We start from the raw sequence: 71,301 nt of genomic DNA, 5'->3' as shown, positions 1-71,301 counted from the left end.
GAAAACATTACGACTACAACGTGAATATGTGTTTTTATAGTGTTTTTCAGGATCGATAATTATGCGCTTTTAGCTTCTTTATAATAACCTATAAGCCCGGCAATGCCTGTCTTCCGACTATCTTCAGCATTACAGAAGAACATAAAATTTTAGAAAAGTGATAGGAAAATGAAGCCTCAATGAAGCCAAATTAAAAATGTAGCGGAACTGAACCTGGCCCTATGCGTTCCAGCAAACCCAGGTCCATATTTATAAGTAATATTGAGGCCTCCCCTCCACTCTTCCATTACTTCATTCCCAGTCAACTTTTCCAGATATTTTACTGCGTCAACGTAGCCAATAGGGGTTACAGGTATTCCAGGGGTATACAGCAACTGGTCCGGGAGATGCCAAGCAGACTCTATTAAAACGTCGATAATTTTCAAAAATCTCACGACAAAGTAGATGGAAAAATCAAAAGCGTATATTGTACTATTAATAACTGCATTTAATTTATGTTTTTCAAATTACTTTTCGTTAAAGTTGTGTATACATATACAACGAAGTAGTTCGTGTCAATGCGTGAATGCATATTGAAAAGGTATGTCCAGTAGTATGGCTGATATCATAACATGTTATTATAATAAGAGGAAACTGTTCAGTATGTACAGCGAAAAATCCGTAATACTTACTTATTGCGGGATAGTTAGGTGTTCGTGGGTCTCCGCTTCCCAGCAGAAGCGATCCTCTTTGAGCCCCAGTTGATGGGAGGAACCAATCATCAGGGTAAACTCTTGACCAAGGTACTGTGTAATCCGCAGGATCGGAGTACAAAATCAAACCCGCACAACCGTAAAGTTCGGCATGAATAGCTGACATTAAGTTAAAAGTTAAGATTTACAAAAATGTCGTTTAGGAGTAAGTTACTTCTAAATTCAAAAACGCATGTAGGGCTACAAATGGTATGAATAATGACAGAACATTTTAAGGAAATAACCGTAGAATGATATTACTGTGATGAAATTACCATGAGCGCCATTTTTCAGGCATACCTTTATCCCCACGAAATATTTTTCCATATCTTGCAATGCATATCTTTCCAACTACACGAATATGCTTTGTTCTGTTCAGATGCTTAAAATCTTCCACTCTTCCATAATTGACATAAACCAGCTCGCCCTATCCGTAAAAAGTGCGTTTAAAACTTTAAATAGTCAAAATGATCAAAAACGTAGTACGTTGTAATCGCGGTTTCAGCAAAACAAATCTTAAGCCCATTAAAAATCGCTAGTTTTGGTTTTATTCTCATTTATTGAGTTTTTTTTCTTTACAGTGCAGAAATGGTGCTTTAAAACATAACTTGCAGGAAATACTTTCCTCTGCAACAACCGAAAATATGACGATAAAAAATAGGTTTAAAATAAAAAAGCCTGGCTCGAGAATTAGACAAACACAGTTTCACAACTATAAAAATTGTAATTATAGGAATTACAACAATTATAGAATTATAAGGATTTGGGTTTGCAAAAGTTTAGCCAATGTTTGCAAAAAGATTTACTCATTACTAGCCGCAAAACTAAAGAAATACCCCAGAACTAAATTCCAAACAAAAACTTGGCGAAACATACAAGGAACCTGAACTGTGCATAGAGATTTTGAATGAAGTTTTATACGAATTATGTACACTGTAGTTTTGTATAGCTGCATGCTGCGTTAAGGTTACAACTTATACAAGTAACTTTCTTTGATAGAAATATACCTAATAACCTTTGAGCGCTTTTTAAAAGTTATATTATTTCGGAGTTATTCTCAAATGTATAGCTTCGCAATAAGGCATGATAATTGAAAGTTTAATATCTAATAAAATTGCAGAAATTCGAACAACTGTTTATGAATGAATGAAGAAATACATATCAAGTGCAAAAAGACTTTTTTATCATTTGTTTTCCACATCATTTGTCGTATGACTGGGGAATAAAACCAATCTTACAAAGGGTGCAAACGTTTTCTTGTTTTGTTAAATGCAGACAAACCAATCTTTGTAACCTTCCTTTTTTATCATTAAAGATTAGCCAAAAGGTTTGTTATGCTATAGGACTAGGCTAACCTGTGGTTCCCCAGAAGGTGAGTAAGCATTAAAAGGGTCAACGACGTTTGGATCGTTTTGTTCTGCATCAATCACGAATTCTTTTCGCTGAGAAATGAATTCTTCTTCTCCTTTTGAGTTAAGAATAGCAACATAGTTGGATTTGTTTCGCAGTGGGTATGATAGCAAGACATCGTATGGATGAACAACTACTGAATCCAAACCACTTTTTTCCCACTCAGATTTAACATAATTTACCAAATCGACTTCATTAATACTCCTTCCTGCAATGTGTGGTCTTTCGGTCAATACTCTGTCAAAATAGAGCAAAATTAAAATAAAATATCTTGTTTGGATGTTTTCGCCCTGACAGGCTGACAATCATTTGTCTAAGCAGAATATTCCCCACATGCAAAAGTATTTAAAAAATAGTGAAGTCTATTAAACTTTTATCTCTGCACAACAGTTCCTTCACTTCTGATTACTAACAAAAAAGCATATTCACGATATGGTTTAGGCCTATATAGTATATTGTAAAATAATGCCAAATCAATTCAATGTTTCAACATAGCAATGCCATTTACACAGACAGTGCGCTTTTTGTCATAAAACAGTTGCTGTCTTGCTGATAATACTTTTAACAAAAGGCAGTCACATTGAAAATATCGATTAAACTTACTTTAGGTAGTCTTCGATATTTTTAGATGAAATTTCATCTAATATTGAACTTTGAATCCTTAGATCTTCGTTGCGCTGAGAAGCATCGGCTTCTTTAGTGTGCTGCTGAGCAGTTGCAGGACGTTGAGCAATATATCCAAAAAAGGCACCAAGCCCAGCACAGATGCAACCAAATATCAGGCCTGTTACAATAGCACGTACTTTTGTAACCATTTCTTTGTAAGTTTGTGTTATGTTTTTTGTTTCTGCAAAAACAACGCGACATTATTATCATGACAAACTAACGCTATCTGCATATTACTGCGTCATAATCACAAATACCTGTTTACATTTAACTCTGAAACTACTGTACTATAATCGGAAATTCGTTGGCCACTGTTTTCAAAAGTTAACTTTTTTATTATGTTGTGTATACAGTACTTATAAAGTTATACAGCATCACTTTCTTCTTTGGTTGTTAAGACCCGTTACGCTATATGCGGTGGTGACGCCGTTTTACTCGTATGCGGAACTAACAGGCAGCTGCCTATGGTACACCTTACAATAAGGCTCGCATATAGTGGATGTCTATATAATAGATAATAATTAATCGTATACGTGTAACTGATAAAAATATATTCCGGTTGCTTCCTTTTAATGCATTCAAAACTTGGACTGAACTTGGACTTGGATTCATTACCATATACCACGGATAAATTCTTCGGTCTCTTTGAGATCTAACAATGCGAAATACGCCGTGTACTCGTATAACCCATTTATGATAAAAGAACACGTTATATGTTATTCATAGGCTATAGTCTATACTCTATACTCTATACCCTTGCTATTGGAGACGGTGTTAACTAAAATGCTGGTTCATTAAATGCTGGTGACGGTGTTCTGGTCATGAGATGAAGGGTATGGGCTTGGCGCATAGTCAGCAATTGCTGTAAATCTTATTGCATGAAACAGCATTATTTGTTGTTTGTGTTTCTTGCTGGTTCTTTTGCTTCGTTCTTGAAAAGAAAATTAAACTACGGTGGTTTATACGTTATAATATAAGATTTTTGCGTTTGCCTACTGTCGTCCAAAATGTGCACTTTTACCCCTCGGAATGGAATGTATTCCCATAGGTGTACGTACAGTATATTAGCTGAAAATTTATGAAGTGCAATTTGAAACGTTGTAAACAACTACTTTCTAACGCAGCATAACTTGCCTATTTTGTGTTGAAGAGTAACGATTTCACCGTTAGGCTACGTTATAGATGGTAGGGGAAGGTTAGGAGAATGCGAAAGCAGAATATCGATTTTAACTATAGGTTCATTTAAGGTTTAATTGAAGTTAATAGATATTATTTAAGTTGGGATAACTAGAAACCTGTAAATTTTTTGACAAGCAGAGCTTGTATAGCACAGTGGTCATATACCTACTGACGTCATAAACTCATAAGGACTTGTGCAATGCCTTTTCTCGCAATATCCAGCTTTGAAACTACAGATAACCCAAGCCTATTTCTACAACTCCTAAACTCGATTGAAAAGTGAACAACTCCGTACCAACAACTGCATTGCGCATTTTGGTTTGTTGAAAGTGAGTCGTCGAAAATGTTCTCTCAATGCTTGACAAACAGAACAAGCAACCTGTTGTGTTTGACGATCAGATCATTATGTTGCTGATTATGGTGGTTGCTTTATAACAAGAGCAATGTTTACAGCGAATAAGAAGTAGCATAAAAGAAAACGCGATGAACGAAAACGAATGAAGACGTACAAAACCAATTGACCCATAACATTGAGTTAATCTAAATAAGCTAGTCTGAAAACGATTTTGCAACCTTACATAATCTCCCCTATAAGACTATCTTTTAATACTGTGGTGTAAACATAAGTATAAAATAAGTTTCTAAAAGGGACAATATAAAAACTTAAATTTTCTTTTGTCTAAATGGAGTATGGCTTCAGATTAATTCTACTGTGCAATAATTCAGCAATACAAAAGGTCTAATGAACCTGCGTTTCTGGTTTCTTTCTGAGCTCAGAATGACGTCATCCATATCGGAATTGTACCTACAATTAACAACTTCCTGGATGAAAGGTTGATTTTTTGATTTTTGTTCAGCGAAAATATTATTTCTTGTGTTTATCTTTTTGCGGTCTGGTTTCCTATTTAAAATTGCTTTTTTTCTAACGCTTTCTAAATTACTTTATTGCATGCTTACACATGTTATCAGAATCTTGCCGAGTTTTAAAGTGCTGAGTTTTAGATAAACACTGAACTAAACTGAAAAACATTATCTCATTAACAAATCCAATAACCCAGCTTAAATACATGGCAGCAAACCAGTCTGTTCTTATATCACCTCGTGTTTAACGAAAACATTTTCATTCCAGCTTAGAGAAACAATTGCTGAATAGCTTACGTTTCTCATATTACTATACTTACTCTGTATTTTGCACACTCCACGTCAATTAAATTGACAAAACATCCTGTAACGTTGTTAAGCAATCGCGCAACTGCAGCCAGCTGTAATAGCGCACCAGCACATCCTACTTGTTGTTCGCTTTGTTTTCGTCATCGACCGCAGTATGTGACGATGATTAGGCTGATTCCAATGTTCAATACGCCTACCGAAGAACATTGGTTGGTAACCATTAATAAAATGATAACATTCCGTGCTTTCACCCAACAAAATTATCAAAATAGCGACGTACTCATACCGTCTCATTTAGCACCTCTCGACACAGCGAGGTGCAGGCTCACAGTCTGTGTTTCGCCGCACTTGCTCTTACAGTGTGGGTGTGTAATTAAGACTTCGTTCTACCTTTCATTACTGGATGAATTTTAAATCAAGTACTTTTGGGCTTCTTCTACGGTTCCAGTTTTTCAATATTTCACGCATGTGCAGTGAGCAGTAAGTACAATTATTTTGAAGCAGATTACTGTGCCCCTGTAACTAGGATGACCCCGTATCTATATTACTATAACCTTCATGCACGTTTCTTCCTGTCACGTGATGCCTTACATAGTAAAATGATATTGATAACACTCATAAGCCATAGTTGTTGGTTTTTTTAAACTCCATGACACTCGAAAAAAGGTAAGCCAAAAAAAATGTCCTGTCAACGGCGCTTAACATTTCAAGACGAATCTTATCACATTCAGTCACCATTCAGCTTTGAAAGGTTGGGTAAATTCAGCCTCAGTGTGATTGTTGTAAGATCGACTTTACCGTCATTCCAACAAAGGGGGACTGAAAGCTGTGTTGATTTGGTTGTTGTTATGTAGAAGTTTTGACGAAGTCTTTGAGTCCGGGTAACACCTTTGCAGATAGACAATTCTACAACGCAATGACTATTGAATGATTTAACAAATTTCCAAGTTGAAAGATGATGAATACAGAAAGAGTACAAAGTACAATACAGTACAGTACAAAGCGAACGGAGTTGCCTTTATCTCACTGAGATACCATGTTTACCACTTTATAAAAGATACTTCCTTTTCGTCATGGAGATGACAACAAAGTAGCACATAATTTTGTGAAATATTTCTATCGTATGAAGAGCTTAGTGTTTGTTTCTGATTTCATTCTGCGCCTAGAATGGGAACCGTACGACCTCATATATGTAACATCGCTTGTCCTACAATTAATAACTTCCTGGATAAAAGATCGAAATTTTACCCCTTGCGCTGCGGAAATGTGGTTGCCTTTAAGCACCTCGTTGTTTTTTTTATTGTCATCGGCCAGTTGAAGCAATTTCCGCATAACTGATTCTGGACGATCTTATCAACGCAATTGACCAAATGCAAGTCAATAGTTGTGCATCATGCAGGTTGAAACATTAAACCTAACTTTCATTTTCAAACAGTAAAATATATAAGTAAATCAATGTCTTGTAATGTTATATAAACTTACGTTTGTAAAAATCAGGAACTTGCGATTACTTGAGTTTAACATTTATAACACGCTGACCGCTTTATAACACACCCTTTTTATTTTGATTGATTGATTATTGTCTTACAGTCTGTGTTTTTTATTTTTGTTCGAGTGTGACAGGACCAAGCGTTGATGCTGCTGATAAAATATGAAACACGAGGATGGAGTATTGCCTCCGAACTTCATCCCAGCGTCCTTCTTGATCTGGGTCCGCATCAATATCAAACATGGCATCAACCAAACCAGGAAATGCAGTGTTTCCGTAATTGTTGTGCAAACTTGGAGCAGAAATGACATGTCTATGGCCAAATAAAATAACGAAACGGGAATCAGTCAAATCATTCAGCAATTCACGGTGTTACAATCATTTTCATACAAATGAAATAAAGTAATATTGTTGTGGAAAGCTTCTTGACACATAGCTTAGCCAATATACCTGTGATTTTAAAAGATTGAATTATATACCTGTATGAGATTCTTCCCGGCAAAGGGTTTACGTCAATGAAAGCTCGTTCAAGCTGCATCAGCTGATCATTTAAGGCTCGATTGGCGTAAAAACTGAAATAGAATGCGATAATTAAGCAATAGACTTATACCAGCTTATACAACATAAGTGCATATCTTGTATGTAATCATTTGTACTCGTTCGGTTTCAACGCATCAGCTATGTTGTGAATTTTTTCTGCAGCAGTCGCAAACATTTGGATGGCGTCTTGAAGTAGCTCTAGTAAGAAATTAAGTAAGACGTCCGACAATTGGAGTTAAACTGGTACACTACATTTTATTTTTATGCAAATATAACAATACAATACCCGCATATACTTGCATAATCTGAGGACGCACTTGCTTAAAGTAAGGTGCAATTTCATAAACAAGTCTTCGTTAACTGAAATAGTATTCGTCAGTTAATATACTAGAGAAAGGTTTTGTACTAATATTTATTGGTTAAGCAGTTACTGCCATATCTAAGTGGCAAAAAAAGCAAATTTATCGCTTAGTTATGACGAAGATGGTGGTTCGTATTAAATCACTATAACATAAGCAATAGACATGACTCCGGTATTTCGATCAAGTATGACTACTGTAAAATGTTTTCTGTGGCCAACAAGTAAATGGTAATAGATATAGTAAAGGCGTACTTAAGTATATAACAAGAACATTTTGCATGAACAATAAACTAGCATACCATTAGGTTAATATAGATTTATTTGTACTGGTTAATATAGATGCTAACCAATTTTATGGGTGTGTGCAATGCTCCGTATACAAGCGAATGGAGTGTTAAAAAATATTAAACAATTACAAACATTAACAACTTTTTTTCAATCGTATCCACCTCACAACAGTGCGAGTAGGCTACAGCCTACAGGTTAATCTAGGTCAAAGGCTTCCATGCGCCTGTAACATGGGTCCCTAAGATTTCATTAGCGAAGTGTTTGTAAAAAAGATACATCGAGAGCAGGAAGTTGGCAGTAAAGTTAAGTTATACTGTATATATACATTTAAAAATATGTAAGAATCATCTTAAAGCAAATCGTTTTCATGATGATACAAAGTTAATGGTCGGATCGCGCAAAACCAATGAAAAAACATTTCAGCAAATTTTATTTCACTTATTAACCCTAACTCACTCACTCATAATTTCTATTTCTAAATGTCGATAAAAGAAAAGCTCACAGTCTTGAGCTATCGCCTTGTTTTAATGTGATATCAACATGTTTTCTTATTTCGCTATTGTTTTTTCTTTGCCACTTCAACATTCTGTCACGCACTTTTTAATGGCAGTCATATTAATGGAAGCTACATTGACAAAACTAGATTTGTGATAACTGCGCAACTTATATTACAGATGAGCTCGCCTCGACTATGGCCCGACGAGAGGGCAAGCGTGAAAACGTCAACCTTGCACAACCAATCAGTGTTGCGCTGGCTTAACCACTACATATTATTAAAAATCCATTCACCAGTTTATTTACTGGCAACTACGTTTTGATTTAAGGCCAACTTGTTTTTGGACTTGCCCTCACTCTAAGTTGTAAATCATACTTAAATCTATTCCATGATCACTCATCTTTTCCCCAAATTCGGTTATGAGTGAACCTTCCTTTTTCTGAAGATCTTTTGCATATAGCCGGCAATTAATTGGAAGGACAACCGAATCTGAGAGCTTTCTTCCAACTTCTGCCCATACTCTTCCAACCGCTTGATGAAACTTGAAATCGGGATCAACAAACTTGCTCACAAGCTCGAACGTCTCATACACCGAGTGATAAACAGGATAAGAACCCAAATCTGTTGACTAATACAATAGAAATGTAACCCTTCAACCCATGTTATTCAACAAAGGTATAGCTGTTACTGATATCGTAATTTATTTATTTGAATTGCAAAGTTTTTGACATTTATCCGCTTTGCCACACTCATACAGTAGCTTTTATCCTGCTGCAAAGTGAGCTCTTGTTTCACGAATATTGTTTCTGAGTCCTTATTTGAACCAAGAGGCTTAAACAAGCGGGTATTTGTTGAGCTGCGTAACTCTTGTAAACAAATATTATGACAGTTAATAAATGCTATAATTATATTACTAGTATACAATTTAGTAGAGGTACAGACGGTGGTGGGATTCAAATATTTTGTCATCAGGTTCTCTCAATATAGCAGTATGCCATATTGACCCTGGGCCGATATACACATAGGCCTATTACACTTGTTAACAACCGGTTCACGGAGGTCATTAAAATTCCAAGAACCGGCTGAATCTATATTGTAATTCTTTTCTATAATGCCCAAAACTCATCCTTTATTCATTTTCAAAACTCTGCATAGTTAGTACAAAGTAAAAACGTTTGAAAATTGATGTTTCTACTCCAGTTATATCTATTTCAAAAACATTTGACATGTAAGTAAAATTGTGCCTAGTTTCTGTGTTTGCTATATATTTATGTAACTTGTAGTGATTGTTGTTATTTTTCGGATTTTGTATGATTTTGTCACGTATCATGCGATCTATTTCAAATTTTAGAAACCCGATCAGTCCTGCTTGTACTATTCTATTCTGGGCATAATTTCTGACCCATGCAAGACGTAGGATGCAATGCTGCTGACAGGGTTTGTGAAGTGATTCTGGAGAATGAGCTTTACGTGTTCGCTTGTCACCAAACAGTTTTGCATAGGTTATAATTTCAACAGGTAGCGTCTTTCCAGCCTTTCGGTTTGTCCCGTCGGTACGACTTGCGATCATGAGGTAAAAATAGCCACTTTTTGTGTATAGCGCCTAGTAGGCCTACTACCGTAAACTAGCGTAGACATTTGTAGTAGGCTACCAAACTATACGGTATAGTTAGAGATAAATACGAAAAAAAGGACTCACGTAATCGTATACGTAACGTAAGTCTATGGAGCAGATGCCAATTACTTGCAAGAAGGTAGCATAGTCACTTCCAGAGCCTAAACCGCCAAAACTGAAAAACAAAAATTATTTCTCATATTTGTTCGGTGGATGAAAATGCTGACTTTTCCGACAAAAAACTTACTAAGGAATGTCCAAGTTGTCATTATCTGCCAGTTTTAGTTTCCAAGTGTCGTACACGGTGGAACGACCTGCAGCGACTTCGGCTGAGTCAGGGTTGTCCACGAGTTTGGCAGCTTCAAATACAACGTCACGAAGACTACTTACGCCGCTTCCCCTGAAGGTGAAATTTCCATTTACAGCGCTGTCTACATTTAAATACGCCACTGTTCGGCTTTGTAATTCTTTTTGAAACTCCTGAAACCAACAAGAAAAGAAACATTTTTGCATCATCAAAGTATGATGCTAATAACAAGAGAGCAATATTAAATGTGATTGTATAGAACTGTTACTAGTCTTACCTCAACCCATTCGGTCGATCCAATAAGACCATACTCCTCAGCTCCCCAACTACAAAATACCAGAGTACGTCGTGGTCGCCATCCTTGTTTAACCATTTTACCAAAAGCTCGAACCATTTCCATCAACACAGCTGTACCACTGGAAGGATCAATAGCACCAAACACCCAAGCATCTCTGTGATTGCCGAAAATGACGTATCTATCTGGGTGAAAATGATATGCTCCTTGCATGATGGTCATAGTTTGTTATGCTAGTATAGCTACAAAACGTCATCAACCACATATGTAACTTTAATAGCTATAAACCAAGAGTGGACAAATAGCCGTGTAGTGTATACAGTATAACGGTTTTCTTAACTAGTAAATAATAGTTACTCTGCTACTTAGAAGTTCTGTTTGAGTTTCCAACAAAGTAATAATTTAATCAACTTCAAAACACAATAGACATGTACCGGGTTCAACACCTCCTTGTATATAACCAACGACATTATGTATAATGGCAGCTTGATTCTTCGTTTTCACATACATTTTGATTTTGCTGAAAACCAAGTAAAACATTAAGATCTAGTTCACCAAATAATAAAAACGTCTAGGATATAAGCAAGCAAGACAAATGAAAAAATCATGGCCAAAATTTAAAAACAACAAACTTTATATTTGACGCAAGTCTTGCTTCAGAGTGCTGCACGGCGAATAATTACCTTTCAGTGTGAGAGTTAAATCCTGGACCATATCTGTAAGTGATGTTTAAATCTCCTCTCCAAGACTCAGGAACTTCAGCGCCTCCCAATTTCTCAAGATACTTCCATGCATCTCCGTAACCAATTGGCGTTACTGGTATTTTTGGCAATGGAATCTCCATTTCACTCATATGCCATGCACTAGCTTCATACATATTAAAACATGTTTATTGTTTATTCAAACTTGTTCGTTAAAATTGCTTAATATAAGTCGTCTGCTTGACTTATAAAAGAAAAAAGGTGTTCTCTAGCGGCCTTTTGAAGTAAGCCTATGCAATGGAATAATATTGCAACACAATAGTTGTCTAACGTCTTCAAACAAATACTTTCAAAATTTTTCCAAGGAAAGTACAGTTCTATACGTTTCGACTATATAGGCCTAGCTGGCAAAATGAACACGATATAAACGTGAAGTAAAAGCTTAATGAAAAACAAAGACTACATACATATGGAGGGGTAATTTGGTGTTCTTGGATCACCATTTTCCACCCACAATGTTCCTCGTTGTGCTCCGGTTGGAGGAAGATACCAGTCACTGGGGTAGACACCCGCCCAAGAAACTGTGTAGTCAGCTGGGTCGGAATAAAGTATCAGTCCTAGACATCCGTATTGCTCGGCATGTTTTGCTGAAAAATAACAGATTTATTCCTGGAAATTGTATATGGGTTTACTCGGTTGTGAGAAAGAAGTAAACACGCAGCGTCACCAAGCAATGTGGCGTCAAGCCAAGTTTTGTAGCGTTTACTGCTCAAGCAGCTACGTGGTCAAAAGCTGTAAGGAAACAGATATTGGCATCGTCCTAGACACCGAAATGTGTGGAAAATAACTTAGTCCTACTGTTTTAGTAAGAAAAAACGTCTATGTAGCATTTTTTTAAATACTACGACAGTTATATTTGGTAAAAATCTGATATATTCTCAATACCTTTATCTCCTCGAAATATTTTTCCATATCGCGATATGCAAACTTTTCCTGATGTGCTAATGCCAACATTTCTGTTTAGTTCTATAAAGTCGTCAATCGTACCGTAGTTAACGTAAACCAAATCTCCCTACAAAAAGTAAAACATAAAAGTTAACAAAGCAGCAACATGTGGTCAACATCATTGTAGAAGGCAAAAAAACTTGTTAAAAAGTTCCAGTTCATACAATCAAACATTAGTTCACTTGTTTCAACGAATAGTTTGCATATCATCTAATATTCTTTGACGAAGTGGAAAATTATTTGTCAAAGAATGTTTTGCCAGTTGTTTGTGCTCTTGTTGAAAGCCTTTAAAAAATTGTTTTTGATTGATTTTGCTCTATGCTGTATGATTGGGTCGTGGATGTTTATGCTATTTATATTTGACGAGATCAAGTGCCTTATATTGTATATGAAACACGTATATTTTATAACAAGAAACTTTGTTCTTCGTTATAACATTCGGCGTGTTTATGACAGTTGGTACTTCAAAGCTCAAACTTTGTGCAATTTTGGTAGCATGTTTGATTTTAATTGATTTTGTCAACATGTTTTGCCTGGTGCAAAGATCCTTACATTAACTTTATTGAAGTCAAATTGTTGTGATACTGTATGTGGCTTTTTGATTTGTTCAGAGCACATCCTGTCTTATCTTCATCCATGCTTGACATGCCAGATTACTGCAAACAGTCATCAAGATATTTTTCAAGAAATTTTTGTGAATCTTTGGTATTAATGACTTCTTTTGGTTGTTTTGGGCAGTATTTTTATCTAACCAAAGATCCCTTTTGCCTCCGTCTATTATCTATTTTCAAAACATTCTCGATTTCAGAATCCTCACTTGAAGAGTGATCAGTTTCACGACTAAGAAAATGAGTCAGGACGCCAAAGGAAAAAAGACTTTTTAGTTAGTCTGCTTCTGTGTAGGCAATTTGGTATTTCCTTTGAGATAGGATATATGTAATCTATCATTCAACATTGCATTTGACGCTTAACAAAAGTTACGAAAAGAAATTTCTATACAAGAAAAAAGCACACACAAGATTTCTATAAGGAAGAATTGAAATTTTTATGGTTTGCATATACGCACATTCTCTTATGTATAATAATTGAAATTAAAGTTTAAAGTGGAAGAGTGGTGACACGGTTTAGCTTTTGCTTGGCCACTATTTATGGAGGTAAACCATGTCATGGCAAAATTTTAAAATTTTTCCTTGTAATGTTCCCCAATTTCTTGCCGAGTACACGGTCGCTAAGTCGTCCGCGTATAGACGTACTTGCGACGAAATGATGTTTGGTAGGTTCTAGTTATTCGTGTGAGCCAGATGTTGTCCGGCCATCTGGATTATAAAAGTCGCGGCACTATTTGAGCAGCCACTACCACTGGGTCGTGCTGTCATTTAAAATTTGCCGGCCATGTATTTCGTGGAGAGGATAAAAGATGGAATGCTGGGATACATAACGTAGTTTACGGTTTGCTTCTTGGCGCCACACTCGCAAACCGTAGAATAACCACTCTTAATTTATATAAGGTTAAGCGATAACATCCGACACAGGTTCGCAAGCGATTAAACCGTATTCAAGTGATATTTGGAAGCAAAACTACGTTAGGGCGGGGGTAGGCTGCGGTGATAAAATTGGGAAGTCTGGCAAGACTTTCTTCACACTTTGCCTTTAATTTACGCCATTTTACGGCTTGCCCAACGAGTCACACTGAGGCCTGATGATGTGGCTCATCCTAAACATTTAAGCAGATGCAGATTTAACTCGTCGAGTTTGCTTATTTGCTAAGTGAAAAAGCTTCGAGTAGAGCAGGTAAAGCTGCTTTGTTGCCGGACGAAGGAAGACAAGACTTTCCAATGGTGTAGGACGCAGGCATATTGATTTGATCAGTGTTTGTACTGCGACACCAGTCGGGTGCGTATAGTAATCAGAAATACAAGAGCCCATTGCTTGAGGGCGAGATGTTTGTTGACAGTCAGCCCTCTACATTCAGCTGCAATATTGTTGTTTGTTGTTATTTGTTGTTTCACTTCAATAAGGGCGGTTCCCTTTGTCACTTGCAGCTTAACGTCCTGAGTGGGGGCTTAGTGGGTCAGACTTAGCTGTCCTTGGTGAGTGGACATTGCCTAGCTTTCAGGACGTGGAGAGCGAGGCTCTTGTTGCAGACAAGCTCCTTGATCAAACGGACCATGTGCAAAGGGACCAGAAGGAACAACTTGCAGGCAAGACGGATGTAAGTTGTATCATACTCTATCACAGGCGGATGTAAGTTCTAGGAGTGCAGCGCTGGCCTCTCTTTAGCCTCGGATCTGTTCTCGATGTGCAGAGTCGTAAGAATGACCTGGTTTACGGTTGACTTCCCGCGTCAAACCCCAGCTTGCTCCCAGGGAAGGGATAGGGGTCGATAATATCGGTTCGAAGTCAGCGTATAAATCAAGCGTTCGAAGGCTCTGGTAGACACATACAAAGAGGATATAGTACCCTAGCGAGTTATGATGCTTAAGAATCAGGACTACAAGGAATCTTTTTTCATATTTTTGAGATTTGGTGGTGTCCCAAACAGTAAGACAGAAAACAAAACAGCCAAGATTTTATCGCAGGACCAGAATGGAGAATGAATGTTCCGGAAATGTTGTCCGGACCCAGAGCCTTGCCTTACTTTATTTGATAAAGGCTGGCGGAGAACTCATCTCGAGAGAAATCGCCAGAGGTGTTTCTATCCTCCACCAGTCAGACAAATTTTTTGCCACAAGCCTATGGTCGGCTCTCTCTTCTCGTAAATCTCGTTTACCAATAGTTTCTGGCGATCTGACCGACGGTAAAGGCTAATTTTGTTACAGTCCGTGCTTTGCGACTCGAGTGTGAGGAGTCGATGGAATTGATAGATTCCGTTCACCGCGCTAACTTTTTAGCATTGAGCCTTTGTAAAAACAAAAAGGCTGCCTTGTTATAAGCGGTGCCTAAAGAGGCAAAAAATTTGGAGCGGTAAAAGGTTTCACACTTGAACTACCAACACGGCCAGTAATGGGACTGTTTCTTTTTTGATTTTTTTGACAGTTTTTGATATTGTTCGCCACAAATATATTTATTATAAGGCTCAGCAGAAGTCTTTTATAGAATATAAATAAGTATATGTATTATAAAATATAATATATATCAATTGTAATAAATCATTGTAAAATATCCTAACATTTATAATAACTGCTGTTTGATGATATCTGGTTGAAATAGTTGTGATATTTTACCGTTATGCAGGATACCAATAAATAATTATGGTAACAGTGATTAGTAATCACTGATTACCGTAATTATTGTAAGTAAATAATGATTACCGATGGCGTTCCAGGAGCGGAATATGCGTTAAACGGATTCACAACATCTGGATCGTTTTGTTCTTCGTCGATGACCAGTTCCTTTTTCTGGGAAACTTCGTATTCGTTTCCATCTTTGTCTAAAAGGGCAACGTAGTTGGAATCGCTTTGTAGCGGATAGGACAGAAGCACGTCATAGGGATGGACCACAACGGAATCCAATCCAGCATTTTCCCAATCGTTTTTTATTCGTTCCACCAAAACCTTTTCGTCAGTATCGCGACCAGCAATATGTGGTTTTCTCGTAATATCCCTTCACAACAGATAGAAATTATTATTTAACAAAGAGCAAAAGCAAAAACAATACAAAAACAAAAGAAAACAGGACAAAATTTTTATTAGAAAACTATATTTCATGTTAAAGCATTTACAGGTTATACACAATATATTTTTCCATGCAATTCGCCTGCTACACAAACTGCTGCTGCCTGCCTGCTGCCAAACTAGAAGAAACCTGGCCATGAGCATGGACGATCAAATCCTACCAGTCACAGTATGCAAACGGCAAAATACGGATGCTGCCTGGCATCTAAATCAACACTCGTCACACAAGTTTAACTTTAAAAGTTCTGATGTGCTTGGTAGCAGCAACCAATGGCGCCGATTTCCATCAAAAAGACGCTGGAATTTCATTATAGTGGAACCCATGCTGGCACAGATTCTTTGTCCTGATCTTTGTTTCTTATCAACCTGTAGTTTTTGTGACGTCGCGCCAGGGGTACAAATTAACAACCTGCGCAATTATAAGGTCATAGTTCTTTTCTTTTTAACACCTGACTTAAGTTCCGGTGCTGGTATGTGATTACTAGGGCAACCAGTTTTTTGACCTAAAAAGTTTAAATTTTGACCTTAAAATTTGCAAATTTTGACCTTATTTTGACCTAAAAAGTTTCAATTTTGACCTTATTTTGAAAAACGCTATACTGATAGTCTCTACACTGTCTACAGCAAATTTCTAATCTAAAGCTGCATTTAAAATTGACAAAACGCTTTTCTAGTGTTGACTTTTTTTCGTTTCTGCGTATTAAGATTGACAACTTGCAGTTTCAAATGCAATGCCTTCACATCGTGACGTCACCAGACGCGCTGAAAAGCCTTCCCTCTCTTTGTGGCTTTGGTTCTAAGTATAATTTGGGGCACTGGAATTGTTTGCGTTACAAGAAAAGAGAAAAACGGAAGAATAATATTACAAAATGGTTACAAAATTACAAGTTTAATAGATTTTGACCTAAAAAGAAGACCTAAAGAAACAATTTGACCGTATTTTGACCTAACGTAACATTTTGACTTTATTTGACCTAATAACTTCTATACCACACGTCGTACAAAGCTGAAATTTGTTTTGTGCTTGTTTGATAGCATTCTGAGCAGGTTAAAAAAAATTGACCATATTGACTTTTGGTTGCCCTAGTGATTACCAAAAGTTAAGTAGCAAAAGCAGGTAATTTAGCAGTAAAGTATAATTGCCAAAAATAATATAAACCCGCCTAATTTGTGACAACTTACAATCTTTGACGTCAACAAACGTTGTTGTAAAAAGCATTAAATTCATTGTGGTTGTGACTTACAGTTGACCTACATTGACTTGACTTAGGAGAAATACGATTCACATCGGTTAAAACTCTGAAAGCAACAACTGTTTAGATTGTGCAGAAGTAGCCACGCTAAAGGATATGTTGGAAGACCTAAATCTGGATATGCTTGTTTTCAGGGATCTGCCTCTGTCAATGCTTTCTTACTTTATAAATCATAAGTGACAAAGCATCTTATAGAAAATATATACTGATGTAAATCGCATGTTACACCCGATTGCTCATGTCTATACCTGGATATCAAGACAAAAAACTATATAAAAGATGATGAAAAATATTTAAATCCACAATCGCCAACCATTCGTATAACACAGTGTCTGCTAAACTGATTCCAACCGAAATCAGGATAAGACCAGCCGAGATGATGTGGCTAAACAATTACCCTACTTAAAACCTGCCGCCACTTGGAGTGTAAAAACGTTGTTTCATCAACAAAGAAGTGAGCGTAATTGCGGTATGTACGTAACTACAAGTCTGCGTTGATGAACAGAATAAGCAGCACAGGAATCATATACGGTACAAGTCAAACAAATAATTAAATAAAACCAATCAAAGATTGCTTCGGTTCACCTCATTGAAAATTCATTTCCATTATGATTATACTTTCAATAAGAAGCTTCAAAACAGAATGTTACAATAATCAACTGCCTGTTTAGATTTTGATAGTCTGCAACCACTAGCTATACTTAAATCGTAATCTACTTAATACTGGTCAAACGGTTTGTGCTGATGCAGTATAGATTTCATTATATTCAAATGTCGAAGTACATGAATTAAAATATTGTATGAAAGCAAACCTGTTTTCGATCCGATATGCACCAATTTATATTAATTATCAAAAATCAAGTTCTATTAGACTTTTATCGTTCTTCTTTCTATTGGTGACAGCCAAGTGCATTGTATAACTTCTTATGCAATGAAAGTTAATTCAGTTGGTAAAACGTTTGCAACTGAAATGTTTGCATCCATTCTGGATTTGATATAGCCTATTCTTGCTTCCTATTAGTCGCATTTCTGAACGCCATGTTTCTGGACCAGTTGCTGCAGGATATTTGTCCTATCAGATATATAAATATTGATTTAATACAGAAACGTACCCTATAGGGCAGACCTGGCCAACCCGCGGCTCTTTCGTTCATATTGGACCTCCAAAAGAGAGCACATTTTACCCATTTTAGGCAGATAAATAATACAGAAAAGTAATCTCGACTGGCTAATGTTCAATTGATATTTGATTATGACTGATTACATCAGATTTCGACCCAGAATAAAGATGATGAAACTGAAACAATATCTGATGCAGTATTATGACGTAATAAGAAAAAGCGTCATAAATCATAATGTGTATGATGTGTCTCTTTGCACTTAACACAGTAAGAAGTGAGGCTCTTAGTCTCTGACTGGTTGGCCACCCCTGCTATAGGGTAACCTAATAGGGTTTTATAGCAAAACACTTTATGGGAATGCGTTCCAACATCAACAAAAAGTGGGAAAATCCCGCCCCCCGTTATATCACATAGGCTTATATTGTGTTTACTTTCAGATTTGCCCATCAGCATTTTGCTATTCACTTAATACGTACTGTACATATGTGCTACACTTGAGCATGTTATAGAACTTTATACGTATAACACATTTATGAAATCTAACCAAAGATTTTGCTCTATCCTTCCGTTGGAAATTTCTTTCATCAGCTTCTTATGAATAGACTCGTTTTCAGTTGGAACAGACTCTTGAATTCCAAAATAACCTATTATAATTCCAATCCCCAGCCCAACACATCCTATTACCAAACTTAACGCAACAAGTTTGGTTTTCGAGAATGTCATTTCCTGTTTTCTCTATCCTGAAACAATTCAGTTTGTATTAAATATAACTTAATCAAAGCACAGTGAAGCTCTAAACTGTCTTCGTTTATATAAAATCGCTGGTCTTCAAAATATTGACCAAACACTGATTATACTAATGACTAACTTCGCCAGTCAAAATTTTTTATCGGTTGTTAACTACAACACTTGCACATGTCAATCCTCTACTGTTTGAGCAGTCACGAAATATGGCTGTGCCAGTTTACTTAGCATATTTAATTGACAAATAGTGACAAAGCCTTTCCACGAAACGTTATTTTGCAAGTACTTGCAAAGAGATATTTATTGTTGTTAACGCTTATAAAACATGTTTATACAGCATTCAAAGAATATATAGCCAAATACGAAAGACTAAATTGATTTTAGATCACTATCGACTAACAAAAAAGTATTAAGTATGAAAATGTATGAACTTATCAAGGCTTTCATAACGTATTAAATCAATGGAATTTAAACAACATAACAGAATCTACTCTACCAGTTAGACTTAAGATTTCATTCGAAAGATCACAACTTAGACACATGAAGTGACTAAAATATATGCCAACTGTGGCATATATGAAAGGAATTTTAAGCAAGAATATTATTTTGTTAGGAATTATTATCTTTTTTGCTCCACATGTCGGAATATTTAATACAGAAACAGAAATATAGTTCCATAATATTAATTGCGTACAAGTGTAATTCAGAAAATATGAATATTCTGCATTTAACATTTATGTAAAGGTATGTGTAAAAATGTTGGTGCCTTGGTCGTATAGATCTAGAAACTGGTCACGATGTAATGTGTACAGTACTTCGCAGATTTGTAATGAATGTAGTCCTTTTTTCAAAGATTCAACTTAACTTGAGTCAGGTCTTTTTGATTACGTTTTAGCTTTAAAGTAAAACAAATCTCTATTCTTTAGTCAGAATACAATAAAGTGTAACATAAAATAATATTATTTGCCTATGAATGCGTACGTTGCAGCCAATTGAAGCAAAATTTGTTATGCTCGTAAACGTTTGTTGTTGTTGGAAAGGGTGTTTTTGCTTTTATTTGGCTTGGTTTCGAATATTAATAAGACTCGACTTGACTCGAGTCACTTGTGTTAAAATATTCTATTTGACTTTAGTCTTAAAAGTAAATGACTTGACTTGACTTGCGACTCAAGTTTGATGACTTGGTTACGACGCTGGTACTTTGCATGAAAAGAACAGGAAATTGCCTGGAACGGTAAGAGAATTTCTATAGTATTACAGTAGATGGGACAGAAAAAAAGTGTCCCCTGGACAATCTTGGTGAGGACAATCAGAAAACGATATATTAATTTAATAGTATTGATAAGACAATAATTGCAATTATCGTTTAAGATTCATTATTATTTTTTTAATTTTTGTTCGAGTGTGACAGGACCAAGCGTTGATGCTGCTGATAAAATATGAAACACGAGGATGGAGTAAATTGGCGTTAAACTGGTACACTACATTTTATTTTTATGCAAATATAACAATACAATACCCGCATACACTCGCATAATCTGAGGACGCACTTGCTTAAAGTAAGGTGCAAGTTCATAAACAAGTTGGTCTTAAATGAAATAGTAGTCGTCAGTTAATATACTAGAGAAAGGTTTTGTACTAATATTTAGTGGTTAAGCAGTTACTGCCATAACTAAGTGGCAAAAAAAGCAAATTTATCGCTTAGTTATGACGAATTAAGATGGTGGTTCTTATTACATCACACTAACAAAAACACTAGACATGACTCCGGTATTTGGATCTGTATAGTGGCCTGTGTGGTATTTTTAATACCATTACATCATTTCTTGCTGAAGTATTTTCTAGTTATTGATTGAAGTTTATCAATTTTTTTTTTGATAAATACATGGTTTGCACAATCTTGTTGCAACTTATACAGAAAACGCAAATTTGGGGAATTATTAACGCTCGTAGGGCACAAAGTTAATGCATAATAAATGTTATAATACTCGTAAACCCCAAACACAAAATGCGACGTAATAACAAATTACAAATCCATTCAAATAAGTAATGGATTGAACGAAGAGTCTGAGGACACAAGTTCCGTAAATAATGTTTGCAATAAAAATTAAAGATCGGTTTGGAATGTTTGCTGTCAGCAAAATGTATTTGATGAGCGCAGCTAACGATGTCGCTCCAATATAAATGCATGACGGTGCTTGCCACCATTGTGACAAACTTTGTAATTCATTAATAGAAAGTGGTTAGAATAATTGCTCCAGGAAAGGTGAGATAAACTAAACATTATTTTTAAGATGTTGTTTAGGCTATATACATTGAAATTTTACATACTGCTGCTGAAAATTAATTTATCAATTGAATTTGAACTTCAACTTCGTATGGAAATATCAGGTGTGAAAATAGCATTTCCAAACTACAATAAAATTTAAACTGAACTGAAAGTTAAACTGAATTACATTGTACCGCAAATAAAATATAAATATAATATATCCGGCTCCACACTTCCTTTTATATATATATGACGTTATGTATAATGGCAGCTTGATTGGTTGCTTTCACATACATAGTCATCTTGCTGAAGAAAAATGGTAAAGAATTGGAATATTGTATTGGACTTTATTTTTTACTTTTTTACTTTGTACTTTGTTGTTTTTTATTCTTATTAACGTTAAAAGCACAAATAAGTTTTAGCGAACGTATATGTGAAACTTAGTAACAAAACCATAAAAAACTAGGGCCTACACCTTTTCGCGTGAGCCGATTTAAATCCTGGACGATATCTGTAAGTGATTTTTAAATCTCCTCTCCAAGATTCAGGAACTTCAACGCCTCCCAATTTCTCAAGATACTTCCATACATCTCCGTAACCAATTGGCGTTACTGGTATTTTTGGCAGTGGAATCTCTGTTTCGTTCTTATGCCATGCACTAGCTGTCAAAAGAAATATTTCCTTTCAGTTACTATATCATGCAATGGTTACTCAATCATTTACCACATACCTATGTTTTATATACATGCATTATGCATGCGTATTAATTCAGTGGCAAGTAGTGCAACTAGCTTTACAGTACCCAAGAAAATAAATGCGTATAGCTGTAAAGATTACTTATGGAAAGATGATTTGGTGTTCTTGGATCACCATCTTCCACCCATAATGTTCCTCGTTGTGCTCCGGTTGGAGGAAGATACCAGTCGATGGGGTAGACACCCGCCCAAGGAACCGTGTGGTCAGCCGGGTCGGAATAAAGTATCAGTCTTAGACATCCGTATTGCTCGGCATGTTTTGCTAAAAAATATTGTATTTTTTACAAAATGAGCCTTTAAATTGGAATAAGATTAAGTTGGAATGTATATGATTAAATTGAATAAAACTAATATTAAAGTTGTAACTATATTTAAATTAACTTTGCCGATAATGCTTATACAGAGGCATTTTAACAGAGATTCCAATTCAGCGATTTTGCGTAATCTTCCAGACTGACCTTTGTCACCACGGAATATGCTTTCATACTGGGAAATGCAAATTTTCCCTGCTGTATCAATGCCAACAGTTCTGTCAAATGCAATAAAATCTTCAATTGTAGCATAATTTAGGTATACCAGATCTCCCTGTACGAAAAATGCTAAGTTTCAGACATGGAGCATAAGCATACCTTTACAAACGCAACATAAATTCAGCAGTAATGTCACAAATGTTGATTATATTATTGCACTTGAAATCACTGTAAATAACCATCTAGAAAAATTCAGTGAAGTCATGCTTGTTACCTATGGCGTTCCAGGAGCGGAATATGCGTTAAATGGATTCACAACATCTGGATCGTTTTGTTCTTCGTCGATGACCAGTTCCTTTTTCTGGGAAACTTCGTATTCGTTTCCATCTTTGTCTAACAGGGCAACGTAGTTGGAATCGCTTTGTACTGGATAGGACAGAAGCACGTCATAGGGATGGACCACAACGGAATTTAATCCAGCATTTTCCCAATCGTTTTTTATTCGTTCCACCAAAACCTTTTCGTCAGTATCGAGACCAGCAATATGTGGTTTTCTCGTTAAATCCCTGAAAATATTGTGAATTCTTTCAATCGGAATTGTGTGTTAAAAAACTTAACAAATTTAAATTAATAATACTAGTCAATAGAATAATTATTTAATGTGGTCATAATAAGCTAATATCATAATAATAATCAATCAGATTGTGGTCATAATAAGCTTAAAACACCAGTATATAATTCTCCAAAAGGACAAAACGAAAAGTAGAAAATTCAATATAAACAAAATCAGTTTGTAAAACGTAACCTCATCAGCTGACAATCTGAAATTAAAAACAAAGCAGTTGAAAATTAAATATCGAACAGAAGAAGCAACAAAATTGCTGAATTGAAGATATGCTTTGGAAGCACACAACTGCTAGTTACAGTGTTGTAGCAGAAACACTTACAAGTGTTGTAGCGTTTTGCGTTGGTGCGAGCTTATACCCAAAACAATTTGCATTAAAATCTAATAAGTTAGTTGTATAAGAAATTACAAAGCCTGTTGCTAATGTTTATGTCATTACCTGAAGTCCTGGACAAACTAGCTACTGCAATCTACACCTACAGCATATCTGCACATTAAAATCTATCGCTCATTCTAGTAAAATTGCAAGATGCAAGATGTAGATGCAAGCCTTTAATTGAAAAGTAACTAAGTCCGTTGGTCTACTCATCGCACAAGTGCAATTGGCAACCCATGGCTAAATCAAAACAGCATATCAGCCTTTGCATTATAATGCATATAGCTTATAATGATAATTAATTAGCCAATGACTTCTTCGGGTTTTTAATAGCTTTGATATTTGGGGAATGTCATTAAACAAAACTGAGAAAACTGCCAAAACTAGTATCTTTAATTAGAATCCTTGTTGCTGGTTGGGAACACAATATTCCGGCTTTGGGATTGAAATAGATATCTATATAGAAACAAACTGTATATAGGTTTGAGTGAAGAGTGGATTATGTTGGCCTTTAGTCGCGGTCAGTAGGCCTACCAGGCATTCACGCAGCTAAAACAAACACCAACACAAAACCTATAATAATTAATTACTGTAATGACACTCGACAGGTCAAAAAAACATGCTTTGTACGGTGGTGAAGAGAGTTTTATCGAAAATTCAAAACAATATTGAAAACTCGCCCGTTGGAAATAATACTAAAATAATCTATTGACATCACTTAAAGCTTTTTTCTTCGGCAGAGATTTAATTTGTAACTTTTAGCCTACTATATAAATTGAAATATTTAACATGCAATATTTGCAATATTTTTTGATAAGCATTTGTACTTCACACATGAAAGTAATCAAGCACCAAAGTCCAGCTTTGGCCGATTATAATTATTATTAAAGGCCGTGTGGACGTGGTGGTAAGAAAACCAATACAATACGTACTATTAAAAAGTTGACTCTTATAAAACAACTTCCCGCAAAACATGTTCTAACAAATTTTATATGACCCTCCTATGAGGGCACAGTGCTGGGTTCCAAAGAGCAGACGATACATGATACAGGGACAAACGGGAAACGTTTTTTGGCAGCTCAACAAAACTGTATATACAGTACATTAGTTTGTTGATGATTAAGCATAGTGATGTTCAATTTTTGTTAACCTTGTCATTCCAAAATAATACCTTTATCGATTATCTTTGTTTGTTTGTTGTAGGCTATTCATAATGACTAACTCCGTAGAAATAGACTTCTAACCTTTTTGTAAGCCTACGCTTCTTGTAGGCCTGAAAAAGTATTCTGAAGTCAGCTGCATCCCTGAACATATTTATCACTCAGAAACGGCCGGGAGATGACGCGTTTGACACATACACGGCATAACAATTTTTTGGCACATGCCGCAGCAAACTCGACGAGGCACAACAGATTTTTACGAAATGCTTCATCTATGAAGATATCAGCGTTTAGAAGAAACTCTGTTAAATATAAGTGAGCACATATGATCTGTGCCATAAATAATGGTAGCATTTGATAAGTCGAGAAGCCTTGTAAACAAGGTTCACAATAAAATTTAGCAAGATTTAAGAAACAGATATAGATTATAATTACCAGTTTCAAAACAAACTTTCTTATCTGAATTGAGTAAATATGTGGCTGTTTTTATATTGAGGAAATTTATTCATTACAGATAAATATTTTTTTTCTGCAACTTCAATGTCCGCTTTTATGTAAAACTCAGAAAAACATATGGAGTTACAAACAAACTTTGACATATTTAAACCTGTGTATAAAGTAATAAACATTACGTGTATGTTGTTTCCTTTGTCTCCTATTGCCTTTTTTGCTTAAAGAATCCAAGATATTAATTAAAATCGAAGTCTTTTACAAAATGTTGTTCTAAATTGTTTACGCAACATCACATTCGTAGACATTTTTCATGTCAAAGTGTTTCAACAGAACGCCTGGATCGGCGACGTTAATTGATTTTCAAATCACTGCACGTCTGCGTGACCCTCTCTTTGATGTGCAATTGTAAAATGTCAACCTTTCCGACAAGTTCTTCTTGTTCATGTTTCTGTTTATAAAGTGTATCCTGTCCTTCATGACCACGTAAGATTAAAAATGATAAAATTTTTATGGCAAGTCAAATATTTTCGTGACTTATAGCTAAGAAGAATCTTGTGTGAATATGCTGTGGGACAAAAAAAATAAATCCACTTATTTCTATTGCAGTCACCATTTGTCGGAAAACTGCGAAACCATTGTAAGTCTTGAAAAATTTGATGCTAAATACAGTAAACGAGATTTTGAAGATATCTGTGTAATTTTACATATATTTAAACTCGGCATACGTCTTTATATCAAAAACAGATAATTACATCATCGGAATAAGTCCAAAATGGTGTGGAAAATGTCATCAAAACACAATAGCCTATGTTCTCGTATCTTTATGAGTATCTACCACATACGGTCACAGTTATATTCCAATATTTTTGATTCTTTTCCCGTGTTGGTTTCATTTGATGAAAGCAATGTAAGTGCAATATAAAATCAACGCAACAGAATATATTCAAGAGTAAAAACACAAAAAGTTGTTCCTTAATGTTTAACTGGTACGATGCTATAGAGTCTATAGCATAGTATAGACTGTTAAAACTTTTCGAAAAGCGACTTTGTTTTCTCATGAAGCGTTTTTTATGAAAATTAAGATATATTTTTTGGTAGACCGCGAGTGATTGCTTAGGACAATATCACCTTTCTCATCAATAAATTGATTCAATTACTAATATGTAAGTAGGTACTGAGCCTCTCAAACATTTGCTAAGAAGATTAATGCAGAGGTAAACAAGTCGTTTCCGATTCTCGCCCGGTGGTAAAAGACTTATTGAACAAAAAAACACAAGACGGCTGTTATAATTTTTCAACTCCATGACACCAACAAGGCTTACAAGGCGTGTAAGACTGCTACGGGTTCGATACGTGCGAGGAATTTCTGTTTCTTTTTCTGCCCTAACCGCGCATTGGTCGACGAGTTATTTTAGTTAGACTGTTGCCATAATTTTATAGTCGCTGGTCCTGTCAATACTTGGCGGACTGGCATCCTGCTGAGTGAGCATTTGATTGAAATTCTACGGCAAGTCAACTACGCCACTTGCCCAGGAAACCATACAGGTTAAAGTTGGCATCGTACCATCTCGACAAGCAACTGGTATGGTCATATGTGAATGACGCAGACTACTTTCCATAATCGGCATAAGCTTTTACCATCGAAACTGGAATCAAAACAAAAAAAAACGTTACGTTTGGAAACGGTGCCAACTCTTGCAATTGCGTTTCTCATGGCTGTTACCAAACGTTAGTGGAAGATAATACCGTCATCGTCATAAATATAATACATAAGCGGAAAAAAGACATGCGTCCGTGCAGAAGAGAGTACGTAAGTAAAAAGGTAAGGGTGCAAAGGTTACAAAATACAATAGTTTATAATCAGGCGACTGCAAGACTACCTTTCCGACAATCAAAGGATTTTGTTTGTATAATTGAAACCAAGTCGTTAAACGGCCACTAATGCAGTGCAATTTTGTACTAATAGCAAAGTTGTACAATATAATACAAAGTTATAACAAAAGCGATATCAGATTTGAAAAAGACAAAATGACGTAATTTCCGTTGTAGGACCCGCAAGGTATATACCTAATACGACTATCGCGTTCATCTATATCAATAAACAAATTGTTCTGCTCATTAGCCCGAAGCAAATGGCCATGCTGCCGCTTGCGCGGCGCAGAAATCATTCATAAGGACAAGGCTGACTAGTCAAAGGGACATTGTCTTGCCATCGCAATTGAAGTAATTAGCTTGCAATCTGTTCGAGCGAGAGAGATAATGCTCGTGTGTCGATCATCGTGTAATTATTGCTCCTACAAAATTAGCAGCATTGCTTCCGCTCCGAACGTTTAAGCTTGCCATTTTTGGCAAAACCTTGAGAATGACAATTTCTTTGAGGTACCACAGAGAGTATACTTCCTCAGGTCACAAATGCTTTAGTTTTAACTTCACCAAAATAAGACAGAGGCAGAACTTTGACAACAGTCTAGTTTAGCTATTGTTTTGACTAGAAATGCACAGAAACAGATGATTGTGGCGGACGTCTGTCGATTTTGGCCCGGGCAGTTTAATTGTACTCTGGCTATTACCATGACAAGTCGTTCGCGTATTTCCTGTACAGTTACAAAGAACAGAAATGTGTGATTTCGGCTATAGTTTGCTTTGTAGGCAATTTAATCCAAATAATTTGCTAGGGGCTCATAAACATATGTTTGTTAAGCAAAGCCCCATTTACGGCAGCAGTGACATATGCAGTCGCCTGAGTCACTCAACCCTAACGAGAAAGCTGCTTGTTCGGACTTTCATGGTGGTCTGAGTTACGGAGAATTGCGTACGTATCTCTACGATAGCGGAGTTTTGGTTTGATGGCTGAGGAAGAACAAAGCAAGGATGGTAGGGGTTCGACGAGTGATAAATCACTTGCTGCCGATTATCGCATTTTGGTATTTACGTTAGACAACATCAGGTATAACGTTTTCATCTCAGCAAAGTTCACAAGGTCAAAGTCAAATGAATATAAAATTTCTCCGACCACGATCCCTTTATCATACTTCTTTCCCGGCGACAAATCGTTGTATACTGGAAGAAAGCCAGAGATCAGAAACAGAAGCTAGAACGTTGTTAACGTTAAGCTACTTTTGTAATGGTGTTGTAATAGGTATATCGGCTAATTATTGTGCAACAGTGATTTTTGTCATTTAACATAATATTTAATCAGTAGAAATGAGAGCGATTAGAGAAATTATCACCTTCGCTACAGACATCCGAGTTCAGGTACAATTATTACTCTGTATGGATACCTTTATTACAGTATCGCTCTGTTTCTCTCGTTACAGTTGTAGAGAAAATGACACTGTTTCAAAGATAGCAAGCACTGTGCATTGACGTGTAGCGATGGTGCTTTCTGGTACAAATAAAATGTCCTTCAAACGGAAAAATCAAGTTCAGTTTGGGCACAGACGAGGTCAAAGCATTTTAATCTTTTCCATTTTGCCGGCTTTGGTTCACTCATTGATAACAAGTATGTACCAGTATTATGAAGTTAGTCAGTCGATATGAGCACAATTCTTTTACATTTAAAGGTTTGATGAATTTCAAATAAGTAGTTTTTTTATGATGTTTTGTTTGTTTCTGAGTTTATGTTATGGCGAAATAAAATTGTAACATTAGGTCAAGCGATTAAGCAAAATTGTTTGTGGATTAAGTTTTTTTAATGGCTGGATGATTAATGTATAGTAATGGGCGCACTACACGTCAATATTCTAATACTATTTTGTTTAAGTTTGTAAGGTTAAAATATCTATGAGTTTCTGAGCCGAAAATGTTCCCAGACATGCGAGCTCACACGAAAAAATCCATGACTCATACGGAAGGCGTGAAAGTGTCTCGGATTGTTATTTTAATAAATATGTCCACCTGTGCTATGTTGCTTTAATGCAACCGCTGTTCCAGTAGTTTAAATGCGGTGACAGACACTATAACCTTTAAACTGTTGAAAGAACCATAAACTTTAACCTTGAATCTGTTGTTTACCCAACCCACCCATTAAGCTAATTAGAAATAATTTATTGTGTTTTTTCAGATTCAGTTGGCGATCATTCCACCACTTTACTTGACTTAAACACTTTGCGGGAAAGTGACGCGATATCAAACCAGGGAACAACTGGTGCGGAAAACCATGTTGTGCTTCCATCAATAAGCAGTATTCCGTCATCCACACAAAGAACAAGGAATCGATCCGAAGGCTTTAATTTATTATGGCTAGTCTCATCACGGTACCTCCAGTCAAGCCCTGGTTTACGTCAAGACCGTTATCATGCCAGGCCCGGGTATTCAGGCAGCGCTTCTCACAGCAGGAGACTGCACCTAAAAGGAATTAGACTACACTCAAATCTTCCCAGGAGAATCTTGCGTTATCAACGCATCCCGCAGATGCCATCAAATGGTACGGTTCAGCTGAAGCGAGTCATTACCGGAGAACATATTGGATTTGAAATGGAGCTTCGAGTCGAAAATACGTCGGGCAGCGGGTTGGTTTGTATGCACCTGTTACAACAGTCGCCTATATCAAATAGGATGAACACTTAATCTTCACCCCAACGTACGACCCTGATCTTACCTAATCCAATTAACGTAGTTTCAGTAATCCGCAGCTTTATTTCGCTGTGTCTAAAGCTTCCCATACATCACCCGGAACCAATCCGTTGTGAAACGTAACACCAGACAGTTTGTTACTTTGCGCAGGTACCTTATTACTGGTCGTTCCCTTGAAAGTGATGAATTTGACACCGGGAGTTCCGAAACAGACGCCGGCGTACTAGGAAGAAGGTATCGAGATATGGAGGCCGAATCCACATCATGGTTTGGTCTGTATTCCCGAGCAATACAAAATCGATTTGCTCTACGTCTCGAATATAAAAACGCTGTTGCAGCTTCCAAGAGAAAATTTATTGTAGCCTTACCACACAGTGGTCTTACTCTTGGAAATTGGCACAAGTTAGTGAACGATATTTTGTGTATTGATTTTTATGTATGCGACATTTTCTAAAGTTTAAATGTAAAATACCGTATATGGTAGTGCCGTAGTAGTATATTCTAAAGACACGGGAAATTGCCCTAAAACTTATTCTTTTGTATCTATGTTGTGGAAATGAACGGTTTAATCCCAGTATTTATTTTCTGAATTTATGGGTGTGCCCTCACCGGAAGATTTTACATATTTTGTTCAACCTCACTTTCTACGGTTGAAGGATTTCTTTTTCACGCCAAATGTTTCGCTAAATTTCGGTTGGTTTGCTATCTGACCCAAGCTTAACGTCTTAAAGCCACAAATCATAATAGCCTATTGAAATGTGATGAAATTTAATTTGCTGCTATTATTGGCCGAATGCGGTTTTTGGTTCACGCGGTGCTAGCATTTTGATTTGCCGTCTACTTGTTTTTTGCTGCCAGACGTTTTTTGTGGCTTTCACCATCGGTTCTATAAAAGAACGCACTCTACGGGAGAACTGTGACCGGTCAGTTTTGATTGTACCTAATGAAAGTACCCAGCGTGTTAACCTGCACTTTGCTAGTGATATTTTTTATTGCGGACCACCAACTGGGTTGATGGATGAGAAAATTGCTTATAAATCCGTTAAATCGCATTTGTCAAACAGATTGATATATATTGGATTAGAATGCGGCCAACTGAATTTCTTGAACTGTGAGCTTAACGCAATTAAATGTATACGTGTCTTTAAAAATAGTGCGACTATTGGAATGAGCCGGCTTTTGGAATTTTAGCATTTCTGTGTTTATTTTTATTTTACTATACTCTGTCTTTTCCGCACCTGTTGCGGCCTTTATTGTCTGATAAGAATCGAGAACTGCATAATCACGTAACGTCGATTTGAGCTGCCAATGTCTATACTATACCGTTCATAGTGTAATTATTTGCGTATAATTACTTTAAAGTAATTATATTTTCTAGGTGTTTATAAGTAGTTTTTGAAGATGAATAATATAGAATAGTAAACGTACATAGATAAGATCGTTTAACTTTTGTTACGGCCAAAACGAGTTTGATGTTAACATCAATACGCAAAAACTTCTTGTCTCCCTCTGTCTATATACAGCAAAGTTAACCACTAATTAGCAGCAGGTGCTTTTTGAGCTTTACTGGGCAACAAACTTACCGTGGTAAACACAAAGAAAAATTTTGGTTAATGAATTATTTTCTTAGGTTGGCGGTACAAATCGACTTCAAAGCTAACAGCATTGATTATTGGGTGAATTGCAGTCATTCCGGTTCATTCCGGGTACAGCACAATCGAACATTTCCAAGCTCTGGATTCAGGGTATACCGACTTTTGCAACATAGAAACAAGGTTAAAATGCCAGTACAGGTAGGGCCACCATTGTTCTTATTTTATTCTGTGCATTTATATTAAGATTTAATATGCACTGTTGCCATTAATAGTGTATACAACGCTGTGACAATTTCATCCAGGACAACGTTTCAAAACAAATATCTTTACCTTCAGCTTACAGGGTAACAAATTTTTAAATATTAAAAAAATTAACAAAACAAATCACATAACAAATCCTATAGATCTGAATTAATTTAAATATTAGCGCCTAGTCAGCCATAAAGCAACATAAAACACTCTTTATCGAAGCATTTGCTTCAGTTACCAAGCAATAAACTTACGTCTTCAGGTGATAAAATTAGAAATAGGCGCTTAAAAAACTATGACAATATTAAAGTTATTTCAGAGCGTGTGCGAAAATACCGTTTGACAAGTATGATGAGTAAAATCCGATCGGTTGTAATACAGTAGATTTCGGTTAATACATCCTCCTTAGGACAAAATGATTTTGGATGTTATAAGCGGTGGTTGTAATAATCGATTTTCCTAAAACTGGAACTGAACAACTTTCTATAAAAGTAGAAATGCGTTCAATGTACAGTGCAGTGTATTTATTCAACGCAGAAAACAAAGCAACTTTGGTTTGTTTAGGTGGAAATGTCTTTCTGGTATGATCATCTACATTCTGAAATGGTCATTATCTACTCGATTACTCTTTTGTTCACACTAGGCCATTATTTCAAAAGAACAGTTTTCCTGCTTGTGGAATCGAAAGTGGTTGTATTAAAGCTAAGCGTTGGCTGGATGTAATAAATGGAGCTTTTATAATGTGAAATGAGTAGATATAATATTCGCCTTCCAAGCGATTTGTATTTAGTACGCGATTGGTTGTCCTTTGCTATGGGATCATGGATCTATCAACCGAATTCCTCTGTATATAATTAATGGTCCTAGATAAAGCAGATTTGAAAAATGTCCAGTCTTAAACCAATTGTAAAAAGCGTTTTGCATTTCAGTGATCATATCTGCTACACTTTTAACGCTTGTATGAAAGCGTTAAAAAGTGCATCGTGTTACGCTACATGCTTGATGCCAGCAGGTTTTTGCTAAATAGCGCAAATAAACGCAGCAAAGCCTCCAACTTTTAAAACGTAGTTTGTCGGTGAAATCGTTTCTTATCAACAGGTTACTTGTCGTCTGTGGTGTAGAGTATTGTACTATCATGGTCCTCATGGAATACCGTTTTAAAAATGTTGATTTAAACCGGTGATTTTTGAAGCAAATTAACGTCGGGCTTACCGTTCAACGACGTTTACCGCTTATAGAAATGATTAAGGTGGGAAAGATTTTCACCAATTGCATCGGTCGGAATAAATAACTCGAAATAAACTATACAAATGTTTAGAATGTTAGGGCATGTGTCGTTAAAGTATTTATAAAGTTTTTATTTTTGTTTCTAATAATCAAATGAAATTAATTGTTAAAACTTTCAAGTGGTATCAAGAAAAAGCATAGGAACTGTAAGCGTAGTCTATTATGCGTATTAAAAATTTACCTAAGGCGATGAAATAGATATAGTTATAAGCTACTTAGAGAAATATGTTAACGACACACGCGGCAAATTGATTCAACTTGATTTTTTTTGCTTTCAGGAAATCCATAACGGTTAAATTTTGCCAAGTTTTCTATCTTGTTTTTGTGTTTACGGCTTATTTGGATTAATCTCCTTACCGGAAGTTTTTAGACGTTGTAGGAGCTTTCTAAGATTTTATCACTTGATATCCCGATGGCTAGAGACGAGTAAAATACCTTAAATTCACGATTTTTACAGGTCACATTTCGCTCTGTTATTGTAACGGATGGAGCAAATAGAGGTTTACCAAAGCAATGCTTCACTATTGCAAACGTATCTCGCCAAGGTAAGATAAATCAATCGTTTTTTTTCAATTCCAGTCCGATATTTCCATTTCTTCAGATAAACCCGAGTTGTTAATTGACACGAGGGAACAAAACTTTCTTTGAACTCTTGCCAAAAGTAGAACATAAATGCCGAATTTCCTACGGGAGTCAAAGCGGGTTCTTTCGATGCAATTTGATTGAAACCTGTCGATAGATCTGTCTACGATGTTTTTTATAACGCTTGTCCGTGTCTTGTTAAACGCCCGTTTATATGTGGCTGTTACGGCTTTGTTTTTATGTTTGTCTATTAAAAGCGCTTGTGCTATATAGGCCTGAGTGAATTAAACCTTTTTACGCGCTATCCTGCAGTAAATAGGGAGTGCTGTCACCACTAATACCATTGATATCGTAATAGCGCGATAAGAACTGCTTGCCCGATTTATAATCGTTCCATCATCAAAAAGCTGCATCTAGTTAGCACTTTAAGATTTCGAGTGTAATTGAAATTGACGTTTTAGAATGCTCTGGTGGTCGGGTGTTTATGAACTGTGGACCGAGCTGTGAACCAACGTGTGAAAGCCGTTTCTCCTTCGCACAACAAGGATGTTCTGCGACCTGTCTCAAAGGCTGCCACTGTCCACCCGGTCAGGTCTATCATCGTGGTCAGTGTATTTCTCCGGCTACTTGCCCCTGCAGGCTTGGCACCAAACGTTACTCGATGAATGCTGAAGTAACAATAAATAACGAAATCTGGTAAGTTAAATAACATAAAATAAAAATCACCTGTGATGCGTTTGTTTGGTTAATACCTGTAAATATCATATACTTCAAAGAAGCAATAGTGTTTTGGTATGTTTGTCCCTTACCGGTTATTTTTCATTTTTGTCATTATTTACCGACAGTGACCCTAAAACGACATTTTTATGTTTTGTAAAAAGCACATGTGTTACGGGAAAGTGGAAGTGCTACGCTGTGGCAAGTCTCACGCGAACACCAAGAAACAAAACGGTTGAGATCGGAGGCAGCGTTAACTTGACTTGCGGTGTCAGCGGCAATCCGCTTCCAAATATTGAATGGTATTTCCCACCTGGTGTATCTCACCGCATAAGTGAGTATAAGGAAATCTTGATAAATGATTGCTTAATAGGCCACTTTTTCATTTTGACACTAAAGCTTTAAAGGCGTGAAATGCATTATCCGCTTGCGCTATATGGTTTACATATTTTACACGTAAAGATTTTCCTTTTGATGTAAAATATGCCCATGGGCTTTACTGTACATACAATTTCCTTGAAAACGTGCTCCGCAATTATCCACAATTAGTCCAGAGTGACTAGCGCAAACATTACCACGTGGATGGAATTATCGTATTACAAGCTCATCTTTGGATAGGATTAGCCGAGATGACAAGCGAAAATGAACTTTTGACAAGCAAATATGATATGTTTTGTTGAAACACGCAGTTTTCCGAAATGGAAGAAGAATTTCGATACTTTCTCTTTACAACGTGTCCGCATCCCAAGGCGGCCAGTACACCTGCGTAGCGAATGGTCAGGCGGACGGTTGGTCTGCCAACGCCACTGCGTACGTTTCTGTGACCTCTCCGCCTGTTATTACGTCATTGCCACCTACCGTTACCGCCACGCTCGGGTAAGTAGAGGTTATTTTTACACGCACCAGCTGTGGGAATTCAAAACCTGTTAGTTTACGATGCATCAACGTTTGCGTCTTGATTTGTATTTACAGCGGCTTAGTTTACACACGTGTTGGCTGGTCTCAGACAATCGTGTCTGTTGTCCAGATCTCTAGTTTAGATCCAATCAAAGTGTATTGGACAATGGGTTTTTTAATTTCCTTGTGGCTATTTTTGATATCACACTCAAATTATCATTTTTTAAGGATTACATTTAAAATCTTAAGAGAACGTATGCAATTTAATTTAAGAAGTTGCGTACTAAACCCTGTAACTCGATAAACCATCATCAGGGATCCTGTCACCTCGATGGATTGCGTCGTTTCCGGAATTCCGACGCCAATGGTTGTTTGGCGTAAACCCAGAGCAATTCTTCGGTATTTTACAATTTCTTCCCGTGTAACTCGTCTCAAGATCAAGAAAGTGAGTTAAGCTATTAATGTATGCTTTTCGATTTTATGTTCAATTTCCAACAAAATCGGTTAGGCCTATACCACCGTTGCCTGTACTGGTCGAGTGGTCGTCATACAACTGTATTGGAAATAGCTTTTATTTTTGCTTTTCGCTTCTGTTTTCACTGCTCACTCGTGATCCCTTTATGTGGCAAATAAAAACAGATTAGTAGTGTCGCTTTCGTGCATGCTTGGAGGTATTCATACAGGTTATGTTACAAAGTTTTTTTTTGTATTACCTGACATATACTTTTACAACAAGACTTTTGTCTATATGTTCCAGCGTTTTTGCACTGTGGACGATCTTTGAATAAAAATGTTCCTTTTAAAGAGCTTTTTAAGACTTAAAAGTTGTTTTTAAAGGTTAATGGCAGCGACGCTGGAGAGTACACATGTATCGCTATCAATAGCGCTGGTCGCACCGAGCAAACGGTCAGGCTTATTGTTGTCAAATTGCCACCACCAAACAGCATGTTGGCGTTCAAGAAAAAGCCACGCGACAGATGCGTGAAGCCAGGACAAACTGCCACGTTTGCTTGCAAGGTTTGGTACATCAGCTTTTCTTGTGAAATTGAAACTTTAAGATAATAATTGAATAACTTTATGATAATAATTTTCTCGTTGTAAAAGGTGATCAACCATGGACCGGAGACAACCATCAGCTGGTACAAAAATGGTTCACTCCTGGTTGGTGACGGAAAGAAAATCATAAAAAGGCGCCATAAATTGGTTATTAGAAGAGCCAACCGAAACGACGCTGGCTCGTATAGTTGCATGGTTACCACGGCAACCAACGAGGTAAAAGCAAAAGGCCGTCTTATGATCAAAGGTGAGCTGTCACAATATGTGACCTATATGCTTTATCCAAATATAACAAAAACCGTCGTCATGTTTTATAGACGTCAAGGTATAACAGACCGCTTAAGCACGGTTTTCGGCCGTGACATTCTCTTGAAATAAGCAGGCTGTTGCATTTTCGCCACCTGCAAAAATCAAAACAATACTTCTTTTATTTGAGACAACGGACCTAATCCGACAGTTCTGGTTTGTTTTTTTGCGGGCTTTTATGTCGATGTTTCTTGATGTCGATAGGAAAAGACTGCAATTGCACCTGGGGCGACAGTCAAGATCGATGATAGAATTGTAAAACTTCTCTAGCAAGTGCAAGCTTGTCGCAATCACGTCAAGTGTGCATGGATTGTTAAACTCCATAGGATTGTAAAATAATGAAAAAAGTCATGAGTAAAATGCTTGAGTTAATTATTGAATCATCATAGTAAAAGCTTTCTACGCAAACTTTAAGGGTTTTCTTTCTTGTCTTCTTGTCACAGCTTTGCCCCTATGCATTCGGTCGCTCTTGTTGTGTTTCCACAACACGCAGTGTGATAGTCATTCAAGCTATTAAAGCTGTTTCTGTCATGCAATGCTTAAATGTGCACGACAGCTTATTTACCGTTTCCAGAGAAAGGAAAGTCGTTTTATTTGTAATATTTAGGGATAAGACCCCCCGTTACGACAATGTGTCAAAGGTCATACCAACAACATGCGTAAAAGTTTTGTTCGTTTTTTCGCTTTAAATGGTCCTATTCGAATTGATATTTATTATTTACACCTTTTTAAAAATTCGTAATCCTTGCCAATTTTAGCGTATTATATCGATTTTTTTATACTTAAACACGAACTTTTCAAAGGAAAAATGTTGCCTTGGTCTTTGTGGTCACCTTGTAGCGCCTCATGCGGTGGAGGTTTCACCAGCAAAGTTCGAAAGTGTACAGGAGTTCCTCCAAATCAGAAAACGTGCCACGGCAAGTTTTCTGCTATGAAAAAGTGCAACACTCATTTTTGTCCAGGTAACATAGCAAATAAACTTTTAATTTATGACATACCTTAAACTGGTTTACACCTATTGAATATGTCGACGTTAGGAATCATCTGTTAATTTGCGTAGCAGTCGATTTGCCCCACGAAATTTGATTACGAGTGGAATCTCTTGAACCTAAACATTTCACTGTTATTGTTCTAAGAAACTTTTTGAAACTATATTGAAAGATTTTTATCAGCATAGTTAGACCTAAAAACTCTTTGCAAACGTTGAAAGTTCACTAAAATTAATACATTTCACAAACGTTTGGATGTGTTCATAAAAAGTGTCAAACTTTTTTATTATTTGTTGGAAACTTAGTACGTAGCTTACAAATAGGTTTCTAATGATCAGGAATATGCCAAACTTAGTAAAACTAAAGTTTTGGCCCAAAACTTAAAATGTGAACTTTTAAAGCTTACAAATAACAACAAGCATAGCCTGTTGTAAAAATATTGTTTTAAAGGTCTCTTAGCTACAGCTTAACTATATTTAACACTAGAACGACGGAGGGTGTCATTTTGACACCTTTTGAAAAATAAAGTTGTGCCAACTAAACCCAAAGTCGTTTACTGTAGAACCGCTTTTTTTGTGACTTTTAATGCTTTAATGAGCTTAATGCAGGACTTTAACCATTTTTTGTTTGGAGTGCAAAACGTGCCCTAATCTGTGTTGTTTACTTGGAACGTTGGAAGGTGTCATTTTGACACCCTATTGTACGATGCACAAACAGGTCCCACCAAAGCTATGAATCTCAAATATTTTTGTGATATAACAATCTAAAATTCCTTGTCTGTCATAAATGCATTGTTTCATCATCAAAGATCAATTGTCTCGACATCCTTGCTTCCCAGGCTTTTGTTTCGTACATGAAGCGTAGGCTTACTGTAGGTCTTCCTGGCGCAAAATCCGCAATTACAGTGAATTTCTCACGTAGTATGCATTCGGCTGCAAACGAGGTATAGAATACAGATGGAATTTGTAGTGAATAGTGCAGTTTTTGTTCACTGCATCTGCAGACGAGGTAGTTTGGCCGACTTGTTTAGTTTTTCTTTAGGTCTTTTCTTTTCTTTCTCTGGGTCCTGTATAAGGAAATCTATTTCTGCAAAACTTGGCGGAAGAACTTGGTCGCTCTCTGTAAAAAGTTCCTCAATGCCTCGCTCTACAGTCTACAGCAGTGGTTCTTAAACTGGGGGGCGCGCCCCCCTTGGGGGGCGTGTAACATTCACAAGGGGGGCGCGAGAGATGACAAACTGTCTAATATATGAGCTATGTCTAAACATGCTTTTTTGACTTTCGCTATAGGTTCATTTTTACTAAAATTTTAAAGTGTGTCACGATGGCAATTGTATTTTTGAGATTTGGATTCTGAAATACGTCAATTGTTACGTCATAATCTTTGGTGTTTCTCCGCATTGAAGCGTATTGTTTTCGTTTACTCATTCAAGCACTCCTAGCTCGACTAACTACTGTTCTCTTGTGTTCTCTTTTCGCGGTGACCTGTTTTTTCTCACAGCGGGGGGCGGCGTAACAAGAAAAACTTTCACAAATGTATCACTTGTAGAAATACTAAATTTACACTAAATGCATTTTCTTTAGTTTTACAATTTTGATGTATACAGGAAGCCTGATGTTTTTGCTACTAGCCTGTAAATATCCGATCAGTTTACGACGTATAATTTTCGAGTCATTAACGATTGAAAATTTGTGTGCAGTGTCGGCCACACATAATAAAAATAGTAATGTCAATATTATCAAGTAAAACTTAATTTTAGTATTGATTTAATAACCAGGTATTTTAGTAATTAAACTAATTGTATTGACACAAAATGAGTGGAAAAAAGAGAAAGTATGACCAAAATTATCTGAAGTATGGCTTTATAGATACCACAGTGAACCGAAAAGTCGTACCGCAATGCGTGATACGCTTAGAAAAGCTAAGCAACGACGTTTTGAGACCAAGTCGTTTGCAGCGTCATCTTCATGAATATAAAGACAAAACCTAGGAACAAACTTGACTGTGAAGCCGACCTTAGATGTGCATTATCTTCTACAAAGCATCGAATTAAACGTTAGGTTTACCAAAAACAACTACATCCTTCATATTAATGAAAGTTAATTGAAAATAAATTGTTGTTTTGTTTAATGCTTTTTTATTTTGCAATGAGGTGGGGCGCGAAATTTTTAGGTACCGTCAAGGGGGGCGTGTGCCAAAAAGTTTAAGAACCCCTGGTCTACAGAATAAACAGTTGCTAGTGGAGATCAACCACCACCAACTCGAAACTGCAAAAAGAACCGATCTGTTGGCAGATGCCACAAATGTGAAAACTCTATATGTGGAAAATGCACTCCCAGTATACAGCGTGTGTGCAAAGGCTGCAAATGAAGTATACTGGCACATTTTGGCATTATATGTCACTTGTTTAGTGATGTTTGACTTGTTTGTATTGTTATGTTAAATAAAAACGGACTCCAAAGTACATGGGTGTCAAAATGACACCCTCCCTCGTTCTAGGTAAATCAAAATTTCAATCTTTCTAGTGTTAACTAACTTATCTGAATTATTTCTCAGATTTTTTGGATCTTTTTCCTTATAAAAATGTTACAGAAAGAAATAACACATCAGTAAAATTTTATAAAGAATGTCAAGCCTATACCATTTCCCAAGTATATTTCCAACCACATATTTTTAGAGATAATGTTAGATTGAACGTTAACGACAATCAGTCATATATTATTTATTAGCCATACTTTACTGCCACTCATAATTTGCTTTGGAAATTATATAAAGACTTAAAACAGACTTTAATAAAATGCTATATTTCAATAAGCTTGTGTAAAAAGCTTTCAAAAAAAAAACGCACGATTTACCGAAAATTATTTCCAAACTGAAAGGCCGTTGTACTTTATATTATGCGTGATGTAATGACGTTTGTATATTTACAGTCTGCGCATCGCAAGACTATTTTTGATTTATTTATAGTCAAGCGCAAAGTGAAGCGACCCCACAGCACGCGACTCAATAAAGCCACGATTATTCTTTTTGGTCAGGTGTATGCTCGAGCTATGGCGACCCACATTATACCACTTTTGATGGGAGAAACTTTAATTTTCAAGGTGACTGCAGCTACATTTTATCGGCGGCTGGTAAGGACTTCAAGGTAAACACGTCAGACTGATTTTTCGACATTGATTGAACGTCGCTAAATGCCTGTGAGGTAAAATGATTACAGGATTATTTTGCGATAAAAGCTGAAAGTTTAGTTGCATCACTCTAGTTCAAAAATATCAGTATTTATGGTAGATACATGCAGCGTAGATAGTTTTAGATGGTTCGTCATGTCGCTTGTTGTTCACTGTATCATGAAATTTCGTGTTGGCTAAAGAACCAGTCTGTTATTTACAATACTGTTTCACAATAAAGAGTACCTTTGCATAATATTATTTAAGAACTCTTCCAATTACTGACAACTTGTTGCAAAATATATGAATTAAGCTAATTATAATTATTATTAATAAAAAGTTAAAATCATTTGAGGGAAATATATCCAAAAATGTTAAATGAATTAAGATGTTTTCGACGCATATTGATATGTCGATAGTGTATATGTTAATAAAAATTTTGTCATGCCACTGGCATCAATTATTTTGTTTAGATTGTTCAATTTAATGTTGGATGCGGTTCTCGGCTTAGCTGTGTGCGGAAGATTACAACGGTTTTAGGATTTTCCACTGTCACTGGAGTTGTGGACATCGAGGTGGATCACACTGTACATTTTAACGGGGTTCTTCAGACTCTTCCTTTTCTGTCGTCTAATGGCGCACTATCTGTAGCAAAGGTATTTGGTTCTATGGCATGAGAAACTGTGACTGCTTTTAACCTATAAAAGTAACACATGTTACAGTAATATCAAAAAATGTTAACTACTTCCATTACTCTGTATAATTTTGCTGTTTTAAGCAGCCTATTTTTGTTTAGATCGGCCTCTATATAGTTTTGCGCGTGACCGACAAACTAGAGATAAGATGGGCAACACCACATCGGCTCTACGTAATTGTGTCTCGTCGGTATTACGGCAGGACACGAGGATTGTGTGGTAATTTTAACAACAACGAAAATGACGACAAATTGAGCCCAAGAGGAAGACTTCTGGAGTCCGATCTTGAATTTGGACAAAGCTGGGCTCTCAAAGATGGAAATGCTAATTACAGGTTACACTATTCTCATGAACGTTATATTCTTGATGATTTATATTTCTAGTTGATAGCTTTTGAACGGTGTTTCCCTTGCTTATTACGTTTTGTATTACTCATGATATAGGTCAGTTAGTTCCATCAAATAATTTCTTTGGTTTATTTTTATCTATTCAGTTGCTCAGCGGTGAGCTCACTGAGAAATCCCTGCTCACGGGATCCCACACTGCTGAAAAGAGCACAGGGAGCTTGCTTTCACCTCTTGAATAGAAACATATTCGGAGAATGCCACACTGTAACCACGCCAAGCACATTCCTTTCTAACTGTATGCGGGATATTTGCAGTACATCAATTCAGGTTACTCAATAATAATATAATTAATTTTGTTGAAGAAGAGTTACATATAAATTTATTTAAAATTTTGCAAAGATTTTCGAAATACTGACAGTAATTTGATAATCATTTGGAATCTTAAAACTTGGCGCAATTTATAGTTTTATCCAGCGCATCAAACGCAACTCGTCCACATCAATATTTGATGATACCAGCAGTGTATAGAAGTTTTTTTAAATTAGCTCTGTGGCTAAATTCGTCGTTATCCGTTTATTTATGTGATAGACCCTATACCTGTATCTATAGGAAGATCAATTACATCTATTGTTTTGCACTGATAAATAAACCACATTCCGTGGTCAGGATGTCTATTTTACATTTTATGTCTATTTTACATTTTTGTGTATTGGATCACAGGATACAAACATGTATTTTTGCACTGCCCTGGCCGCCTATTCCGAAAAATGTCTTCGCCATGGCGTTGTGCTTAACTGGAGATCGAGTGCAATCTGCCGTAAGTTCAATCTCTCCGATTTTATCTTGTGAGATAATAAACAGTAATATGTTGCGTGTAAATTCGGTAAACTTTTCGGATATCGTCGTTAGATTTTCGCATTGATACTTTTACAATGATGAATAGGCGTATGTGAATACCTAATACAAAAGACTGCTGATGTTCAAAATACTGTCAACCGTTTAATTGTAGTTGGAGAACAATGAAAGGGCTTGAACGTGACATCCGTTTGCCCGGGGCCGGTCGTAAACTTAAACCGGAATCATTGGCACAAAGGCGCCTTTGCTAGTTGATCACAAGCACTTGGCGCGTCTACGAGTTTATTGGCATTACTAATTAATAAGGATTAGCTCCTTGTCATATACGCACTGATGAACTTTAAAAAATGTTACTAGCAGCATTATTGATTGTTGTGAAGAAATATTACTTCCATGTTTGAAGAAGTGTTTTTGTTGGCTTTTACCACTGCAATTAATCACACAAAAATCTTAACTCGAAGCCATTTGCGGGCATTTTCCAAGAAAACGCTGCTTTCTTTGGACCTTTCATAAGTCCTTTCGTTGCGTGTTTTTTCTCTTTTAAAGTCCCCGCCGACACACTTGTACTTCTTCGATAAGTATTTGCAAGAAGCCAATAAACAACCCGAAAAATGCCTAATACTTGATTACTCATTCTGTTATTCGTATACTAAACGCTTTGTGAGCTTAGATAACGTCAATCCGAAAAGGTCAAATTTATTCTATCTATTCTATACCCCATTTAGGCTACCAATCTTAAAAAACATTCCTGTTTTATTTTTATATAGTAAACAAAAGTTAATTTTTACATTTTGTTGGTTGTCAGCACATGTGTAATTCACGCTCACTGTCTATGGTGATGGTAGTTTTGTGCAGATCTTACTTTAATGCAATCTTACTGTTGTTTGAAACAAAGTTGCCAAATTTGTAACGCATTTATTTAACAGCAATAAACTGCACTGGCGGAATGGTGTACCAGGAATGTGGATCTACATGCGTGAAATTCTGTCCGAGTGACGTCAGAGACGGAAAAATTTGCCTAGCAAACGATGCGTGTGTTGCTGGATGTTATTGTCCACCAGAAAAAGTGCTGCACAAAGGTCGATGTATTTCACTGCTTGCTTGCCCATGCACATTTAATGGAATGACGTTTGAACATGGAGCTAGGCACAACAGAAACTGCCGTAAATGGTAAAATACTACAAGTTTATGTTAAAAAATCAACAATGTGTGAAAAAATACAATTCAGAAATTGGCCGGTTCTGTCATCTTTTGATATTAGCACCTTTATTGCTCTCAACGTTGAGTTACGCCTATTATTTTCAGTATTTGTCGAAGCGGGGGCTGGCAGTGCTTCTTCAACAGCATTTTGTGCGATTATCCGGCATCAGTAAAACGTGGGCCTCAATCTCAGGTATAAGAACGCTATGACGTAAGCAACTAATTATTCATAGGTAGTAGCCTATAGGTTATTGTTGATAACATATGACGATAACATATTTCAGACAGACATTCTTAGCCAGAAGGGGTTAATGATTTATCACGAAGTTCGTATATGCTTTAAAGGTTGTACCATTTGGGCATTCAGTAGCAATGTGTTGTGCTGTTGCTGGGATTCCCGCACCAGTTGTAGAGTGGTATAAAAATGGAGTGAAAATCTTTCTCAATCACTTCGCTTCCAACTTGAAGATTGAAAACGGCGAAACTCATAACGGTCAAAACACAACTTTGGTCATACGAAACACTTCTGAAAGGGACATTGGTTTATATTCATGTAAAGCAGTGAACTCTCACGGATCTCATATGTCTAACCCTGCAGCTTTAACAATCGTCGGTAAGAAACTTTGCTCGAACAGTTTAAAGAGAACGTGAGTGTAGGGTGAAAAGTTAAAAGATACCATTGAATTAAAAAACTCATGAAAGCTTTCTAGAATTGTTCAAGTTACTTTCAGGAACTGATATTTTTTCATAGATTCAACGATAACTTCATGCGATCCTCATCCTGCCTTCAACTACGTTCACTTGCCAGATGGTTGCTATGTACTTCGTAATGGTAGACCTGGTAAATTCCGTAACTTTTAATTTCTGAACCCTACGAGTGTGAGGCCCCGCCCTACATAGCCGTAGCCGTAGATGTCGCTAGAAAGATGCTTTTCAATTATCTTTTCTTATTCTTTAGAAAACGTTATCAACCTTGGACGCTGTGTTGATCAACCTTGTTACGTTCCGCCATCCCGTAGAAGACGAGGATCAAAATGTAGTCCAACTACTCACTGCTGCCAACCGTCAGTGACGGAACCTGTTCCTGTGAGGTGTCATCATTCTTTTTATACTACCACATTCCTAGTTACTGTTGTGCGGGAGTGCGCCTGCGCAGTTTGTGCAGAGCGCACCACCGTTGTGGAAGGAGTCATTAGATCTTCTGAAACAGGTATCTAGTGTGCCCCAGGCTTCATTGTTCATATACGATTTGGTCATGTTGCTTGCATACTTTGTATAGGTTGTACGGTTACTATGTACTCATATAGGTTATATTAGTTACTTGCCATATCGATAGATCATGTAGGTCGATTGTTTAAAATGTTCGTCATCTATCGGAGTCGTAATGGAGTATATATAAAACTATTCCATGACAGGACAACCTGCGAAACATGTCAAGATTACCTATCAAGGACGCACAGTTGGCTATACAACAAACGCCGGTTCCTTTCGTTTTCGAATACCAAATCTTTCCTTGGAAACACGTCATATAACTGTAAAATTTACGGATGAGATGATTCGAAAGCTTTCCACCACAGTGGAAAATCTTCTTGTTGTGCCTGGCGAATCCACAATCCACTCGTTAACAATGAGGCCTTGTAAAGTAACCTTGAGATTTAACGCTACCGAAGGATTGCAGTACATCTTCAGGTACGTGTTTTAGTTATATTTTATGAGGAAAACAATTTTGTATAAAATCAATTGATTTTGACGTTTTAATCGAAAGGACTATGCATTGCACGTTAAACCTAATTGTCTCTCCAGACATTCGGATGGATTTGCAAATCGAATGCGCTTGACCATTCCCCCAAATTCTCTCATCTCAAACAGACATTTGGATCCATACAGAGGTGTCGTTGCGGCGTTAATATCTATAGCAGACAAAAGGAGCATGATCCACAATGGTGATGAAAGTCTTCTCCCTGGAGGCCCGAAAGCAATCAGCGTTACGGGGGAAGAGCTGTTGCTTTCACCAGCAGGTTTGCATGATTTCTTTTACATATATGTATTTTATTATATATATGCTTTTACAGATAAATATTAGTTTGCTTGTTGGCCTACATGAAATGTCAGTCTCAGTCGTGCATGTATGTCATTGAACTGCTTGCTTTTTAGTTTTAATCACTAATTCCAATTGTAATAATTTCTTCTTTTGAATTCTATTTGATAAATTATTCATTTTTTATTCTTGTTCCCTCAGTAACAATGATAAAACCTTATAAAATGCAAAATTCAAACTTCCGAATAAAGCAAACCGATTTCAATTGTTCCCAAAATCTATTGATTTGCTCGCTGATTTTGCAATTTTAACACCAGTTTATTTGAAATCCGCAGTGGTTTTATGCATATCGTTGTACAATCGCTTCCGACGACCCTTAGGCATGATACCGGGAAGGTATGCCTCACTTAGTTTGACAACAAGTGGAGTGAAAATGAATCTTAAGCCTTGGTTATTGGATGATTTCACTGGTTATTGGCGGGAAACTGGCCAACCACTTGACATTGTACCTCGACGGGACAAAGTAAAGTATACATGATATATAAACTTTAAATTTTGTCATTACTTTGACCGTATAATAATTTATGCGATAGGATGTAAAATTTCACACTGCAGAATAATAATTTCTTTCGTATTTGTGATATCATAAATGTCATTTCTAGGTGCTTATTACAACAGCCAAACTTTTCCGGCTAAACACACCATGGGCCTTGGGAATCGCAGATCCACCGTGTTATTTAAGAGCAAGAGTTCTTGATGCCAACAATAAGACAGTGCCAAATGTGAAAATCGCCTTTTCAGCAAGGACTGCAGACGAGTCGATTGCAACACTGGGATCAAGTTTTGATAACAGCAAGAATAGAATTGAAAAGATAACGTTTTCTTCTTACGTCGAAGATATCACAACTTCGCGCACCAACACCAATGGCATCTGTCTGCCCGTGGGTTGCCACGATACCGGCATGTTGCAAGCATCACGAGTTGGAAACGAGCTTGTAATGCTGGAGCCTGAGGCTCCGGCTAGCAATATGGGTCACGTAAAGGAATATCGCTCCATCGGATATAACTCTTCCAAAATCGCTTCAATATCGAGAGTGCTGGACACTTCGTCACATATGGACTCAAATTTGACAAAGCATCAAGCGTACTTTCACAACCAAGAAGACTGCCGCAACACAAGACCATCCTACCAAACGTACATCTTTCGCGGCGAAGGTAACGCACAAGATGGAAGCGTCCTCTCAAGATCTAACTATCGTAATCGCGTTATTTTTACGTTTGGAATGGCTAGCCCCCAGACCACAAAGTGGGCTGAACGTGGTTCAAACTATCCCAGATACTGTCACGTTAAAGTACAAGTTTTGATTAACCCTACTTTTACATATCGCTCAACCTGGAATATCCACCAGAGCGTTATCGAAGCGGTCACTTATCGTAACAAAACCGCTGGTCCGAATGGTGTGACTATGCTAGGGTGGCGGCATGTAATGCTCAAGCCTTACTCTACCGGCAATAACATTGAAAACCAATATGCTTGTGTTGAATATTTGTGCGGAGGCAGCCGACTTGCCCAAGCAGAAAATCTCTTCCTGTATCTTACAATCAGGCACACAACGAACAGTTCGAGCTTAAACGACATAGATACACTTGACGGACCACGTTGTAACTTCACGACGACACCTCCTCGAACATCAAACGACTACGCATCGATGTTTAACGCTGTTAACCCCAGTAATGAGGTTGACCATTTCAACCGCGGAGGATACGTTCACACTTCCAACAACCTTTCGAGGCGATCGCGTAGACGTAAAAACAAAGTTTCGCGCCGTCGTCCGTTTAAGGAATTTCCTGGTAGAACACTTGCTGAATCTAAGCAAAACTGTGAATCTTCTTCTGTTAATGAAAAACCATCTGCTTATTTTCAGTGCATGTGAACCTGTTGTCCTTAATCGTTACATTTATTTGAAATTCATTATTTATATTTCTATATAAGCCGGGCTGGCCTGGTGAAACGCGCTTTTCTAACTGCTTTTATTATTGTAAATTTGCCCCTTTGGCGCTTTCGCATTTCACTTTTAACCTGAAAGAAGTTTCTTGCAATTGACTTTTCTGTTTGTGACGTAACAAACCAATGGCCCAATAAAATTGGTTTTGTGAGAAGGCAATGGCTCAATATCCCCTTAAATACGCTAGTGGTGGCAGAATATAAAATTATGTTGAACCGGTTTAAAGATTTCCATATAACTAGGGGTCTGATAAGATCTACTGTAGTGGGATTTTGGCATGAAGGTGCACAAAAAGATGCACGGAGGGCACGGTTCCCGTACCCCTGCCTGCATGCGTTGGATTATTAAAAATATGTCAGTGATGTGATATCCAGCTTAAGAAAATTGCTTTGCTTCTAACTACATGTTGGAATTTGTGAATAGTAATACAAGAATATTGGAGGACGCGTTTTTATATCAAGAATAATAATATGAGCACTAGAATAAATTAAACGATCTGAATAATTTTATAAAGTATTAAGTTCTCACAATCTTTTTAAACTTAATGTCAGATTTGTAATGACTAAACTCCCTATTTTCAGAGACTTGTCTTAACCAGTGCTGGCGTATCTAGGATTACGTAGAGGGGGGGAAGGGGTAAAAGTTTGTAGAAGCTGGGCCATTAATCTCCGTGTTTTTTCATCCCGCCCAAAATGCGCAAAAAGTCTTGTCTTGAATGTTGACATACATTGGTTCTCAACGAAACAGTAACTGTTTCCAGAGCACAGAATAAAGCTGCATTCGGTAGACTGTAATATCAGACTGACAATGTCAGAACTAACGCGTTAAGCGCTGTAGTACGAATGACGTAATTCGGAAGTAATCAAAACCGGGTAGCATATACTAAACACCATATAGGTGGGCAGTACCGCGGTACTATAGTATCGAATTACTGTACCGCGGTACTTTTTCAGTACCGATACCGTCAGTACTTTTGAAAAAAATTACCGAATCTCTTGTCTGTACCGAATTATTCTTTTCAAGAAATTTCAGTCAGTCCCGGTACTCGGTACTTTTCGCGTGATTAGTTCAAAATTTTAACAAGTATGTGTTCAAAAACACATGTTAATTAATGCTTAATACCAACTGTAGCATCTGTTGATTTTTGTTAATCTAGAAATGTCTAGTAAAGTTGTGAACGAGTAACGTCTCATATGTTTTGATCTGGAGTAACCTTTACCGGGGTACACTAGCGGCAAATATTGCATTTGCTGCAGCATCTTTTACACGAAAAGTACCGGTACCGAGAACAGACAAAGTACCGAACTACTTTTGTAAAACAATACCGAGTACCGGAACCGTCGGTACATTTTTTGCCAAGGACCGGTACCGTTACCGACGGTTCTTTCATAGTACCGACTGCTTTCATAGTACCGGTACCGAGAACAGACAAAGTACCGAACTACTTTTGTAAAACAATACCGAGTACCGGAACCGTCGGTACATTTTTTGCCAAGGACCGGTACCGTTACCGACGGTTCTTTCATAGTATCTCTGCTAAACACGACCAAAAGATAGCACAACGCTTGTTGATAAACACACGAAATATGACTCTAATAACATTATAAATCATCAAATCTGCACGACAATTCCGTAGGAATAAGGGTTAATTATGACAATTAGCACAATAACATGACTCGAGTCATTTTAGACTTTGACTCGAGTGGAGTCAAATCAACTCATTTAGAACCTTTGACTCAAGTTAAGTCGAGCCATTGAAAAAACGTGACTCGAGTCATTACAACACAGAGTAATAGCACAAAAAAGACGACTTTTTGTGTATTTGTCGATTTCATTCCAACAGCGCCATAGCTAAGCATATGTTTTTTCCCATGTGGGCATGATGTAGGCCCTCAAATAGTCTTCTGTTTTTTATCTATAAACTCTGATTCTGCAGCATAAGTTATATATTTTAATAATAACGTCAGACGTTATAAAAATGTTCTTCTAACAAAATCTAAATCGTGAAACATTTACAGTAGGTCTATTAACCTATAGCCAAACAAGTTGGGTCTTCAATGAGATAACGTATGGGTTTTTGATTTTAACTTGCGCTAGGATAAATGCGTTGTGCGTGATTAATATCAGCACAAGCTTATAACGTTAAAATTTAGCAATTGGCTATTTCTAAATCAGTATTCAGGGGTGGTCAGACGATTCAACACACCGACGATTCAACTCCTGATCCTTCAACCTACGGACGATTCAACCCACAACGGATGTTTCTGTCTAAATCGTGAGTTACCAGCAGAGCTGGGTTGAAATATGAAGCAAGGGTGCCTGCAGAATATTTTCTAATGGTACGCACTAAATTGTTTCATACCAGTAATGACACGTATCGTGGTATATACAGCAACCTTTTGTCCAGGGGTGGTGAGAGTTTTTTGAAAGTTTGGTTTGAAATTCGGGCGATTGACAACGCCGCCAAAATGCGCGGAGCGCAAAAATTTTAAAATACTTTAAAAACGCCTCGAGATAAAATGTATTCTCAAATTCATACGACCAGCCGCTGACAATTTACGGGGAAGTTTTTAAAACGCCGCATACAGCAATCTTGTAACGCCATATAACCCGGCTATTTTATGTTTTGCCTAGTTGTTTTGATAAACAAAGCTGGTGTTGCGTAGGGCCTATAATCGCTTCAACGTTACAACAACTTTTGCTTGTTAAACAACCGTTTACTTTTTGAAATTCTCTGCTTGTTTATGGCATTTTTCATTTACTGCAAAGTAGCGTAAGTGCCATTTAAGGCAGTGTGCTTGCGTACAAGTAATCGCTAACAGACGACAGAAACAATTATTGTTTTTGTGTTCTTTATATTATTCAATACAAAGGAAAGATAAATTTTGTTAGATAGAAAGAAGTTTTAATTAGTAGCGAGGCCTATTATTGCATTGATGAATAGGCGGGCAAGAGCTTTTAAAAACTGGTTCCAAAATCCCTACGCCTTTTCAACTTGCCCAAAATGGACCCGATTCGTCTGCTTTCAACCCTTTGAAATGGGTGAAAGTGCGGTAATATTTTCCCATTCGAATGGTTGAAAGTATGACTTTCTTACTCTAGAGCAGTGGTTCTCAACCGGTGGTCCGCGGACCCCTGGGGGTCCGCGAAACGTTTTCAGTTGGTCCGTGAGAACTTCGAAATTTGCAACATAAAGTACGAGTTTTTAAAAATTTTTTGCTGTTTATCATTGCTTTTTGAAATAGGCTTGAACATTTGCTTAATTGCCTATTGTGATGGGACAATACAAAAGCTTATTGAGATTTATCACCCGCAGGGAAGGCCTATTGTGATGCACTAGATTGCGGATTATACGAGAAGACAGCTGGATACAGTGATTTTAAGTAAAAATATCCGCATAGTTTGATGTTATTTTGAATGAATAGCGCAGTTGTGCACCAAGACTATTAAGTAAAACTAAGCAAAGAAACATTTAAGTGCAGTCTCAGAACCCTTAGTTTGCTTAAACTTCAGGGGTCCGCCACTGCTTTGACAGCAGCAAAAGGGGTCCGCCAAGATCAGAAGGTTGAGAACCACTGCTCTAGAGTCTAGAGTAAGACGATATGCATTTGGAATGGGGAGGTGTTTACTTCGGCAGAAATATGGTTTGTGGGAAACCCCATTGCTGAAAGCAGTTCCATTTTAATGGGCGGAAAATAGACCAATGGGGTGCACAAACGATACTTGTGCCGAAGTAGGCCTAAACTTCTTCGCATTCCAAAGGCATATCATCTTACTCTAGAGTAAGAAAGGTATACTTTCAACGATACGAATGGGAAAAAATTCCCGTACTCTGGCCCATTTTAATAGGCGGAAAGTAGACGAATGGGGTCCAAAATAGTAGAAAACGATTTAGTGCGTACTATTTGAAACTATTCTGCAACCGCCCTTGTAGGCTTCATGTAAATTATGTAATCTACTAATTATCGGGTCATTATTTGTTATAATAGACAACAAATACCAGCTTATTGCTTTTTGAGGCCATCTCTTAGTACCCCTGAAGAAACAAGGTTATGCTTGCGAAAGCTCGTGTAGAAGAATCAGAAATAAAGTTACTTTCAGAGTGCCAACTCATATCTTGTTTTTTATTTTACTATATACTGGGTAAACACGGTTCAGCCACCATCAGCTTATTGCTATAGCATTTGTCTTAAATAAACAATTTCTTAAAATAACAGCGCAGTTCGCAGCACGACATTAACCACTATCGAGACCAAGCGATAAAATATGCCATAGAGCGATTTGCAATATTTTTCATTTTTTTCGTGTTAATTTTATTCTATTCTGTTGCTCCGCTAGTGACGAGTATCATTTCTATGAAACATGCAACACCATCATGCTGTTTTGAAATATGCGCGAGTAGCACACCAACACCAACATGAAAATGAAACTGAGGAATGAAGATGCTATAGGCCTAAGTCTTGGCGCGATTTTAATTTAGCCTAGTGGGCAGCAGGTTAGTGTGATGTGATGACCTCATTTGGTTGTGCACTTCTGCACTAGACCCAAAGCGTCGTTATTGCTTTGCCCAAGTATATTACAAGGGTATAGTTGAAAGAATGACAACTGCACCTTTGGGATTTTTAAAGACTGTGATTCCTGCATCCGAATGTCAACTTTAGGGAAAGGTGCGATCTCTAAAAAGGAGACATTTATGTTGGCTCTTCTGTTTTTCTCTTTATTTGATGAAAAAGAGCACAATGTTTTTTTTTGGAGATTACACATTTCCCTCTGCAGAAAGAAGCCCACAGGCTTTGGGTAGGCCTATAACCAGGGTTGCCATACCGTCCTTATTTCTAAGATTTGTCCTTATTTTAAAGGTCCGTGTCTTAGAAAATATGTTTGTCCCTTTTTCTAAGAAATGTCCTTATTTTCACTTGCGTCCTTATTTTCGTCTTATTTTTAGGGCAATGGTTTGTATTTTGGGCATTTTGACACCTTTAGTATACCATTTTGTACCAAAGAGATACCAAAATTAAGAACATGCAGATAGTGTCTCGTTTTTTTTAAGGAACATTGGTTGCTTTCTCCTGTTGTGCACTGTTTAAGGTGGTATTCGTCTTTCGTTTCCTAGTCGTCCTTATTTTTGAGTTGAGACCGATGGCAACCCTGCCTATAACCTACTGGACTGCAAAATGCACCGTTTGCCAGGATTATTATCTTCCTGCAAGTGTCGTTAAAAAGTGCCATGCTTTCTAGTCTGGTCAATGGCGGAAAATGCCAAAGGAAAATGTGTACACATCTTTTCATATTCTATGGGAAAAGTGTAGGGGAAAAGTTTTTTGTGCATCTACAAAGTTTTGAAGTTACCTTTTGTATTCTGCTCACAATATAACAAACGGACAAGTTAGCAATTTGGCCTTGCTACAGGTATAATATTTGTCCTAATGTAATGTAACTACCAAAATGAAACAAGCATAAAACTGCATTTTAGGACAAGGAGTTTTAGCCTAAGGAAAGGGCAACATTAATTTACATAATGAATAAAGTAAAAGGTATTTTGACACCATTGTACAAAAAGTGAGGGATAAAAGGAATTACAAAATGACTTGTCTACTCTACAAAATGTCTAGTCTACTCTTTATGACAGTCGATAATAATTAATTAATGCACATAAAAACATAATTTTTAATGTAAAAAAGTATCCCTCTCTCTCTCTCTCTCTCTCTCTATTCGAATCCAATTGTTTCTATCTAGAGCGGCTCAATGTTTTTTCTATTTTTTTTTTATCTTATTTCACACCTTCGGCTTTCCAATCTCACTTCTGCTTATTTGTTTCCTGTTGTTGCACTTTTTGCTCGCATAACTATTTTATCTTTATTATAGATCTTGCATTATCACTTAGAACTTTTCTTTTGACTGTTCTCAAGGTGTGCAGGAGTGTTACTGTTTCTCTTTATCTCCTTTGTTTCATTTTGCACTTTCCGTTCTCTTTATCTTCTCTTATCATTGTGTTGCCTTTGCATTTCAATGTGCTAATTATTTTCAATAGTATATTCAAAAAATATATTCCGTAATTCCATTGATATTAATGGCATTTCGTACAATTTTAGGTTCCTCAATGTCCATTAATTAAATATGTTATCGTAGTTTTCAGACACTTTGATTTCAGTATTTTGTAAATTAGTGATGTCCCAAAAAGAAAGTGAAAGTTTTGCTATTATTTATTGGATAAAGCCAATGATTAAGGAAAAATTGTTAAGTTGTGCATACATCATGTCAAGTCATTTGTAGCATTAATTTATGTCAGTTGTGTACTATTTTCACAACAGCAACACATCAAAGGTCTTTGGCAAAACATACATTCTCTTTGTAGATGCAACAAAAGACTATGTATATTGTTACTTGAATGTACATGATAGACTAATACATTTTAAGGTCCGCTAACTGTTTGTTGCATATATATAAGATCTCAATAAGTAACCTAACCAGATTTAGCAAAATTTTGATTTTGGTGAAGCTTGTTGTCAAATGCCCGATTCCGCATATTGTATTGCAATCAATATGGATCCAGCAAAAGTTGTCAATGTTTTGGAAGGCACAATGTCTCCAAATTTGCGAAAGGAGGCAGAAAACCAGCTTGAACAAGTAAGACTCTTCATCTTGTAGGTTATGTCATACTCATGTTTTTACTTTGTATAGATTATAAAGTGCATACAAATTTTCTTACTTTGTATACAAAGTGTATGTGAATAGAGTATGAAACAAAAGAAAGAGATACTTGTTTTCGAAAAAAGCATAAATTTATTTTGTAAAAACTACTGACTAGTGTTATACACTCTTTTAAAACCAGAGCAGAGCTGGGCATGTGCGAGTTTTCCTTTTTGTGTTATTTGCTCCTTGCATTGCATTGTTTTGCATTAATTTTTTGGAGCAAAAAATTCCATCAAGTCCTAGAAAAAAAAATAACTACAGTCGAATCCGGTTAATTGCATAGTCAATTTGCCAAGCCTTTTTATGCGATTAAACGAATTATGCGAAAGTGCAAAGTCCACTTATTGTCTTACTTGACATGCGAAGCTGGTCACGTGTAAAAACGTCAAAATGCAAAACACTAACGTTTATTGTTTATTGCGATCATTCATTCATTCAAACACGCAAAACACTCTAACATTTATTGTTTAATCAAGAAAAATACTGCGCGATTGTTGTTTGTTTAATTTTATTTTTCATGCTTTCTTGCATTTGTGTTTCTAAACGAACAAATGTGGCCATGTCTGCCCCTTCAAACTGTAGTCGTCGGCGAATTGTATCAAGTGCATGCAGAACTTCTTTACTTTTTGATGTAGTGGCAGCGATTGCGTCAGCAGAGCTTTCTTCGTTGATGTCATCTTTTTCAACTTGTTTGTTTCGTAAAACTTCTTCACATATTAACGCAACACTTTCTTTACGCAACGCTTAAATGAAACTAGTACAGTGCGAATGTTAACGTCTGCGTATTGACAGCCACGTGTTAGTGCTTAAATTCGGCATTGTCTGTTTGATTGTTTTGTAACAAAGCACAGTACAAGTCTCAAAACTTACGCATTGCGTGTCCGCTCCCAGTGCATGTTGTTTTCAATTTTGTCTTTTAAAAACTTTTGAATAATCGAATAAATCACCTTCATTTTTATTCAATTAAGCGGATTATGCAATAAACCGCTATGCGATAAACCAAAGTATTATCATCACCTTTTACCTGACGATAACCAGTAGTAATATTTTCCAATGTTGTGGAAAGTAACAAAATAATTAATTAACAACTTAAATAAAAATATTTTGCAAAAATATAATTCATTTTTATTACTCTTATTGGAATTATTACATATTGAGTGGTGGTCAAAACCAAGTGGCCATTATTTAAGATTTTTATTTGATGCTTGTAAATAAATAAAATCAAATAAAAATCTTAAATAATGGCCACCTGGTTTTGACCACCACTCAATATGTAATAATTCCAATAAGAGTAATAAAAATGAATTATATTTTTGCAAAATATTTTTATTTAAGTTGTTAATTAATTATTTTGTTAATTTCCACAACATCGGAAAATATTACTACTGGTTATCGTCTGGTAAAAGGTGATGACATGTGTCCTAGAAATGTGAGAGACAGTGACAATGAAAACTATAAGTTATTTTTTGTATAAGTCTGTTACGAACTTTGGTTGAGCATCTGCCAAAAATACTCATAGTCACATGTTTTTGGATTTTCAAAAGGGCAACATGATAGTCTGTTTGTATCAACAACCTCCGCATGTCTGGAAACTTTACCAGTTAATATGAAGCACATTGAAGCAGACAGCCAGACAGACTGCACAGAGAAAAGCAAGCAAATACCTGCGATTGCACTATGTGGAAACAGACTTAAAGTAAAGGCCAAATGCTAAACCAAGACCCAAGTTGACCTTAAATCAAAAAATATTTGTCAGTCAGTATTCCAGAGAAAGAATTTGTAGTGATTAAGCAATTTAAGCCAAAAATGTATCACAAAATTTGAATGGAACACAGTCTCGCAGGTAGGATCATAATCATGCATTCAAATTTCGAACTCATGAGGTTCACCCTACAAATTTTTGTCACTCGCTTGTTTGTAATTGAGCTGAGACTTAAGCCAATATTCACTAGTCGTTAAGTGGATGTCATCAACTGCGTTAACTGAAATATAGTCACTGATTCTCAAGTCATATTTTTAATACAAGTAAGTTATCTATATATATATATCTCCGATTTACTCAGTATGGGTGTTAGTTAGTCAGTCAGGTTTGGGAAAGGCTTTTTAACGCTGGTGTCTACAGGCACCAGATTTTCACAAAGTGCAGCCCGGTACCGGACATGCAGTGATGCCTTTCGATTTTTGATTAACCCTCCGAGGACTGTGCCAGTAGCAAAAAAACGACTCCAGGAATTCTCACTTTAGCAACTTTTGAGAGAAAACAAGAGAAAAAAGATCACCCGCACATGCGCTGACATATACATGTGTGAGAAAAAAAAACACCCACAATCATTGTAAGTTGGCCAAAATTTGTTTAACTTCTTATCTTTACTCGACATACACTGGATCAGTTTCCAAAATTAAAACATTTCAGACACGGCAAGACATTTCTTTTTTGACTCGCTTAATCGCTTATCTCTTAACTAAAGCAACAAGCGAGGAAATCCAACATACACAAGCGTAACCCCGTCATCAAACCAAAACCAGCAAGCAAGCATCATTGTAACAATTTGATATTCAAATCACACATCCCCTTTTTGAAGTCAGAATTGGTACTCTGACTTCATATACACTGCATTAACATTGCGAGAAACTTAAAACACAAACCTAATGTAATTATTAAATGTTCTTGGCTGCTGCTTAGCGATTGCAGTTACATTATTATCAAGCCTTACAAATTTTTTTGTTTATTCAATAGCTGATTTATTTTCTATGCGACAACGTAGAAATTAATACAAACTGCACATAGCCAGGACTGGGACAATGCAAGGTATAACCTTTCCAATTGCCAGAAATTGTTTTAACTTTGTGCTACAACTTTAGTTAAGTTTTGGCAATTTGTACAATTTAAACCTTTTCTACGCATCCTTTTTACTTTTGGACTCTACAATATCGGTTTGTAACTTACGTTTCCACTATGTCTTTTATTTTTTACCTATGATTTCTATGGCGCCTCACGATTAATTTTAACGTTTTCTCATTTAAATCTTTCTTTTACGTCCAACCACAGCCCAGCATATCTCAACTAAAACTTTACGCTGGGCTATCCAAAATGGTTAGTGAAACAGTTCAGCGAAATGTTTGCGACCTACAAAATAAATATATTTAACTCGAATACTACAACAGTACCAGCTGCTTTTGAGCAAAATATATTCGCCGCACGTTACGAGCTGACTTTAACTGTAACCGTTTAGCAAGAACGAAATATTTTCCAAAAGATTACATTGTTGTTTGGCAATAAATATTGTGAAAGAAGTAATGGTTAAAAACGTTCAATACGAAGAAAATAATTTTTAGACAATGGAGTGTTAACATTTTTAACATAAAATGATATGCATTGTTTTTTGTTTTCAATGGAAATGCAATGATCTCTAGTTGGTAGGACATGTGTCTGTGTCAATAAATGTTGCTTGACCTGACTTCCATAAAGGCCACGTATCTTTCTCTGCCGGCACTAATTGCAGTCAAACGTCACCTGCAGGAGAAAAACTCTGTGATAATATGGTCAACTCCAACTAAACTGAAAGGTTTATTCGAACTAGCGAAAGATAAGATATTCTGTGATCTTGTGTCGTACAATACAGCAGAACCATTTATATAGTATGCCAATAATAATAATTACATTGCTTGTGAGGAATTCGCTGAGAAGACCGAAACTTTAAAGGTAGACTGTCATGTGCGGTGGTAAACGCCTGACAGACAGTTTGTGGTGAAAGTAGAAAGGACTGTAGAAGAGCATTTTACAACATTACATTTGTTAAACACACAAATCTTGTATACTTGATTTTTGATGATATTGTAGAATTGTAGTGATTGGACGTGCCTGCCAGTAGCTAACTGCAAACAAACAAACAAAGAGATGTGGCCATTTTGCACCTTAATATATGTATGAAGTTTTGATCGGTTATATACCAGTGAATGGCGTGTAGACTTTGCATTTGTGGTACCTTTTAAAGCAGTCTTTTGTTACAATGTTCTGCCTAGCACCTAACAGATTTTTAAGTTAGCCACGAAGCAGCTATTTGCTAGAAAAAATCTCCCAATTCTAATTTATAATAAACAAACTGGTTCAGACGTTAATTTTCATTGTTTAAATGCTATTTTGATAAATAAAGAAGCAATGGTACCACCTAGATGCTAAAATATCAAAAAAAAATTTTATGACTCATTTATAAGTATATATATCATAAGATTTTCTGTTGTCAAAATTTAATACTATGCTTGTAACGTCAGTTAAATCATACATATTTCTACCCATATATATTAACTAAATAATGTTATATATTAAAAGTATTTCATAATAGATACAGAAATATGCTTAGATACAACAAAAGTATGTTGTGCGGCAAGGCCACATTATCTTATGAATTTAATCTATTTTAACCATTTGAGTCATTTAGTTACTTATATCTTTGTTTAAATGGCAGATGCACAAAATTGCTGGTTTTGCACCACTACTCTTGCAGTTGATCATGTCTGAGGAAGTGCAGATGTCGGTTAGACAATCTGGAGCAATTTATCTCAAAAATTTATGCACCCAGTCGTGGCATGATAGAACAGACCGTGATGGTACTCCAATTCCGGATGTATTTAGCATTCATGAAAATGATCGAGCTATTCTCAGAGAAAACATTGTTGAAGCTATAATTCATGCACCTGATATAATAAGGTGAGAAGATAGTTACTGTTAGTATGTAACATACTTTTGGTCAAAGTTTTTTTGTGTGTCAAGTGGAATGTTTTTAATCTCTTAGGAGCCAATTGACAGTTATTGTCAATAATATAATCAAACATGATTATCCTGGAAAGTGGCCTGCAGTGGTGGATAAAATTAGTCTTCATCTCCAATCTGATAATCCTCGCTCTTGGATGGGATCTCTGATGACCCTTTACCAGCTAGTTAAAAACTATGAGTCAGTATTCATTTCAAAGGTATTTCAAAACCAGCTTTGTCTTGCTGAAATTTCTCTTATAATCTTTTTTTTTGTAGATTCAAAAAAGTTAATGATCGTGGGCCACTCATTGCTGCAATGAAGATTTTTCTTCCGGTCATGCTTCAGCTATTTCAGAGATTTATGGAAGATCATTCTGCTGCATCTGCTCTTCTTCAGAAGCAACTTTTGAAAATTCTGTATGCTCTAATTCAGGTATAAAGAACTTGATATTGCATGAAATTTTAAACCTTTTGCAATTTGGGAAAGCTATTTGTGGGTTGTTTGTCATGCAGTACTCATTACCGATGGAATTGCTAAATCAAGAAACACTGGATGAATGGATGAAAATATTACGCTATGTTATTGAATCATCTGTTCCAGAAGACACATTGCAAGTACATCTAATTCTCTTTTTTGATATAAGTTTTTGCATTTCCAGATGCTTAAAGATGTTTCTCTATTATTGTTGTGATGCATCATTGCTATTGATACAAAATATAGGCTCAAGAACGTAATGTTACTTAGGTGACCTTACGATTGGAGAATACAAGTCAACAATCACAACTTATATGCTTGTAAAATCAAGTTGCATCTAAATAAGGCAATTTCCTGATAGCTATATTTAAATAAAAATCGTTACTTTTTAACTTTGAACGTTAATTTTATCGTTCGTTATTTTTTATTCAAATTAATGCAAAAACTTTGTGACGTTCACAAGCAAATAAACACCAGATGGCGGGCCACAGTTGGTCCCCTTCCGTAATTCCAAAATCCCGGACAGAACACATACATTTTTGTTGCAAATTGTTAGTAACTTTCTTTCAAACTAAAACTGTTTCGTGAAAGCAACAAAGCAGAACAATTTTGCAAAATGTTAGGTTGATACTGTAATTCAATGTGAACATACATCAGTGTTTTATTTAAAATTAGCTTGAATTTTTGTATCTCTTTTGTACACTTACGATAATTAAATTTTTTCAAGGTTGATGAATTGGAAAGACCTGATCTACCTTGGTGGAAATGCAAAAAATGGGCAATGCATTTCTTGGCAAGAGTTTTTGAAAGGTAAAATACATGCAGAAAGCCATGTCATTTACAACTGGGTAACAAGTATTCAATGTTTTTTTCTACAACTTTATTGCAAATATACGTTGAAATCCGTTTTGCAGGTATGGAAGTCCCGGTAGTGTCACAAAGGAATACAATGATTTTGCTGAATTTTTTCTTAAACGATATGCAGGTAAATGTACTGTGCTTTCATATTACTGTCTAATATTTTGCATCCCAGTTATTTCTGGTTGGAACATCCGGTTTCTTAATATCCACTATCTAAATAGTACTATTGTGTTTACTGTCTTTCCTTTGCAGTTGGAATATTACAAGTTATATTCAAGATCCTTGAAGGATATCATAATAATGTATATGTTGCACCTCGGGTACTCCAACAAGCATTGCATTTTCTTGATCAGGCTGTTAGCCATTCTCATACATGGAAAGTTTTGAAAGGAGTGTATCATGTAAGTATTTTGTCTGAGGAGAATATTTGCAGGCTTATGACTTGCTATATATGTATGAATTTTGTTTTCTTCATCAAACTTTTTCATAGTTATTTATTTTTAAATTCAGGATATTCTGAAGAACATCATTTTTCCCCTCATGTGTTTCACTGATGAAGATCAAGAAGTTTGGGATGATGATCCTCATGAATACATTCGCATTAAATTTGGTAATGCCAGATTTATAGTTTTAATACCCACATGTCTACATAGTTTGATTTATAATTGCAATTTTCTGCTTATTATTACAAACACTGCATTTACATAGAGACGCATCAGTAGCAACTCATATTTAACCCATTTTTCTAGATCATAGAACACTAACAAATATAAAGAAGTGAAATTTTTAAAAATTAGTTTACTTATGTCATGATGCATTGTTTTTCACACTTAAATTAATGAATTTATATTACTATTGATGCCTGCATAGATATGATTTAAATATTGTGTGGTTGGAATTCTCAGTTGTGTGTAAATAATATTCAGCAACTAAAGAAAGCAACCATTTTTTGCTTAAGGTTTTTCCACCACTTTCAATTTTTTGGACATCCTGTCTTATTTAAGTTATAAACAGTCTGTGTTGCCATCCTACAGATGTCTTTGAAGATTTTCTTTCTCCTGTGAGTGCAGCACAATGTCTACTGCATTCTGCTTCATCGAAACGAAAACAAGTTTTACAGAAAACCATGGGACTTTGCTATGGGTACACTAACTTAAGAGTAGAACATGATATTCATTAAGCCAACTGCTTATGCTTGTCAATCCTCATACTTTCCGAAAATGATGTTTAATGAAATTCATATGCAAATTGACCACTAACACTAACGCTTAGTTTCGAATCACAATTATATTTCATAGCAGCCATAATAGGCCAAATCTCTTGCAGTTAGCTGATAAAGCATTAGCTTGGCATTTAAAGTATGAATTCTTGTATTAATGTATTTTGTTGCTGATTGTTTTGTATAGTGTTTTAACTCAGTCAGCTAATAATTCGGACACGACACGAAGCAAAGACGGTGCTTTGCATATTATTGGTTCTCTCGGTGATACATTGTTGAAAAGAAAAATGTACAAGGACCAATTGGAGTTAATGTTAGTCACCCACGTTATTCCAGAATTTCGAAGTTCTTTTGGATACATGAGGGCTCGAGTATGTTGTAGAAATTATGATTCTTTTACTGTTGATACTGTTAAAAAATTTTGTGGGAGTTTAATTAGGTACACAACATTATTGACATGTTATTAATTGATTGAATTATGTCACTTGCTTTATAGCAGTCATTATGCAACCCTTTAAATGAACTTATGTTTGTAAAACCGAACTGTAGGCATGCTTGTATAAGCTCATATAAGTTATTCTGTGATACTCCTGGTTTATAGGCTTGCTGGGTGGTGCAACATTTCAGTGAAGCAAAAATACGGAAAAAGGAAAGCATGACTGCAATTACCGATGGCTTGAAGTTTCTACTAATCAATGACAAAGACCTTCCTGTTCGAGTTGAAGCAGCAATGGCTTTGCAGTCATTTTTAACTAACCAAGAAGCAGCAGAAAAACACTGCATTCCTCACGTTAGGCCAATAGTACAAGGTAATGTAATGCCCTATCATGATGTGTTTTTGTCTGGATCTCTAGTCTTTTCTGGATTTTTTTCTTTTTCAGCTTTGCTGCAATTGGTTCATGAAACTGAAAATGATGATCTGACTAGTGTTGTACAAAAAGTTATCTGTTTATTTTGTGAACATGTCATTCCGTATGCGGTGGAAATTACAGAAAAATTAGTATGAGAGAAAAGTTACAACAAATTAAAATTACATTGAAAAATATGCTCTTTTGCAAAACAAGCTAACAGACGAAACTGAAATATTACTTCATATGTATTTTGTCTATTTTGCAGACAATGACGTTTCTCAAAGTTGTGGAAGGAGCAGCAAAGAGCGAAGGTGATGGAGCAGGAGACGGAGAGGATTCAAATGAGGAAAAAGCCCTCACTGCGATGAGCATCCTGAACACCATAGAAACGATCCTTGAAATGATGGAAGAGGAGAGAGACATCACCATCCAGTTGGAAGGAATTGTTGCTCCTCTTGTTGCTCATGTTTTAAAAAATAGGATTATGGGTAAAAAATGTTTCGGCCCACTTTTGATCATAAAAATTGTAAGTATTTAGAGATTTGTTCGTTTTGCTTATTATGTCCTTATTTTCAGAATACTATGAAGAAATATTGTCTCTTATGGCTTCTTTGACTTGTCAAGCAATATCACCACCTATGTGGGAAGCTCTACCCTTGATTTCTGATGTGTTTGATGTAAGTAATGGTACAGATATATTCAAAATGCAGGTGAAAAAGGGAAAAGCAATTCTTTATCCTATTTTTAAAGAGCACAATTAACTGAATAAACTAATGAAAGAGTATTGAAGAATTTTTCACTGGTTACGTATTTAACCCCAGTTGTCCGAATTGCAACAAGCTCGACAGTGGTTGTGAGGACATGAGCAAAATCACAAAACGAGATGCAAACTTGCAATAATTTAAATGAGAGGTTTGATATAATGTATTGATATAATTAATAGGCAGCTGGTTACAACCTATTCTGAGACACTGGAATATGTTGAGTGATTTGTATTAGTTTTAATGTAATGCGAAGATAGAAGCAAGTGTCTTCTTTTGTATGCAACAGTAACGGTACCATAGATTAATTAAATTATTTGTGTTGGCGCAATATAGTATCACTGTGTTTACTCAATCCTCATACCGCAAAAAGGATGGTGGAAAAAACGCTATGATATAGTACATTTCACAAAGACAGTTGTTATAAATAGTTTTTATGTAACTAGTTTATAGATATTATTCAATACAAAACTCAGTGAACACTGTACTTAAATCTGTTCCTAAAAGCAAATGTCATTGCTATGCTGCATGATTTTTCTTTTTGATCTCAATAATCCTCGAATTTGTAAGTTGTTTTTGGCAATAGTCATGCAACCACTGAAAGTTTTGTTTCAAAATTCTTAACCAATTTATTCAGTGAATAGTTCTCTGGTATAAGATCAGGTTGTTTTTGCACTAATCCTCTCCTCTTAACTTTCTTCTAGTCATCACTAGTGTTACTAATTAATCCATCGTATTGTCTTTTTGCAGGATGATGGATATGACTACTTTACTGACATGGTGCCCTGTCTCCATAACTTTTGTACCATCGACACACCGACATTGCTTTCCACCCCAAAATATCTTGAAATAATATATTCTATGTGTAAAAGGGTGCGGTTAATTTTTTTGCGTAGGTTATCTAGAAACAAATATTCAGCTTCCAATTACACAAACTAGCTTTTCTTATATGTACAGAAAAGTAAGTGTTGCTCTACAGTTTAATGTATAGCAGCAGTTTAAGCATAGTGCTTTATGCCTTTATTATAATTTCATATTTGTTATTCAGGTGCTGGAAACACAGGCTGGTGATGATCCAGAAAGCCATGCCGCAAAATTGTTGGAAGTGATTATTCTTCAGTGCCATGGACAAATTGACCAGGTTCATAGATATTAGAATCTCACACTGTCTGGTAACATATTTTTGTTTTTTGCAAATATTCGAAGCAATTGAAGTTGTAATGACTTGAGTCAGTGACTCGACCCGAGTAACTTATTGAAAGACTTGACTTCAGTCCCCTTGTAGAAAATTACTCAAAAGTCTTGACTCAAGTCGGCTCTTGTTGATTAGGTTTCAGTACTTTACAGTAAAATGATTGTTTCTTTATTTCGTACAAACACATTAACATGTAACTTGAAATGAAGGTTGTTTATCCATGAACGCATACGGGGCTGTAAAGCAAAGTTTCAAACAATTTTGTAGTTTTTTGTTGACAGAAGCAGTGTGTTTGCTTTCTGACTTTGCTTCAAATACCAGTTCACTTGACTTACGTCACATTTTGAAAGACTCGACATGAGTATAAAATGATAAATGGCTTGACTTGCGACCCAAGTTTGATGACTTTGTTACAACTCTGAGCACTGTCACCCCATGGTCTCCACCCAGAACATTTAGCAGCATGTGTCGAGATAACCACCCTTGTTCATGTTCCAAAACATGTCTACTCAAAGATGTTTTTTAATGTCAAAAATTGGAGATATCTTCTTTATTTGCTTTCATGCTAGTCATGAAAGAACTTTCGGTTTCCTCAATGTATATAGAGCTGCAATCTTGGCATGAAATCTGATAAATCGCCCCTTGTCTTCTATTAGATTGTACCCGGCCTTTATACTTAATGACTAAAATCGAGACACCCATTTGTTCTCGCTGCACTGCTACTTCTAGATCACCCTGTCAAGTTTGGCTCCAATCCGGCCATTAGGCGTACTATAAGTGCAACACAAAGTGGCAGGAAAGCTTTGTCACAGTTTGTTTGGCAAAGTGTAATACAGTACTGGCTTTTTCTTTAGTGCTAAAGATTCTGTCCTAGATGTCTAACTTGTCCAAATCCTTCCAGCAACTTTGGAATTAAAATTCCAAGTTTATATTTTTATTCGTAGTGTATCCCATTGTTTGTTGAAGCAGCTCTTGCAAGATTAACCAGAGAAGTAAAATTAAGTGAACTTCGAACAATGTGCCTGCAAGTGGTAAGCTCTTTTGCATGTTGTAAATCGATATTAAACACGTTTTCATTCCATGTTTTACAGCATTATAGCAATGCCAAATGCACTACTAAAGCAGTTTTCATGCGTTGCAGGTTATCGCGGCTCTTTATTACAATCCAGCTTTATTGCTACAAACGTTGGAAAATATGAGATTTCCTAATACGTCTGAAGCAATTTCAGAACAGTTTTTTAGGCAGTGGATAAATGATGTTGATTGTTTTTTAGGGTAAGTTTTTTTTGTGCTGCTTTTTGAAGAAGAAATGTACCAAATTAGTTCGAGAAAAGTGACTCTGTAGCAGTTGTATTTAGCAATATTCCAAGTTATATGTGAAAATACATTCTCTGCAGCAACTGAATACTGCCAAAATATTTTTCAGTATTCACGATAGAAGATTATGTGTTCTTGGTCTCTGTACCTTACTTGACCTTCCCAGCCGACCATCATGCGTTAATGAGCTCTCCCCACAGATCATCCCTTCATTTATTTTACTTTTTCAAGGTCTTGTCAGGGCTTATAAAGGTTTGTTTTATGGGGTACAAGATGACGAAGTTAATAAGAATCTTGCTTATATTCCTTCTTATATATATCTTGCCAATCTTGCTAATAATTCCTAACATACCATGTCGACAAGTAAAATTAAAATCAATTGAATTCTCCAACTGAACATGCCACTGCAAAGTTTTTTCCTCTTCTTAGTTAGGGGGGAAGACAGCAACAGTGATAGTTCTGACTCATCCGACGATGAAGAGGAGGAAGAAGATGGAGCATTTGAACATGAAGAGCTTGCATCAGATGAAGATGAAATTGATGAAGAGTCCGCGGAATATTTAGAAATGTTGCAAAAGAAAGTAAGTGTGGTCAACCTAAGAAGGATCAATATTTGTGTTTAACATCACACCTTGAATATTTTGAATGTAAGATTTTAAACATCTTACTTGGTCAAATTGCTAATATATCATAAGGTTAATATGCTAATAACTAATGTTTAACTAAAAAGATGTTATTTTGACATTCATAGCACGTCACACTGACATTCGGAAATAAATACTATATAAATTTCGCTATGTGATAAAGATAAAACAAGAGTTTTAGCTAATGTATTCTTATGATTTGCTTATAATATCCTTTCTTTTCATCCAACTTGAACACAATGTTGTTCTCTCTGACATGAGGCAATACTGTCCATACTGCAGTGGTATGTTATGATATAAATAGGAAGAATGTGGTGATGGAGATTCAGTTTATTCTGATGAAGAAACTGAACTAGAGGAAAGTTACGGGAGCATGTTAGAAGCTTCTGATGATGAGACAGAGGAGTTTAGTATTTTTAAGAAAACTATTTTGGGTGAGTTAGCTTTATGCAAGACGACAGGTTAACAAATTTGGCAAAGTGCAATTGGGCCGTAAGTTTTTTATTTTTACAAAATCAATCTGTTAATTCATTCAAGTTTGGTTATTGGTTTACGCAGCGTTTCACAGTCTTAAGCAGACTTAAGTACTATGTTATGGATTGGTGAAGAAAAGAGAGCAATGGTGGCTGTTAAAGATGTTGTTTGTTGACATCAGGGTTGGAATGTTGCAGGCACTGTTTAAGTTCTGGATTTATCACTGTTCATAATTTAGTTAGTAGCAGAAAAGGTGACCTTTTTAACCAGCCAAAGAACATGTTTAGATTAGGTGTTTGGTTGTAATCTCTTTAATTTTCATCATCTTAAGTCATGAAGCCAGGTTTTTCTTGCTTGTACTTCCTCTTTTCTTTTATCTTCTTCCATTTCATTCCTGATTCAGCTTTATCAATTTTGTCAAATTGTGGGTTGTCTTCAGGCTGGAGAAGGCGACGATGATGAGGATGAAGATGGTGAAACCTTACTGGAAGCCTTCTCTACCTCTCTTGAAGCAGAAGAGACTTCCATTGATGAATTTGTGGCTTTTAAAAATGTCTTTTCCTGTAAGAATCTTACCCTTTTTCTTGAAATAATTGATTACATGCTTTGCAATTCTCCCTTATTAACTTTTGGTTTAGAAATGTTTCCAATTTGATAGGCAATATGTGAGCATTTGCTGGGCGTAGTCAATTTTGGTATTACTTTCCTGTAACTGTAAATGTCGTGATTGAATGAAATTAAGTTGGCTGCTAAGTTTTGGAATACATTTTTTGTATCTATTAGGTAGCATTAACTGGTTCTATAATCTATCCCTTAACCTTAGTAATTATGCTGTAAGACTCCACATCCGCTGTAGGTATTTGTCTGTATGCATTCTGTCCCAGCTTGACCTCTGGTTCCAGTTACATGTTGCAAGCTTATACCTAGGACAATTTTTAGATCCAAAAGTCATAAATTTTAAAACAGAATTTACCAATTATAGCGTTTGAACGTAACTGCTCTTTTGGAAACTTTAAAAATGCATTAATGTTTTAATTTTTAGTCTTCAGGTCAAGTTCATCAAAAAAGTGTTGGATTGTATGCTATTAATATAAAAATATGCTTGCGCAAAAAAATTTTAATATGCTCAGGCACATGTTGACATTGGTGATGAAATAACATCAGACATAATTTGGTCAGAAACTGCTGTCAAATTTTGCCAGATTTGAATCTGAAACGAACCATTTGTACCTAAAGCTAAAATTTTGTAGAGATAAAAAGATACAAAATGCCTCATGTGTTTTAAAAATATGTTATTTTAGGTTAATAAAACTTTCTTAGCTTGACTATATTTTAAATTGTTTTAGACTTTATAACAGCTTAAAATTTTTGTAGCATTGGAATCTCGCGACCCAATCTGGTATAACCAGCTGATGTCTGGTTTATCAGAGGAGCAACGCAAAGCGTTACAGGAAATCTACGTCCTTGCAGATCAACGTCAGGCGGCTGCAGGTTGTAATGGGTCCCATTAGTCACAGTATCTAGTTTTGATTTTTGTGTGTACAATGGTTATATCAAAATACTACACCTTTGTAGCTGTCATGGTTTTACACTGCCTCAGAGAATTTTTCCCCATTAAATGTTCACCTAGTTAATAAGTAACCAGAATTCAGCAAGTTCAATTCCATCTTTTGATCCTACCGTTTTGGTTACCTGTATCACCTTTTAGAATTTTAATTTTGGGGATGATTTTAAAACTGGAATTTTGTTAACTTTTCTTAAAACTACAGTTTACTGAGAACCGCTTACAGTTTAGAAAAATAGAAAAGTTAAGCCCAAACTAATATATATGAGAAAACCTCGTAATTTCATGCATATTAGAGTGAAAACCGATTAATTAATTAATTATTGATGACCGACATGAAATTGGTTAATCAGTTTGTAATTAGTTATTCGCAGTTTAAATGGGGTACTTGTTGCCATGTGCTCCCTGTTGTAAGTATACAAACTAAAATAATTAAAGAAATTTAAACAAATCTGTAGAAATGCAAGTAAATTTTATTCAATTTATACCAGAAAACCAGACACCAGCGTCACACTGGTGTGTCCAGTCATGTCTATAGGAAAATGTTTAATTTGCTCAATATCCTATACGAAATGTGGTATAGAATTGTAACCAAACTTTTTCTGACCAGGTAAGCTCCCCGCTTTAACGGCTAGTCAATCAGCCAGACTCTCTTATTTTTACGAGTCTTTCTTAAATAAAAACAAACGTCTTCTCTTTATTAAAACCTAACGTAGACTAACTCAACTCAACCAAAACACAGAATTAATCTTGGCCACATAGCAAGAAAATAAGCGTGGGGCGTTAATTACCAAATAGGTCTACAGGGGTAGTGCGGCGACGCGGAACGAGAAACAAGCTAAAAAAAACCTGCACGTGTAAATAGTAAAGAAGTGCGACAGTGCGAGAGAAGTTATGAAAACCGACAAGTATACGCAAGTACACATAAATGAAGTAATGAACAGCATCTATAAAAACGGCTGACACACACACATTGGACTAAATTACTGTATAATATAATGCAGCAGAAAAACAGTGCACGCACACACTAAGGTAAAAACTCCCTAACAGTTTACGGGGTAGTAAATATAAAACAAACACTAAGTAGTCATAAACAGCTTACACCGTAAACTAGTGCTTTACAAACCGGGTGTTACAACGTTAAAATGCAGTGCTTATAAAACAGGTGTGAAAAGATATTCTCGTGACAGAATTTCTTATTTTTCCGGGAATGGTGTCTACAGTTTCTTATAAAGGAATTGATTGTTTTCAGCTGTTACATTACAACGTTTTGGTAATTTTTTGGACTTTTATTTTCTTTCACAGAATCGAAGAAAATCGAAAAGACTGGTGGATATCAGTTTAATTCAACAAATGTGCCTACCTCGTTTAACTTTGGCGCATCCATGCCTACCACTCTGTCACCATAACTCTATAAACAACTGTTCGTGTTTAAATTGCGATACTTTATTTATTTAGCCTTGTTTTTTAACATTGCCGCATGATACGTTGCAGTCTATACGCCACCGTCATTTGTATTCTTCTGTAAGTTTTTTTATAAACGCCATTTTAAATCTATGAACGAGTTTTCGCGAAAAACTAAGTTTTATTGCCTGTACAATCTTGGACATCTTCAACTCTTTTTGCGTCACTGGTCGCATATAAATATCTATGCCCACGTGTTGCCAATTTACTAAAATGCATGTTTCCTGTAGCGTTTTAGTGTGCCACCAGCTGTTGTAGTATAAGACCAGCCATATTCATTTTATTTTGCAATATCTATAAAAAACAATTGTATTCCCTAACCTAATAACAACAGCTCGTATATTTCGTTATAGCCTGCAAAAATACGCTGCCAAATTTCAGAATTACCAGGCAATTTTGTGGAATTTTCAAAAATCTGAAAATTATGAAACAAAGTAATAATACCTGAAACTTGCACCTAATCTATTAATAGCTCAGTAATGCAAAATTAGCTATAATATGACAAAAGAACTCTCATCCCCAATCGGGAACCTTTGGTCCACTCTAGACAATACAACAGAAGAACATGTTAAGCTGAATGATGTACCTTTGCGCGGAGGTTGTCGGTTCGTTAATATTTCTAATATAAAAGCTGCATTTCTTATATATTGTGGTTCATTACGCAACATACAAGAGCAAGTGGTGTTTTCGTTTGCAATTAGGTTTTTGACATCCGCAAATTAATTTGACCCGTGTGGCCTCAACCTATAAAAGGTTGTTAATTACTCACGTATAGTTTATTGCCAATGGACTGTGGGTGCTATGTAAATACGTATCTTAGTTACTGTTGCTTGCGACTTGTCGCCGCTTGTTTATTTTTTGCGTTTACAGTTTCTGCAAACATGATCACCAAACAGAATATCTGGGACTGTTTTTTTTTTTTTTTTGACAATAAAGTTTTTGCTTGTTATCTTTAAGGTAGTTTGTCATATGTAACCACTTTGGCAATCGAAAGACATGCGATCGTCTATAAGGTGTAAACATATTATGTTGGCTATTTAGTATCTTTTCTTGTATAAAATTTTACCACGTACGCATTGAATTCATTTTTATTTTCATTTGAATTTTAAGACACTTCCTTTATTGATCATATTCATACAGCATATTTTGAATATCCACAATCGCTTAAGAAAACAAAGCTTTTTTGTGGTTTGCTATTAACAACAATGCCGGCTTAGTCCCAGAAATTTTTAGCTTTATTGCAAATACTTGCAATAAGTTCAAAATGAGGGGCAAATTCAGAAACAAGTTGTTCGTATATGAAATAACGCTATTAA

At 36.2% G+C, this 71,301-nt stretch overlaps 4 protein-coding genes and 1 long non-coding RNA gene across 13 annotated transcripts in view; 2 read left to right on the top strand and 3 right to left on the bottom strand.

Moving 5' to 3' along the window:
- Positions 1–2,988, bottom strand: part of LOC143462717 (putative N-acetylated-alpha-linked acidic dipeptidase) — a 7,749-nt gene extending 4,761 nt beyond the window's left edge. The window contains exons 1-5 of the mRNA XM_076960970.1: positions 2,745–2,988; positions 2,087–2,378; positions 1,032–1,158; positions 672–851; positions 214–400 (exon numbers count right to left, since the gene is read on the bottom strand). Coding sequence (XP_076817085.1) covers positions 214–400; positions 672–851; positions 1,032–1,158; positions 2,087–2,378; positions 2,745–2,956 — 998 coding nt within the window. The 5' untranslated portion in view covers positions 2,957–2,988. The remainder of the gene's footprint in view (positions 1–213; positions 401–671; positions 852–1,031; positions 1,159–2,086; positions 2,379–2,744) is intronic.
- A 3,616-nt stretch (positions 2,989–6,604) lies between these two features.
- Positions 6,605–19,049, bottom strand: LOC143463114 (putative N-acetylated-alpha-linked acidic dipeptidase). Of its 7 annotated transcripts, none has more exons than XR_013118256.1 (14): positions 18,846–19,049; positions 15,565–15,856; positions 12,194–12,320; positions 11,716–11,895; positions 11,231–11,414; positions 10,982–11,067; positions 10,530–10,732; positions 10,193–10,425; positions 10,030–10,120; positions 8,706–8,958; positions 7,472–7,545; positions 7,302–7,383; positions 7,125–7,217; positions 6,910–6,958 (listed from the first exon to the last, which is right to left on the bottom strand). XR_013118256.1 is itself a non-coding variant. In XM_076961488.1 (13 exons), the coding sequence occupies exons 1-13, from the start codon at positions 19,022–19,024 to the stop codon at positions 6,757–6,759; spliced, it is 2,205 nt and encodes a 734-aa protein (XP_076817603.1). In that variant the 5' UTR covers positions 19,025–19,049; the 3' UTR covers positions 6,605–6,756. The 7 variants fall into 7 exon arrangements, 3 of the variants coding, with proteins under 3 accessions (XP_076817603.1, XP_076817604.1, XP_076817605.1); XR_013118257.1 differs by having other exon boundaries at positions 7,482–7,545; XR_013118259.1 differs by having other exon boundaries at positions 7,503–7,545.
- Positions 19,050–20,896: 1,847 nt separating this feature from the next.
- LOC143463113 (uncharacterized) lies at positions 20,897–22,272 on the bottom strand. Its single transcript, XR_013118255.1, has 3 exons — positions 22,152–22,272; positions 21,790–21,976; positions 20,897–21,620 (listed from the first exon to the last, which is right to left on the bottom strand). It is a non-coding gene; the product is annotated as an uncharacterized LOC143463113 (long non-coding RNA).
- A 6,203-nt stretch (positions 22,273–28,475) lies between these two features.
- Positions 28,476–48,152, top strand: LOC143462268 (uncharacterized). 2 transcript variants are annotated; one of them, XM_076960356.1, is made up of 26 exons: positions 28,476–28,655; positions 29,217–29,664; positions 29,879–30,130; positions 31,359–31,521; positions 33,317–33,404; positions 33,903–34,137; positions 34,323–34,492; positions 34,848–35,034; positions 35,371–35,500; positions 35,893–36,072; positions 36,160–36,358; positions 37,221–37,379; positions 40,508–40,551; positions 41,047–41,229; positions 41,370–41,602; positions 41,762–41,942; positions 42,336–42,432; positions 43,397–43,640; positions 43,776–43,863; positions 44,016–44,283; positions 44,422–44,511; positions 44,629–44,880; positions 45,086–45,359; positions 45,474–45,688; positions 46,044–46,231; positions 46,371–48,152. In XM_076960356.1, the coding sequence occupies exons 1-26, from the start codon at positions 28,529–28,531 to the stop codon at positions 47,640–47,642; spliced, it is 5,967 nt and encodes a 1,988-aa protein (XP_076816471.1). In that variant the 5' UTR covers positions 28,476–28,528; the 3' UTR covers positions 47,643–48,152. The 2 variants fall into 2 exon arrangements, with proteins under 2 accessions (XP_076816471.1, XP_076816470.1); XM_076960355.1 differs by having other exon boundaries at positions 40,442–40,551.
- A 5,935-nt stretch (positions 48,153–54,087) lies between these two features.
- LOC143462027 (importin-7-like) lies at positions 54,088–70,883 on the top strand. 2 transcript variants are annotated; one of them, XM_076960023.1, is made up of 24 exons: positions 54,088–54,341; positions 58,874–59,115; positions 59,201–59,359; positions 59,437–59,593; positions 59,674–59,775; positions 60,363–60,445; positions 60,550–60,620; positions 60,749–60,897; positions 61,007–61,106; positions 61,531–61,639; positions 61,903–62,086; positions 62,317–62,524; positions 62,597–62,715; positions 62,832–63,054; positions 63,143–63,243; positions 64,078–64,200; positions 64,376–64,468; positions 65,467–65,553; positions 65,664–65,797; positions 65,949–66,091; positions 66,269–66,420; positions 66,788–66,917; positions 68,332–68,448; positions 69,827–70,883. In XM_076960023.1, exons 1-24 carry the CDS (start codon positions 54,225–54,227, stop codon positions 69,928–69,930), a joined length of 3,207 nt encoding a protein of 1,068 aa, XP_076816138.1. In that variant the 5' UTR covers positions 54,088–54,224; the 3' UTR covers positions 69,931–70,883. The 2 variants fall into 2 exon arrangements, with proteins under 2 accessions (XP_076816138.1, XP_076816139.1); XM_076960024.1 differs by lacking the exon at positions 66,788–66,917 and adding an exon at positions 67,397–67,520 and having other exon boundaries at positions 54,092–54,341.
- The last annotated feature ends 418 nt before the right edge of the window (positions 70,884–71,301 follow it).

The sequence above is a fragment of the Clavelina lepadiformis genome, chromosome 6 (genome assembly GCF_947623445.1).
Source record: "Clavelina lepadiformis chromosome 6, kaClaLepa1.1, whole genome shotgun sequence".
NCBI lineage: Eukaryota > Metazoa > Chordata > Ascidiacea > Aplousobranchia > Clavelinidae > Clavelina > Clavelina lepadiformis.
This window is presented reverse-complemented; position numbering and strand designations above follow the sequence as displayed.

Coding starts and splice junctions, on each gene's coding strand:
- LOC143463114 (XM_076961488.1), bottom strand. CDS start 19,024: ATGACATTCTCGAAAACCAAACTTGTTGCGTTAAGTTTGGTAATAGGA. Junction 12,321..15,564: donor CCGCTCCTGGAACGCCATCG/GTAATCATTATT, acceptor TACTTTTTGTAG/GGAGATTTGGTTTACGTTAA. Junction 7,218..7,301: donor GATGCGTTGAAACCGAACGA/GTACAAATGATT, acceptor ATTCTATTTCAG/TTTTTACGCCAATCGAGCCT.
- LOC143462268 (XM_076960355.1), top strand. CDS start 28,529: ATGGTGCTTTCTGGTACAAATAAAATGTCCTTCAAACGGAAAAATCAA. Junction 37,380..40,441: donor CAACACTCATTTTTGTCCAG/GTAACATAGCAA, acceptor CTTTTTGGTCAG/GTGTATGCTCGAGCTATGGC. Junction 45,689..46,043: donor GCTGTTGCTTTCACCAGCAG/GTTTGCATGATT, acceptor TGAAATCCGCAG/TGGTTTTATGCATATCGTTG.
- LOC143462027 (XM_076960023.1), top strand. CDS start 54,225: ATGCCCGATTCCGCATATTGTATTGCAATCAATATGGATCCAGCAAAA. Junction 63,244..64,077: donor TGATTTCTGATGTGTTTGAT/GTAAGTAATGGT, acceptor GTCTTTTTGCAG/GATGATGGATATGACTACTT. Junction 65,798..65,948: donor GATGTTGATTGTTTTTTAGG/GTAAGTTTTTTT, acceptor AATATTTTTCAG/TATTCACGATAGAAGATTAT.